This window comes from Notamacropus eugenii, chromosome 1 (assembly GCF_028372415.1).
Source record: "Notamacropus eugenii isolate mMacEug1 chromosome 1, mMacEug1.pri_v2, whole genome shotgun sequence".
NCBI lineage: Eukaryota > Metazoa > Chordata > Mammalia > Diprotodontia > Macropodidae > Notamacropus > Notamacropus eugenii.
Window position 1 is genome coordinate 707,316,122 of NC_092872.1, and position 67,544 is coordinate 707,383,665.

At 39.6% G+C, this 67,544-nt stretch overlaps 1 protein-coding gene across 3 annotated transcripts; it reads right to left on the minus strand.

Moving 5' to 3' along the window:
• Nucleotides 1–10,789: 10,789 nt before the first annotated feature.
• LOC140521388 (sulfotransferase 1C4-like) lies at nt 10,790–59,386 on the minus strand. 3 transcript variants are annotated; one of them, XM_072636366.1, is made up of 7 exons: nt 59,200–59,374; nt 51,644–51,795; nt 37,956–38,170; nt 35,319–35,445; nt 33,333–33,427; nt 32,046–32,226; nt 10,790–11,355 (listed from the first exon to the last, which is right to left on the minus strand). In XM_072636366.1, exons 2-7 carry the CDS (start codon nt 51,780–51,782, stop codon nt 11,261–11,263), a joined length of 852 nt encoding a protein of 283 aa, XP_072492467.1. In that variant the 5' UTR covers nt 51,783–51,795; nt 59,200–59,374; the 3' UTR covers nt 10,790–11,260. The 3 variants fall into 3 exon arrangements, with proteins under 3 accessions (XP_072492467.1, XP_072492466.1, XP_072492468.1); XM_072636365.1 differs by lacking the exon at nt 10,790–11,355 and adding an exon at nt 31,236–31,907 and having other exon boundaries at nt 59,200–59,386; XM_072636367.1 differs by lacking the exons at nt 10,790–11,355; nt 51,644–51,795 and adding an exon at nt 31,236–31,907 and having other exon boundaries at nt 59,200–59,333.
• Between the last annotated feature and the right edge of the window lie 8,158 nt (nt 59,387–67,544).

The following is a 67,544-nucleotide window of genomic DNA, read 5'->3' on the forward strand; positions in this document are numbered from 1 at the left end:
GCCTGTAAAGCTAAGGGTCCCTAGAGCTCTGAGGGACTACATTTATCTGTACTTTGAGAACATTACTGATCATTCCCAGTCCCCTTATTTTATAGATGAATAAAATGATGTGCAGAGAAGTTATGAGATTTGCCTAAGGTCAAACAAGTGGTAAAGCTGAGATTCAAACCAGAATTCTGTCAGCTCAAATCCAACGCTCTTTATACTACACAATTATAATAAAATGGTCATGGAGGAGTCTGCAATAGATTAGCAATATTTGTTGAGTGCCATCATGAATCAGGCACTGTGCTAGCAACCCCGAAGGGTGTAACTGTTTCCTTATCAATTAATTTCCACCCCACCCCTAGCCCAGTGGATGAAATCACAGGAGCCTTGTTCAGCCTTGACTCTTGTAATTGTATTTGGGGGTTTCTTGGCAAAGACACTGGAGTGGTTTGTTATTTACTTCTCCAACTCATTTCCAGATGAGGTAACTGAGGCCAACAGGATTAAGTGACTTGTCCAGGGTCACACAGCTAGTAAGTGTGTCTGAGGTCACAGATGAACTCAGGTCTTCCTGACTCTGGCCTGCTGCCAGGCCACTATGTCACCTAGCTGCCCCCAAAGAGACACCTCCACTCTGGTACTCCTTTTTCAAGTGTGAAAATGCCTCCCTGATGGAATTACAAGGGCAGGCTATTACTGCCTATCAGAAAACTGACCATACTCCTAGGGGTCATTAGAAACTCAGCCTCTCAGCCTTCAGGATGGTCACTGCTGAAATTGGACTGTGGGATTGTGACTTCTGAACCTTTTCCAGAAGGCAGCAAAGTAAAGAGAGGATGTTTTTCTTCACCATGACTCATTTCTCCCATTCTTGATGGAGTGTTGCATTGAGACTACTTGCTAAGTAGGGGAAACAGAATCCAGTTCTGGACTCTTAGAGAGATAGACAGACAGAGACAAAGAAAGACAGAGAGACAGAGAGAGGAAGAGAGAGAGAGAAAAAGACAGAGAGAGAGAGAGAGAGAGAGAGAGAGAGAGAGAGAGAGAGAGAGAGAGAGAGATTCGGGGAAAGAAGCAACCCTGGAAGTAGAGGAGACCCATCTATGGATTAAAGAGAATTAGTCCTTGCCCTTGCCCTTGGGACCTGAGCTGCAGAGAGGAGCTTGCCTAGGGAGCAAATTGCCTAGCAAATACACCAAGGCCAGAGACAGAGGGGTGTGAGGGCACCATGAGATGAGAAAGGCCTTCAGGGCCCTATGGTGAATTCCATGAATTGCCTTGGACAGGTATGTTTCTTACATAGACATAAAGACCCATTTAAGGAGTTTAGGGTCTCTCAAGAGAGATAACATGTACATATATAAGTATAGTTCAGGTTCTGGGCTCCATATCCTAATATCCGTTCCTATTGGCCGGTTGGATCCCCAGAGAGCATTTCTACCATCAATGAGCTTTAGGTGTTGGGAGTAGTTTTCCAGTCCAGTCACTCAGAGGTCCCCACTAGTGCGATTCCCAGTGATTACCAGTTGATAGCAATTAGCTAGCCAGACCTAATAAACATTTTAAAATAAATAGTAAGAGAGAAGAGTAAAAAATAATCCCTCTCTACTGGGGGCACATTCTCCCACAAACTGCATGTGTGGAAAAGGGATGACTCACAACTCGTGGTTTCTGGCAGTCCTTTTCTCTCCTGCATGGGTTTCATGTGAATTTCCCCTTAGATATGCTATAGCTTTCTGCTGGGCTCCGTACAGAGTGCTGAAGCCACCTCTCCTCAGAAAGTCTAATTAGTCATTAAAGTATCTAGCAGCTACTAGACCACTTGGCCACTTTTTTCCTGGGGGTACTCAGTGGCAATATTATACATAAGAAGTTCCAAATCATCAAACCTTATAAAATTTTCAGTCTTCCTCTGCCTATTTGGGGAGGAGGAGTAGATAGAGGTTCTCTCTTCCCCACCAAATAATCCTTCTCCAGGGCTTAACTGGTACCAGCCAGCCCACAATTGGAATGTCCTATTCTGAACTAGTTTTCTGTTTTTTAGTCCAAGCCCCATGGGGGCTTGAGCAACTTTTGAAGTAATCAATGATATATTTCCTTTGTAATGTCACCTCATTTCATCTACTAGCTGGAAGCATTTTTCTGTTTCCAATTTGATATAACAGTGTGGAGTGTTTAAAAGGAATATTTGTATCAAAAGGTATAAGTGCAAATAACAAACATACTGTCTCCAACACATGGGAGGCATAATCCTCCTCTCCTATCAACACTATTTCTGTCTCTGCAGAAGGGGAAGAGGATTAACTTCATGACTTAGCTTGGAACCCATAGAGGACAATCCCAGTTCCCAGTCCAAAACTGCTCTCAGGCATCCTGGCTTCTCAGGGTTTCTATGCCAGCTTGGCTGGCTGTAATATCCCACCTGTAGTCATAACTCTGAGGTCTCTACAGCTCAGACTACCAGTCAGGGAGGATCACCTCTTCTGGCACCTGAAACTGAGGACAAAAAGCACTGAACAGGAATAAATACCCCTAGATCCATTCCTCAGAGCTAAGGTAAAAAGGAGGTAAGTGGGGGAAGGCAAGTTCCTATTAAGTGACCAGCTCAGGTCATGGGCAGGCTGGGCAGAGCAGGTAGGAGTCATAGAAAGTAGTCAAAAAAGATGATGGAAAAAGAGAGGGATCAGTTCTCTTCCTAATTTTAAAGACAAACTACCCACTTGGTAGGGGAGAAGCAGACTCATAGGAGGCAAACTGAGTATATTCAAAAGTCTGAGGTTACACTGATAAGGGACTTTTTGAATCCACTTTAATGGTTGATGGAGTCACTAGAGGGGTTCTCACCTGATGAAGGCAGCAGAAGAAATGAACGTCTTGTTAATTACTTTAAGAGGGGTGAGATCACTGGTTGGGTTAATTGACTTCACCCTCCTCTTACATAAATATATGCAGGATAAATATAAGGTAGTTGTGCTAGATGGCACAGCAGATGGAGAGCAGTCTAGAATCAGGAAGACCTGAGTTTAAATCTGGCCACAGACACTTGCTAGCAACATGATCCTGGGCAAGTCACTTGATTCTGTTTGCCTCCATCACCTCATCTGTAAAATGAGCTGGAGAAGCAAGTGGCAAACCACTCTAGAATCTTTGCCAAGAAAACCCTAAAGGGGTCACAAAGACAGCCATAGAACTTCAAAAGTTTCGGGAAGGAGGTTATGAGGAGCTGGAATAGGGATCAGGAAAGGTTTCATATCTTGAGGAAATAAGATTCTGAGTCAGAAAAGAGAAGGAAGCCCATTTTAGGCATTGAAAATAGACAAGACTAAGGCAAAGGATGAAAGAATTAATTAATTAATTTTAAAGCAATGATTAAACCCTTATTATGCACCAGGCACTATATTAATTGGGGATAAAAATCTGGAAAGCAAGACAGTCCTTGACCCCAGGAGCTTACATTTTTAAATATTATTTTATTTGTTTTCAGTGTTCTATAATCACTTCCATATATCTTAGATTTTTTCCCCTCCCTTTCTCCCTTCCCCCCTATTTCCCCACTTCCTCCCTGAGACGGCATACAGTTTTACATAAGTTCTACACATACATTCCTATTAAAAACATTTTCACCTTAGTCATGTTGCATAGAAGAGTTAAAATGAATGAGAGAAATCATAATACAAAAGAAAATGGTCTGCTTCATTCTGTGATCGACTTCCATAGTTCTTTCCCTGGATGTGGAAGGCATTTTGCCTTGAGACCATTGAGAATTCAGGAGCTTACATTTTAAAAGCAGACAACAGATATAAGGGAGTTGTGACCAGAGATGGGTATCATGGAGACAGGAGATGGAATATTTAGACTTGCAAGAAGGCTAATTTGTTTGGATCATAGAATACAAGATATACAGCCAAGATGAAAACGTAGGAAGGAGAAGCTTTTCAAACTCCAGTGACCTTATTAAGGTTGACCTTGCTTTACCTCTTGCATTTTCTGATTTGAAGATGACTGCCATGTTTGAAACCCAGTCCCTTGGGAAAGATCCAATCTACCTTCCTCCCCAGGACTGTTTTCTTGACTCTCTGGCAGGGCCAATCCCCATGCAGAGAAGAACTCCTTTTCCCAAGTCAGGAGTAGTCAGGGCTGGGCAATGAAAACTGCACTGGGTTTGGAATCCTATTGGCTACCACTTTGTGACCTTGGGCAATTCACTTAACTTCTCTGCCCTTGACTTAACCTCATCAATAAAACGAGAGGGTGGGCTACTGACATCTCTTCTGTCCCTTTAATATGTATTCTTAGCCCCAGTTTTTAATAGAAAAAGTACACATTAGCAATTTCCTCCAAAGAGAATGGAAGGTTGTCATCTCATGATTGAATAAGAGACATATAGGATACTTATCAAATATGATTGGGGACCTGGAGGACTTCCTAACACACTGTGTTTGAATCCAGCATTTAACACAGTGCCTGGCACATAGTAGGCACTTAATAAATTCTTATTGACTGACTAACTGACATAAAAATAGCTCTTTCATCTCATCCAGGGGCTCAACCTTTTTTGTGTCAGACCTCCTTTGGCAATGTGATGAAGCTCATAAATCTCTTCTCAGAATCTTGCTTCTACATGTAGGAAATATATTGGATTATAAGGGAAATATCATTCTATTGAAATATAATCATTAAAACATTTTTAAAAATAAATTCATGGATCCCAGATTAAGAAGCCCTGATCTAAATCACTGAAAACTGAAGGAGGTATCTTTGTGCCTTGAAATCTATGGCTCTGCTTGCTGGGTTATTAGTCACTCATGAGACTCAATTAATTAACTGTTGCTAAAACAGGTAAAAACTTCTTAGGCACTGTCATATCCATTTATATATGTCAGAGCAGTGGAATTGCTGAGCAGGTAGCTGGCACCATACATTGTCTCTTTGGGTTGGTTCTGCCTGACAAAGGTCAGAGGGAGAGGGGCATGAAAAGCAATGAATATTCTAGGCTGGTTGGTAGTAGGACTGAAAAGCAGCCTTTGGAAGGGAAAGAAAAAGGAGGAGTCAACTGATTGATCGAGGTACTGAAAAGCAAGTAAAACAGGGCTTGGGATGAAATTGGTTCAGATTTTTAAAAATAACAATGATTAATCTCCATGGTATTAAAAAGTAAAAAAAGGCAAAAATATAAGAGAGAGGTCTAATGTAGGGAGGATGGGGGGGAGCGGTTCTGTGCGTAAGCCTCGGGCAGCTAGATAAGAATGAAGTCAAAGAATCATTACTATAGAACTAGAAAGTATCTTAGAGATTAATTAGCCTGCCTCACTTCCTCCCTCCCTCACCCCCGCCTTTAACCATTTTATGTGTTATGGAGAAACTGGTCAACGAAAGCCCAGTCCTTAGAGAATGCTTAGATTTCCACCTTTCCTGGTGGCTTATACAACGCATGTACAGAGATTCCTTACCTAGCTTTACTCTAACAGGTAGAGTTTTTGGGAGTTGGTCTCTAGCCCTGTGACTGGGTGGGTGAGTGTTCTGCAATGTGATTAGCTGAGGAGCTAAAAGGACTGAAGGAACTAAATTTGAATACAAAAGGGATATTGCCGATTCCTTTCCTTTTTGCTTCTCTTTCTTCCTTGGTGGACGGTGTGGCAAAATTTCTGGGAGTAACCAGGTGATATGTTTAATCTGTATTTTCCCACTGGGTTGCCATGTGTCCATCAGCTCATATTGCCTCTTTATTTTCTTCTCTTATATTTTCTCTTTTCTGATCTTAGGTGAATGAATAGTCCAAAAGCAGAATGTTTGGGCAACTGGGAGATCCATCAAAGCCTTTAGAAATCCACCAAGAAGCAAAGCTGGGGGTGGAACCAAGGGAGCCAATGATGAAAGGAGGAGGTGGAAAGACAGTCACTTGAGGTCAGTGGTAGCTTTGGGCATCATGACCCCTTGTGATGGAAAAAAAGGACTATTAAGTAGAAAGGCACCAATCCTCATAGCCCAGCAGAGAACTACATCTAAGGAAAATCTCACAAGACCTTCCAAGGGGAGAAAATAACTCTGAGAAACAGGGACCTTGAGTTATCCCATGGTCCCACACATTCTCTACACAGGTGCCTTACAACACTGGTACTGAAAATTTGAGACCACTCTCCCAAGCAACCTTATTGTGAAAGCAGACAGTGCGCTCCCGGTTTGGAGTGGCATTATGTTTGCCCTTACTCTTCTTCCTATATTTTATTAGAAAACATCCTTTTCTAGATACTTAAAGAGTTCTTCTAGTTGATTGATATTGGGCAGCACACCAGACAGGGGCTTGTGAAGGACAGAATTGGAAGCTCAAATCTCTTAGGATTACCTCTAGAATCTGGAGGGGATATTATTAGTCAGCTGCCCTCAGAGGACCCAACTTGCTAATGTAAATAGGAGTTGGGAGAGTGAGCTCACAGGAGGTGGTACAAGTGGATACCATTCATTAGTCTTTTCCCCAAATACATTCGTACATTCGAAGGAATTGAGGGGATTAGCATGGCAAGTGGTTAATTATGGGATTTGATTGAATCACACTGACTCCATCATGTGACTCAGTTCTGGAGCTAGTAGCTCAGGTCCCTTTCTATTCAACTATGAGTCTGGTCTAAATTTTATCCTGTGAAAATCTTATTCAACTGTGGGAATTGAGAGAAAACCTTATTTCATCGTTCGAACCTAGCCCTGCGTGGCTGGGAAGCTGAACCACTTTGCTTTGCTGCTTAGAGACCCTTAAGTAATGACCTAGATTATGGTGACCAGAAAACCTGGTCAGATCTGAAGACTGATGTAAGGAGTTTTCTCACAATTGTACATCTCTAGCAATCCAACTGTCTTATCTAGAAACTGGCCTCATACTGATCAATTGTTTATTGTTTTCATGTTCCTTGGATTGTTTACCAACACTTGGGGGGAGTAGGACACCCCTTTTTTCTGATTTCAGGAGATTGTACCTATTCACACTTCTCCCAACTTGTAAAGTCCCTAATCTTTCCTCCAAATGAAAATCAGATTACCTAATATTGTATTATTTCCTTTTGATTAATTGGCCTTATTCGATTGTTTTAGTATATAAAAATCTCTCTCCCCCTACATTCAGGACCCGGGCCTAAGCCGAGGGGATTTGGTCCTAGTTTGTCAGTCAGTTGGCAACCATTACTTAATAAATAGATATGCTTGGAAGATCAAACTTTTGTTTCCTTAGTCATTTCATCTCTCACTTACTACGCTACTTCTTTCCAGACAGAGAATTAATACACTCAGAGTGCAGCATGTTTTCTTCTATTTCTTTCTTTCACCCTTTTGAAAAACATGGCTAATGCAGGGCATTTTGTTTTTGCATGACTATACATATTTGTAATTGGTTCTGTTTTCTTGCATTTTCAATGATGAGGGGGAGACAATTTGGAACTTTAAATTAAATTTAGAAAAAAAGAGAAAAGAATGGAAAGAGAGGGGAAGAGAAATACATGGGTAGAGGGAAGGGAAAGGAAAGTTAAGGGAAAAGTTAGTTGTCTCCTACAATCAGGATGTACAAATAGTTATCTATACAAACAAGGAGGGGGTGGAAAGGCTAACACTTGAACCTCATTCTCATCTGAACTGGTCCAAAGAAGGAAGAACACACACACACACACACACACACACACACACGCACACACACTCACTCACACATGCACACATATAGAATTGAGTGCAGAAATACTTTTCACTCAAATAAGAAGGTAATGGGAGAAGGGAGAATTAGAGGGAGGGTAGATTAAGGGAAGGATTAGTCCTAACTAAAATTCTAAGGATACACAAAAATAGTTATAGCTCTTTTTGAGGTGGGAAGGAACGGGAATATGAGGGGGCACCCACTGGGGAATGGATGTACAAGTTATGGTATGTGAATGTGATGGAATACTATTGTGCTGAATTCTTATCAGCATAATGAGTAACTAGGATTTCAGAGGATTAATGAGGAACCATGCTACCCAGTTCCTGACAGAGAGGTAGAGTAAGAGCACAGATTGAAATATGTATTTTTAGACGTGGCCAATGAGAAATTTTCTTCTGCTTGACTATACATGCTTATAACAGGAGTTTTGTTTTTCTTGCCTTCTAAGTGGTGGTGAGAGGAGAGAGAAGAGGGTGGGAAAGAAAAACTGATCTTTGTTTAAAAATAAGATAAAATTTAAAACATTTTAGATTCTGTAGTAAGGTAGCAATATCGTTCCTTCTGGAGCTATGGTTAATATCTACTACCTTACAAAATGTAGTCCGTGATAGCACTGTGTGGTCGTCATCGTAACAACTTACAAGTTAACATTAGGGACGCTTTGTCTCCTAGAATGCACACTTATCAAGCAGGTTCTCAAATAATACATTTGTGACAACTGAGACAACTGGGAAAGGAAGCAGCAGGCAAGGGAACATAACAGTACGTGTAGCTGGCTGTTTTAAAGTTTACATCTCACATACTTAACTAAGGCTTTGCTACTTCCAAAAAAAGCACTCAATAGAAATTCAGAGCTGTTCATTCTAAAATGAATGGCCTGCTACCACAAGGTAGTCTCTCTGCTTGGGAGTGGACAGTCTTCTTTTCTGGATAATGGAGAGGTTCACCTGTTCTTTTGCCTTAAGCTCCGTCAGAACCAAAATTCATCTGCAGTGGGATATACAGAACCTCATCATCGAAGAGACTGGCTTTTAAGCAGCACTTTTAGTGATTAACAGTGATTTGGTTACAAAAAGTTTTCCCCAGTTTCCTTTGTAACTACTTTGAAATCTGTTTTAACTGTTGGATAATTGCCAATTTAACATAAAAAGATATTCTTTTGTGATAAGAACATGGTCATCATGAGAGCATTTAGTCATCTGAGTAAAATTAACTTGTATAATAACAAAAGGAAAAGACCTATTGCGTAGGTGGCTTGGTTTGGTTTCCTACCATTGTGTATCTGGCAGACCAGACAGGGACAATAATATTGCTGAGCTATTAAAGAAAAAGTTTGAGCTTATCAACAATTTTTTTTTTTTGTTACCACCAATTCCCCTCTTTGATCACTTGTATTATATCAAACAGAGAAGCAAGGATTCATTTAGGCAACAACAAACCTTGTAGACGAGTAAGATCTTCTAGCCTGGCTGAACTGATGGGCAGCAGGTATAGAGGATAGAGTGCCTGGTCCTGAGTCAGGAGGACCTGAGTTCAAATCTGCCTCAGATACTTAATGGCCGTGTGACCCTGGGCAAGTCACTTCACTCTGTCTCAGCTTCCTCATGAGTAAAATGAACCAGGAGAAGGAAATGGCTAACCCACTCTAAGATCTCTGCCTAGAAAACTCCAAATGACGTCATGAAGAGTTGGACCTGACTGAACAGCAATAGAAACTGTGGTAGAAATAAGATAGAGAAATGAGTGATTAATTTTGTCTCATGGGGCAAAAAAAAAAGGGCCCTGCAGAGATGTTACTTCTGCTTCTAATTTGCCTGACTGAGAATGAATTTTGTTACCTTAATAAAATAATAGGAACGAGTTTGTTAACTTAGCATAACTAACTCTATTTTGTTTTGTGACTGAATTATTTTGAGGCAGTTGATGTGATAAGTTGTTTTTTCAATAACAGATATATGCTTGTGTGGTATCATGCGGTAAACACTTGTGTGTATTCTTAAACAACTGATGAACATAAATAGGCACTGTGATAAGACATGATAAGTAACTTGATCAGTAAATTGTATAGCAAATTACCGGTCAAATTACAGTTATCCTTTCCACATTGCAACTTTTAGATACATTGGGGGTTGACATAAGAAATTAAATTTGGGGGGAATTTTGTGGAAGCTGCAGACGATACGTGAAGGTAAAGGCCAGCAGATGATACAGAAAAAGTTTAGAAACTCAGAAATGCATAAAATATATGTACAGTATTGTATGATATCAATATATTTTATCTTTTAATACCATAATAATTCAGACTTTTTCTCTGGTACAAAGGGTGGGCCCAAAAATTTTGTGTGGATTTCCCAGATTGCGGGGGCGCTGTGCTCCTAACCCCCTCCATATGGAAAGGATAAACATATGTGAAATTTGGAACATTCCAAGCTAGAACACAAGCCCACTGAAAGCCCCAGCCATCAGTCTTTTCTTAGGGTGCAACAAAGACCCGCTCCTGCATTCCTCCCACTACAGACTCAACAGCCTATGTTGGCTCTAAAGCATCCCTTACTGCCATAGATCTGTCATGTTGTATGGCTATTTCAGATGGCCTCCAGCTCAGAGGTGAGTGCAGTGGATGGAACACTAGACCTGGAGTCAGAAAGACCTGAGTTCAAATTCAATCTCAGACACTAACTCTGTGACCTTGGGCAAATCACTTAACTTCTGTTTACTTCAGCTGTAAAATGAGAATAATAGCACCTACATCTTTGGACTATTATCAAATGAGATATAACTTGTGAAAAACACTTGGCACAGCACCTGTCACCTAGTAGGCACTATATAAGTACTCATTTTCTTCCCCTTGGACAGAAGGGAAACCTTGTCATGAGTAGTATATCAGAACTTCTAAGATTAAGGTTAATGGTTTGTTCTTAGAGGAGGGGGTTTGTTTTCAAATTTTGATCGATAAAATTTGATTGCGTGCATTGAGAAGTCTAAATCTAATTCATCTTTCCATGCGTTAGTTAGCCTAAGAAATGATACCTTGCCTAAGCACTTGCATCACAGATGAGAGATTACACTTTAGAAAAATCCTTTTACATAGCCTTCATGTAATCCGTAAAACAAAGGTGCCAAGGATTGTTCATGGTCTCAATTTCTGATTTAATACAGTATTCTCATGGGTAAATCTCTTCATTCAGGGAAATTGACTGGGGTTAGACCAGGCCTTATCACAAATATAAGCTGATTCCAGTGTAATAATCTTAATGATAAGATGGAAGTCTGTCCTTTGAGTGATTTTCCAAATCCACAAGTGAGTCAGTCAATAAGCACGTATTTCGGTGTGTGCCAGGCTATGCTAAGCACTAGAAATAAAAAGACAAGCCACATGAAAGAGTGCTTGCCCTTCCCCCTACAGGGGAAGAAAGCATATAAAATGAAAGAGAGGTAAGGGTGGAGGAGAAGAGGATACCCAGTGCTGGGGTATGATGGAAAAGTCCAGAGAAATACAGCCTGGTGGGAATGAAGGAAGAGAGGGCTGCTCTGGGCTTCTTCTTTACATGGAGGTTTTGAGAGGAACCTTTCACCCTCCAATCAGAGGGCAGGCCTTTAGGAGCAGAAGGTGCTTCTGAGGTGTGAGTTCGAGGACTGATGAGATCTTCCGGGATGAAAATCCTCTTCCAAATTCACAAAAATACTAACATCTGTGAAAATAAGTTGAGAAATCCATAGAAAAATAAAACAAGTGTTTCTAATTCTAATTCCCTAAGAGGGAAACAATCATTTCTCTCTGTCTCCTCCCCCACCCTCTGTCTCTCTTTCTCCTCATATCTAGGAGGTCTAAAAAAAGCTTAGGTTGATGCTTTATATAATCCTGGACTTTTCTTTCTGCCTTGAAATATAATAGCATTTGCGTACTGCTTTAAGATTTGCAAAGTACTTTGTATGCCCTAGCTCATTTGATGCTCACACAACTTTGGAAAGCAGGTGCTAGAAATTTCCCCATTTGACAGATCAGGAAACTGAGACAGAGAGAATTTAAAGGACTTGCCTGGGGTCACGCAGCTAGTAAGTATCTGAGGTAAGTACCAAGTCTTCCAGACTATTGAATCCTATTCTCTATGTATGGTGTCACCTAGCTGCCTCTAACCTATCTAATTCTATCTATCTACCTATCTGTCTGTCTGTCTATCTGTAATCATTTAATATCATCTGAACTTCAATAAGGGCCAGAGCCTGAACTAATCAACCAGAAGAAGAGCTAATTCCTGTGTTCTCTGAGAAAACTCAGAGAATACCTATGTCAACAAGGCCAGATGGGGCTGACTTGGGAGCATTCTTTCCTCTGTTTATGGTCTTTAAGGATAAGACCCTTAACTCGAGACACTATCTTGAATAATGAGAATTTTTCTTATCTCAATATTTTGTGGACATATACTGTGTTCTAGCATGTAAAGGTAAAGAAAACATGTATCCTGAGTTGTAATTTCAATTGACACTTTGTCAACTCTCTTATCTTATTGTATTTCAATTTCCTATTCAATTAAGAAAATTCCTTTCTCATAATATGGTTAAACACATATGGAAATCATAAATTTGAGTGGCACAGAGATCCTGAGCTGGGATTGTTCTAAAACATATTTAAGGCTGGGCATGCTTTAATGAGTCAGAATTCACATTCTGGCTCCTTGTACTTACATCTTTCTGGCTTTGGCTAGTTTTAAGGGAATAAGCATTATGAATTTATATACCACCTACCCTGTTTGCCTCCTTTAACCAAACTTTCAGGTCAACACTATCTATCTATCTATCTATCTATCTATCTATCTATCTATCTATCTATCTATCTATCTGTCTATCTATCTGCCTATCTATCATCTATCTATTTACCTGTTTATCCACCATTAGGGGTGCTGGGACCCTGAAATGCAGGTCCTGCCTTGAAGGAATTTGACCCAAGCCTTCTTTCAGTCAAAGACAAGGTTCATTAGAACACTAGTCAGGGTGGGAGTGATTCTAAAAATCTGCCATATTGGCCAGACTCTTAAGGAATGTGAGCATTTGTGATGCTTGTGTGGACAAGTGGCTCAGATTGAATCTGAACACTTTAATGGAGGCAAAATGGATCTTTTATACAAAAGGCTGGGAACAGATGGAATTAAGGGAGGTCCAGGGTGAGACCAGGTGCAGACAATGAAAGGGCAGCTAATTAACTAGGAATGGCCCCAGGGCAATTGTGCCAGGGACCTGGGTTATGTGGGAAAGAGCAGGGGCTTTTTCTTTTTGGGGTCCAGATCCCATCCCCATCATATCTATTTATCTATCTATCCACATATCCACATATATTATATATACTATATATAGATAGATATAATTTATATACATTTTAGTTGGTCCATTCTTGAAATTCTGATAGCTGACAAAAATGAGGACCTTCTATCTATCTCTATTTAAGCAAAAAAAAAACCAAAACCCCAAACCCAGTTAATTCAATTTTATCTGTTGTTAGAGAATCAGAAATCTAAATCATGGATCTGTGCTACAAGAATAAGAAAAATAACTAGCATCTAATGGATGTTTTAAGGTTTGCAAAATGCCTTACCATCATCGTCTCATTTGACCCTCACAACACCCCTGAGGGATAGGGGCTATTATTATTCCCATTATACAGATGGGAAAACTAAGATTGCATGACTTGCCCAGGGTCAGACAGTTAATCTGATTTTGGGTTTTTAATTCAGGCCTACCTGATTCCACTGTGGGCCTAGTATTACCTGCCTGCTGAGGTAATGCCTCTATATGCAGGGCTGCATTTTTAAAATTTACTTTTCAGGGCATTTTTTTTTTTTTACATTTCTTGTTATCTGTTTACTGAGTTTCAAGTCCATGTTGTGTCAGTGCAAATTGTCTTTAATTCTTTTTTTTAGCTGCAAAGTCTAATTACCTTAGAATGATTCTTTCAAAGTAGAGTTTTATTTCTTTTTATATTGATTCAACATTTCAATTTCCTCCTAATACTGTTAATTTCTTAATCTGTTTTCAAATCATGTTTCAAAGTGTGTTTTCAGATCCAGTTTCTTGGTTTCCATCAAATCTGTCTCTTTTGCAAATTAGCACCATTTTTTCCCCTGCATCTCCCATCTGTTGCCTAACTTTGCTACCAAGTGGTCAGAGGTGAAGTTTCTGGGTTTACCTGCCCTTTTCTTTTTGCTGCGTAAATCATTTCTTATTTGGTTTCTAATTTAAGAACTTGCAAACGTGGAATCTATTTCCATTTCTTTTTAGATGACTTTGTTTCTAATTCACTAGACAATTGAACTCTGCCAAATTATTCAGAGGCCCACAGTGGTCAGGTCAACTAAACTCTGCTTAAAAAATGAGATAGTTCCCTTTTTCTCAAAAATATTTTAGTGCTCTTTCTTTTCTCTCAGAAGTAACTTTTTCTTTAAATTAATCTATTAATTATATTAAATATACTTGTGCCAAATATATTTAATATTTATGTATTACATACAAATCTATAATATATAAATCTATTAAATGTTGAGCCAGGACTGGCTGTGATGCATAAGACATGAACTGGACAAATGGAAGTTTCTTTTTGCCCTGGCAGTGATGAAGCTTGTAACTGCTGTTAGCCTCCAGGTGGGAAGAGAGGTCGTCTCAGCTCCACCCAGGACCACATGTGACCATGAACACATAGAATTTTTTTCTTTTCCCTCTCTCTATCTGTTCTTTCCCACTCTCAAATGTAGGAGGATGGAGACAGAATGGACTAGTTTGTGCCCAGATGGCTCAGGAGAAGAAAGTGAGGTTGGTGACCTTGCACAACCCTCCCTCACTCAAATCAAAGTCAACTGCAAGTCATGTCATCATCTTGATGTCATGGTCCTCTTCAAGAATGAAGGACAAACACAACAAATTAGGGGCTTTTAATTCAGGGTTCATGATTTTTAAAATATATTCTAGTAACTCTTTTGATATAATTAGTTTCCTCTGTGGTCCTATGTATTTCATCATTTTATGCCTTTGAAAAGACTCTTCTGAGAATGGGTCCTTGACTCTAAAAAGGTTATGTATCCCTATTTTAAAGATTCCCTTTTCCAACTGATCAAGGGTTGTCCAGACCCTCCAAGATTAATATGTCAGTTTTCTATGAGTTACCTTACCAAAGTAAGGTACACAGAGTAAGTCTGTTTACCAAAAGCAATGTCAGGAACCTTCAGTGAGCTAAAGTCTTGCTCATTCCCAGACTCCTTTGCTGGTGTTCGCTGGTTGACCTTGCTGAGCTGTCCCCCACCCTGCCCCAAAACCAACCCAAACCAGCCTTGTGGTCAACTATTCTTGCAAAACATACTGCTTACGTGTCCCACCAGTTTCTGGAAAAGAATATCCTTTCTTTATAAATCTTCCCTGCCTCTCTTAAGCAGTGGGATCCTTTATACTTTGTGCCCATTGAGGGCAGGGGTGTGTGTGCCTCAGCACTAGTGTCTGATTTTCCTCCTAATAAAATATTTTTGCTTTCAACTCAGCTTGGACTCCTCTGCATTTTGAGGGGTGGGCTTCTTGGGGTTGGCGAGGTGAACTCAAGAAATGCTTCCATCTATTGAAGCAATCAGGAAATTTTTTTATTCTGTTATTCTATTTCATTTAGTGGTTCACAATCCCTTGAGGAATCGTGGTGATTGTCTAAGGTTTTTGTGCTAAAAAATTCCTTATTGGGACCTTAAGCAGTAAATAATTGCCCAATTATGTTACAAATATATTTATCCTCTGTGTTAACAAGCCTGTGCATGTTAGAAGCATTCAAAATTGCCTTGACGATGTGTACCGTTGATTTTGGTGTTTGTACAGAGATCACATCAAACTCTGACTGCTTCTAAGTGCAACATGTCCTTGCCATTCCCTAGCCTGTCATCGAATTGTTGCAAACAGCAAAAATCTGACATTCAAGTGCAAACCAGTTTCCAGCAGATGGTGGCACATCCCCTCATTTGTGTTCCACATACTGCACCAGACCAGCTCCAGGGTTTCTCCCCTCTTGCCCTGTAATCACATCTCATCAGTAATCACGTGACAAAAATGTTACAAAGTTAGCATCCTGGTAGCAAAAATGTCAGGCTATTTGAAAACCAAGATGGCAGTGCATGTGCATCAACGTCATCTTGGAAACGTTATGGACTATTGCAAATATTCTGCAGAAACAAATCTTATAATGCTTCTCTTTGTGACATGGTATTGAGGCTATTTTCCTATTTAGACAATCTCTACTTATGTTACTACTTTTCTAGCTGAAGGATTTTCAAATTAACTGGTTGGCAACCTTGGCCAGCCATTCAGAAGTTTCTATTTGGGTGTAGCTGGTGCTCCTTGTAGTAGAAGAGGAGAAAATTGTCTAAAGATACTATTTCCTACTCATGATGGAAAATGTTATCCACATCCAGAGAAAGAACTATGGAGTCTGAATGCAGACGGAAGCAGACTGTTTTCACCGTTTTTGCTTTTTCTTTCTTGTGGTTTTTCCCTTTTGTTCTGATTCTTCTTTCACAACATGACTAATGTAGAATTATGATTAATATGATTGTACATGTGTAGCCTATAGTAGATTGCTTGCTGTCTTGCGGAGGGGGAGAGAAGGGAAAGAAGAGGAGGGGAGGAAGAGAAGGGAGAGAAAAATTTGGAACTCAAAAATCCTATCAAAATGAATGTTGAAACTATGTTTACATGTAATTAAAAAAATACTATTAAGTGAAGGGGGGAATAAAACAATTAAAAAAAGAAATTCTTTTCATCCAAAAGTTGGCTTATAGATAAATATTATTTAAAATAAAGCAACATATGCAATCATACTTTAAGTGCATTTATCACTTAATTCAACAGTCATCATTTGCCAGTAGAAAAGTGAATATTTTATATTTTAATGAACAATTTATTTTCATCAATTGGTTAGGTAACCAAATTGAAGAAAAAATGTCCATCGCTCCCCAAAAGAGCTTATAGAATTCTCCTACCATATTTGACCACATATCTGTGAGAGCAAGCATTCTCACTTTATTTTTGTTTTAAGTCAAGATACAGACATAAAATTGATGAGGAATCAGATTTAAGACTGCCTGGTATTAAGAAAAATAGTATAATCCTTTGTTCAAATAAAAATATTCCAACTTTGAAATTAAGTTCATATATGATTGTGATATTATATGAAAGATGTTCCAAGTTGTAACTTATTTCACTAAAAATGTTATTTATAATTCAACAAAATTTGTAAAATAAGGAAATTTGATATGAAATCTTGCATATAAAATAGTAGGCATATGAAGTCAGTCAGTCAATAACCATTTATTAAGAGCTTACTATGTGTCAGGCTAAGTTCTGGGGACACAAAAAGTGGCAAAAAAGACAGTCTCTGGCCTCAAAGAGTTTAAAATCTAACGGGGAGACACCAAATATACAGAAAGCAAGCTAGATAGAAGACAAATAGGAAACAATAGACATAAAAGCCTAGAATTAAGAGGTGTGGGAAAAGTTTCCTGGAAAAGATGGCATTTTGTTGGGACTTACAGGGAGTATCTTGTTGGATTCCTTCTTTGAATTCTTAGAGATTGCCCAACATAAAATATTCATAATTATTTTATAATTAGAGCCTTATAATTCTATATGTGGGATTTTCACAATTATAAGTAGAATAAAGCTTTATATTTTATCATTACAATTATATAACAAAATTTAATTTGAAGGTTTTTTTGGGCAAGTTATCATGATAGTCACTGTAAGCCCTTAATATATAAATCTAAAAGATCATTATAATCAATATATTAAATTATTTGAGGAGGAGTACAACACATTTAAACAAATTATTAAAAGGGATTCACAGAACAGCAAACATGGGAAACCACTGGTATAATTATTACCCTAATCTGGTCCAGGTAAGTCAGTCAAAAGCCCCTTCTCCTTATCAAGTCATCACTCTAACTACTTCAGGGAGGCATCCTTTCCTGAATTGGGGGGAGGGAAGGCATCAGAACATTATTTTCATAACAGATAACTAAAGAAAGACTGAAGAGGTTCCCTTTTCAGATTAATTAAAAAACTTCAGATTAGGATACTTTCACTTTTATTTTTTCTACTGCACTTTTTTGTTTATTTTATTTTATTTATTGTGCTTTTAAGCAAAATGTAGTTTCCTTGTTTATTTCTTTTGATATTATGATATTATGACCAGTAACTCTGTTTTAATGGCTGTGATGTATGATTAATTCTGCTATAACCTTTCATTTTAACTATTTGATTTTTTTTTGTTTCAAGTGTGCTTTTTCGTAAATTGCATATTGTTGGATGCTGCTTTCTAATGTACCTTGCTAGTTTCTTCTGTTTTATGAGTTCATTCTGTTCACATTCAAAGCTATGATTTCTGTATATTTCCATCCACTATCTAGCTCATATCCCTCCATCTTTTCTATAAGGATAGCATGAGAGGCTTGATTAAATGCTCTGCTCAAGTCTAGATAAACCTAAATCCTATCTACAGTGCTCACTGGATCTTTTGGTCCAATAAGGATATCAGCAAAAAGGAAAGCAAATGAGCTTAGCTTGATATGATCCGTTCCTGATGAAACCATGCTAGGAATTCAATAAACAGTCTTTTAATAATCCATTCTGGAGTTTTTCCAAGAATCTGAAGTAAAGCCCTAAGTTAGGAAAAAAAGTCTATAGTTCGAAAATTTCATTTTTTTCTTCCTCTTTTAGAAAATCAGGACATTTGCCCCTTTCCAATCCTGTAAGACCTCCCTACTTCTTCAGTCTCCTTTACTCTGTCTCTGTGGAAGTGTCCATTCTCTTTGCCAAATCCAAGCCCTGTACCTGTACCCTTAATCCCATCCCATCCCATTTTCTCCAGCAGATTGTGCCCACAATCACTTCCCTATTTAGCGATCTTAGGTTTCTTCCTAACGGTTCTTTCCCTGCTGCTTACAAACATTCCCATGTTTTCCCCATCCTTAAGATTATTTTTATGTTAATTTGGGAAAAGATAGATGACCAGCAAAATAAATGAAGTTCTAATTTGTATTGAAGCATATGCCCCTGCTCTCTCCCTCTCCCCAACCCCCATTACTCTTTTACAAATATTAAAAAAGCATTTTAAAAGTATCTCAGTCACAATGCCCAAAGGGCTATACAACTGTGCCTACCCTTTGATCCGACAATGCCACTACTAGGTCTGTAACCCAAAGAGACAAAAAAAAAAAAAAACACGGGAAAAGGACCTATTTATATGAGGGTATTTATAGCAGCTCTTTTTTGGTGGCTAAAATTCTCACTTGCTCTGACCACCCCCCACTAATTACTGCCTAATTTTTCTGCCAAAAAAACTGGAGTGGTTTGCCATTTCCTTTTCCAGCTCATTTTACAGATGAAGAAACTGAGGCAAATAGGTTTAAGTGACTTGCCCAGGGTCACACAGCTAGTAAGTGTCTGAGGTCACACTTGAACTCAGGTCTTCCTGACTCAGCCCACCACAGCTAGCCCATGACTAGTGCTTAATAGGTACTTGTTGACTATTTGACTGACTGACAGTAACCTCTAGAATACTGCCCAATTCTTTGAACTGTTAGAGATAGGTCAGTGCTCTGTGACTACTTCACTCCTTATCTGGTTTTGCATTCTCTATTAGCCATTTGTGTTTGATCCCCTCTCAAGGTTGTTCTCCTTGGCAAAGAAACACAACAAAATTAGAGTTGAGAAAAATCCCACCTTTGTCCTGCTCTTTCTTTGACTCTCCTCTGTTCCCAGTACAGGAACAACACACACACACTCCTATATACACACACTCCCATATTTACATTCACAAACATACCTCTCCATTTCCACCCCTCAACTCTCTCCCAGTTCTGTTGTCCTTAACATTCTTTGCCGGCCTCAGATCATTCTGGTTGTTGTTAGTTTTTTTTTAAGTACTCCTGCCTGACAGTATTCTTACAGGACCAAGCCACACTTTTTTATTCATCTTCTCTTACCTGTCCTTGCTTCCATTTTCTGACAATGTTCTAAAAAATATAAGCAGGGTGGTGAGCTCCCTTTGCAAATATTATTCTCTTTGGAGATTCTCAAGACATATGAAATTGAGATATATCCCACCTTTCCTTGCTTCCTCCTCCCCTGCCTCTGACATAAAGGGTACACTTCAGAGAATTCTCAACACATTGGCTCATTGCCCTGTCTCTTTAGGGGAAACTTGGGAATATCACTATCTGGCACAGATTCAAAAGTAGACAACAATTCCTCTTAAAAGCTCTGAAGCTCACAAGGTTGCAATATACTCCCTTAACACCCTTTTTCTTGTAATCTTTGACTTCCTTTAATACTCAACACAAGTTACCTTTTGCAAGGCTCCTTTCCTTCTCTTTCTGCTAATGCCTTGTCCTCCAAGAGTACCTTGTGTTGAAAGGAAAATTCTTCATTTGGGCTTTCACCCTGCTTAATGAGGAAGAACTCAGGATGAAGAGAATTAAAAGAATTTTATTATACATACATTAAGGTAGCAACACATGGATGAGGATGGGTTGATCATCAAAGATCAGTAATAGCTATAGCTTTTATAGGTAACTTTAAGACAATTCAGATAGGTCCACTCAGCAAAAGAGGTTGAGCCCTTGAATCACGGTTTCTCCCCAGGGTAGCAAGAACTTGACAATTTGTATGTAGAGATATGTGACAAAGAACAGGCTATGCAAAAAAACTGAAGACTTGGTTTCTCCTTTCCCACCAGAGCCTCTCCCAATACTGGCTAATAAGTAGGGCTGGAAACAATGGGTAACTGTTCAACATAACTTTCAGCACTTGTATCCATTTTGAATGCATATTATATATGTACTTATGTAACAATGAAAGCCATTAAGAGCAGAGAGACTTAAAACACTTACCTTCTTTTAACCAAGGGGCCCCTTACCTCTGGACCCATACATGTTGACCTTGTGTTCAAACCTAAGGGGAACCTGACCTGCCCAAAGGACCTTTCCTCAGAGGAAATCATTCAAAACTTTGGTTTTGGCATATGTCTGGGATCTTCCTAAAAAAGATCAGAAAGGTACTCAGTTTACATTGTAGATCAGGTATAGGACAGCTATATATCTCCTTTAAAAAGTGTGCATTGACAATGACAAAATGTAATACAACAAGAATTATCAGTTACTGTATTACATGTAAGTCATTGTTTAAGTTATAAGAGTTTGCTGAATGGTCATTTCACCTTCCCTTCAGCCCTGTACTATCTGAACAACCTCATGTCTTCTAGCAATTTAGGGTAGGGTTTGGGTTTTTCTCTTCCTGTCATTGGTAACCTTCTCCAAGTAATTGCTTCAGGAGGCACCTTTTACAGTGTAGTCAGAATCAGCTGAGGGACCCAGAATCTCCTAACCATGGAACTCATGGGGATGCCTCCAAGTGTAGAAACATCTATCTCAAAATTGAAGCTTGGTTGCCTATGCCCAGAGAAAGAAAATGACGCAGAAGAGATAAGTGAGTCAGCTTGAGGTTCAGGCTCACTCTCTCTTAGGTAGTACATATTGTAGTTGCTATGTACCATTGTCATTGGGACTGGGATGGGGGAGGGGAAGAGGAAATCCTCTACCCTTCAAAACAGAAAGTTCCAGACAAAATATTCCTTGACAGGGGTTCGGAAGAAGTCAGACAGGGGGTATGTTGTTCCTCCCTTCAAAATCTGCTATGCTCTTACATGAGCCGATGCTGAGTGAAGTGAGCAGAACCAGGAGAACACTGTACACAGTACCAGCAACACTGCTGTGTATAGTATCAAGTATAATAGACTTTGCTCTTCTCGGCAATACAGTGATCCAAGACAACTCCAAAATACTTATCATGGAAAAAGCTAACCACATCTGAAGAAAGAACTATGGCATCTGAATGCAATGTGTATTATTTTTCACTTTTTAAGTGTTTTTTGCTTTTTCTTTTTTGTGGTTATCTCCTTTTATTCTGACTCTTCTTTCACAACATGACTAATAAGGAAATATGTTTAACATGATTGTTAAATTCTGTATTGGATTGCTTGCAATCTTAGAGAGGGGGGAGGGAAGGGAGGGAGGGAGGTGAATCCAGAACTCACTCTGCTGTGCCAGCAACCACAGAACAGATGTAAGCTGATTTGTATCAGCCCTAATGGACAGAACTAGCACAAACATCCTAATTCTGGGACCATGGCAACTTTTTCAGCCTGATCCTCTTCCTTGTTCCATGTAGGCATCTCATGTTCTCTGTAAAATTACCCCTCCCTGGGAAATAGAAACTGAACCCAAGGTGCTGTGGCTATACCCAGTTGGGCCACGACATGATCATTCCTCCCCAGCTTTGAAGCTTTTCTTTGTCTTTATAATCTGTGCAGCCTAACTCCATAGAGAGCTCAGTTCCAACTGTAGCTCCCAAAGCATGCATGCACGTCTGCTGACACTTTGAGAGAAAATAAACACACACACAACTTCGGTCTTTCTTAGACCTAACTCAGGAGGTTGACAACGCTAATGATAATAATGATACTATTATTATTTAATTATCCCCTCAGCTCTGTCATGAAATAGCTTTGGAAAGGAGAAAGACTGGGCAGAGTGGCTCACTCCCTGGTCTGAGGGAGATTTGTGTCCCATTTGTCCCGTGGTTCTGGGGGCTCTTCTGCTCTTTCCTTTTTCCTTGGCCTCTTTGATCAATTTCCACATCCCCACTTGAGACTTCGGTCTTTTTGTTTTTTTCAGAATTACCCCATCCTGAGAGTCCCTGCCCTCTAGGCTGGAGCAGAGTCTTTCTGACTAAAGACGTACAATCCCCAACCCTCATCTTCTCTTACAATTCACCTTGCCTACATCTGGCTTTTCTCAGTTTCTGTTTGCCTAGTGTTATCCTACTGGCAAGCTACGCGATTCAGTTACTCAGCCAATCAATCATCAAGCATTTTTAAGTGCTTACTACATACCAGACACTGCACTAAGCAGTGGAGATAGAAAGGCAAAAACTGTCCCTGCTATCATTATCAATTGGGAGAGACATCATATCTATAAATAGGCACACAGAAGAGAGATACACAAAAGATTAGATGGAAGGAAAACTTGGAGGAGAAGACTCTAACAATGGGGAGACTGGGAAGTGAGAAGTAAAGATCAGATTAGGAAACTGGTTAAAACTATTTCATGGCTACATCTCTCTTCCATATAGGCAATGACCAGACTGAAGAAGCATGGGGGTGGCAGTTAAAAACCTCACAGTATTTACTGCAAATGCTAATTCTGTTAGGGCCAGGGCTTCATCTTGCAGTGCCAGTGAATTCTGTCTTACCGACTTATTTCGGGAAATGAAGGCATTAAGAATTTTGGAACATTTCACTTCAGCTGATTTAACAAGTGAATATATCATCCTGGTATCCACACACTGAAATGACATACAAATGAACCACTGACCCAAGTTAGCAGGACTTGCAGAGGAGAGGGGCTAAAATCAGGCTTTGCCATCCCAGAGGTAAAGGGCCTTTCACTGCCCACTGATATCTGTGTAACTTCCATTGTTAGGGGAGTTCTTTTCATCTGCGTTTTCCTGTTGTCTCTAGATGCCAGAGATAGCAGGAATGGGTGGTGGTGGTGAATTTAATATAAAAGTAGTCACCAAATAAGAACATAGATGTAAAGGGCTTTGCAGACCATAGGGTGCTATGCCAATGCTAGCTATTTTTAAGGTTTGGAGGGGCATACCTACTCTGTCCCTATTTGCCCTTCCGTAGATGGTAAAGTGGATAGAATGCTGAACTTGGATCTGAGTTCAAATTCAGTCAAAGACACCAGTCTTTAGATCCCAGTGTAATGCCAGGTTAGAAGACTCATTGGAGGAAGTTGAAGTCTCAGTCCTTACCAGGAGGGGCAGGATGTTGCCACTTAGAAATTTTTAAAACTGATGATTTCTTCTTCATTGTAGTAAAGAGTAAAGGGGAGTTTCTTAACTTTCAGAACCTACTGGGAAGGGTCTCTGCTGCTCCTGAAATCTATCCCCAAATTTTGTTGATTTCAATTCCACTTTAATAAAAATTGTTAATGAGCGAATAGTCCCTTCATGTTCACCCAAAGTTGGAAGGAGATAAGAATCTCAATGGAATAGTGGTGAATGTGAGCCAACCAAATGTGGATTATGGTTGGGAATATTCATCCCCCTTAGACTAGACTAGATCAAACCTGGGCTGAAAGGAGAAAATGCAAGTCCTGTAAATGCACTTGCAGAGCTACTGAAGAGGATTCAGGGGAAGCCCAAATGTGTGAGGCCACATCACTCCCATGCAGAGGGAAAGAAATTGGAGTGATTTAGATGGGCCACTGTTGAGTGACTTAAGCTGAAATGACATCCTTGGTGGCTAGCCCAATCTCCACTCCTGTGGAGTGAGGCAATTCATCTTTTATACTGTGTAATTTAATAACTCATTCAATACTGCCCTCCCCTAGAAGTTGTTCAAATGGAGGGGAAAGGACGCACAATACCAAATGTTATTATAGTTGTTAGCCTCTCATTCTCAGAAGAGGACCATGACATCAGGAAGGTGATGCCATGACTTACAAGTGAATTAGATTTAATGAAGGGAGGGTTGTGTGAAGTCACCAGACATACTTTCTCCTCTGGAGCCATCTGGTTCCAATGGTAAGATAAAGATCACAGGGACCATTCTCCAATGATCTTTGCAAAATACACATGGCTGGCTGTCAATTAGGAATTATATTTCCCATGAGGCCCCAGGGCCCAAGAAGCAGGGACTGATGGACTTGAGATGTCAAATTCCTTCTGGAAGAGACATGCTCATAGGATAGAGACAGGTAGGAGGAGGAAGTAGAATTCTAGCCAGTTTATATAAAGGCCATGGCAAGAAGTCCTAAGTCGTAGAGTGGAGGAGAGAACAGAACAGGGGAAAGATTAAAACAGAGGTGTCAGACTCAAGGTGCATGGATTGGCAAAACTCCAAATGTAATTGGGAAAATGTTTAACAAAATAAATAAAAATACAATACAATATAGATAATGTTAATTTGTGGTTTTCTAAGTCAACATGTGGTTCAATTCTATTTGAACTTGGAAAATCAGGCTTTAAGGTGTTTTAAATCGAGCTACTTGACTACAGTTTTAAACCCAATCACTCCAGCTTTTACGCATGGCCAATAAGAGCCCCTGCCCAAACTTCTGTGACTCATTGTTTAGCTTTTGGTGGCTTAGAATGACTGTAAATAGATGCTGTTTTCTGTTCTGTCCAGAAACTCTGAGGGTCTTCCCCTCTTAAGATGAGATTTTTGTGATGGTAAATTAAATCATCTTTTGTTACAATTCTTACCTAGCCCTTAGTCATTAAATGGACCTTGACTCAGAGATAAATTAAACTTATGATTCCACAGAAAATATGCAATATCGGTAATACCAGTGATAATAATTTAATATCATTTTTGGACCTTAATAAGGGTCAGAGCCTGAACTAATCAATCAGAAGAAAAACTTGAACCTAACAACTTCTCTGTTCTCTGAGCAAACTCAGAGAATGCCTCTTTCTGTATCAACAAGGTCAGGTGAGGCTGACTTAAGAGCATTCTTTCTCTTTATGACCACTAAAAATGAGAACCTTACCCCAAGATATTATCTTGAATAAAGGGACTTTTTCCTAATATTTTATGAAAACATTCTATGTTATAGCATATTAATGGTAAAGAAAACACAGATATCCTGGGTTGTAATTTCAGTTGACACTTTGTCAACTCTCTTATCTTATTGTATTTACCACTTAGTCAATTAAGACATCACTTAGCCTGTTACCTCTTTAATCAAACTTTCAGGGCAACACCAGAAAGATTGTACATCAATTAAGGGAATTCCTTTAAAAGAATTTATATCATGTCATTCTGTAAAGAAAATGAGGAATGTGGCAGTAGTGTAGAGCCACGTGGGGTGGGGTTTAGTGACCCTGGAATTCTGGCCAATGGGAGGCGGGTGGGAAATTCGAATCGAAAGCAGGGCGTATAAACCTTGCCTTTGTCTGAGCAAGTGTAGCAGTTCTTTAGGAACTAACCATTCATTAAGGGGGGAATGAACGAGCTTTCTTTTGTTTACTGCTGTGTAAGATCCTCTTTTGAAATTTTCCAACAGCTCAGACAAGAAGAGATGAGGGAAAGACCTTAATTTAGAAGGCCAAGGTCTGGGCTCTCACTAGTCATCTGGACTTTTGTCTTGCCATTGGATTCCAAGAGAATGAGACTGATGACTTTGTATAGCACTGGCAATTCAAGACATCATCCTCGTGATGTCACCGGTCCTCTGAGAACAAAAGTTGAACAACAGCTGGGCTAAAATGTCAAGCTTCTGGTCAAGTTAGGAGGAGTTGGGCCAACAAAACCAAGAAGATTGCCAAGGTCTGCCCATGAGATATCCAGGAAGGTGTTGACGATGGGGAGGCAATTGTGAAATTTTCACTGTGAGCATTTATACTTCAGAAATGGCAAATGCTATAAATAGATTTATTGATTTCTATACTTAAGAAAGTGTGGAGAAAATGTCAAAAATATAGATTGAATTTAAAAGTATGTCCTGCATTTTTTTTCAGAGAGTTGATTGAATATTTACCAACACACTACTGCAGAGCTAACATCTGAAGATACTTAAGACTGTGGAAATTTTATCTGGTTTTCCTGCCTGCATGTAGAAGCCTAGAGGGAGGAAGCTTCCTCTTTGGACTTTTCTGGAGAAGAGATTAGGAATACATTAGCTGGGGGAATGATTGCTAAGAATGTTTTTCTCTCACTCTCCTTCCTTTCCCCACTCCCCACCCCCCACTTTCTTTTCTGATCCAATTAAATGTGTTCACTGATCCTATGCTGTGCTTTGCCTAGGTTTCTCTTAGCATGGTTTTAATAAAGTAGCTGCACCTAAATTAATTTAAACAGGGATTCTTAACCCGGGGTTCAGTAATGTTTAAAAGTTTATTTTGATAACTGCAATTCCTTTTGTAATCCTACTTATTTCTTTTATACATTTAAAAACAATATTTGGAGAAGGGATCCATAGGTTTTTTATGAGATTGCCAAAGGGTACTGGAACACACAAAAAAGTTAAAAATCTTCATTGTGGAGGACCCCAGTTTCACACTGAGGTGGGAGTTCAAGGTATATGGGGTACACTTACCATAAAAGACTCCCACAAATATGACTTTAAGTCTGTGGAGGGCTACTGCTGGCTGAACAAAAGGTAACTAGTTTTTCCTAGCTCTTAACTCAATAGCTAATCTATTTCTAATATTCAAAAAAGTTCATCTCCTTCTTTATGGTGGTTAACAACCAAGTTATAGAACAAGCCTTGCTTCTAATTGCTCTAAAATCCCACCTGCAAAGCTAAGGATTCCTTGAAAAGGCCACAGGACCTTGATTTAAGATCTCCTGAACTCTTCTAGTGAACAAAGGAGGGATGATAAGAAGCTGGTCTTTTTGAGATGGAGGGAGAGAGAAATGTGGGCACTACCCTGTTTTGAAAGTTGGGATCAATCTGGATTTCTCATAGCTACTTATTTCCTATGACCTTCAACCACTGGGCAAGGAGAACAATATGTACCTTGTATAGTAAATGCGAGTTATCTGTTTAAATTTGGGAGAGGCTTCATGACCTAGTACTAGAACACCGGTGTTGGAGTCTCTAACAGTAAACACCCTAATGTACACAGAGGGGCTGCTATCACAGGTTCTTTGATCTGCTTTTCTAAAAGGAAAGACAAATTCTGAAGGGTCAACAATCACTTTAATCAAGCACATGCATCATTCACTTAGTTCGGGGGGCAAAGTTCAGTACCTTGAACTTCAGAGAAAATATAGAGAAATCAAAGATCAACAGACAGTCTTTCAAACTGTCTGACATACATCACATATTGACGGATAACTGTCTGACCATACATACGTAGTTACCAGAGAGGGAAGCATCAACATTTGGGTTTTCAAAGCCGGGAGGCTCCTTACCTGCTGCCCAGTCTCGTCTGGCCAAACAAAACACTTCCAGTCAGTAAACCCCAAAGCAAAACCTCCCCTCAGAGTATACATATTCTTTTTAAAGCCAGAGAGCATCACAACCCTTGAGAACCAGTGCCTCATTAACAAAAGGTGTGGGCTTTCCTACAAATCTTCCCAGGCTCATTAATGGGTAGGGAAGATCTTCAATCACATTATTCAATCAGAGACACTTTATACTAAAACAAAAACAGCGAAAGATCCTACTTAGCTTTCTCTTACAGAGTCTGTAAGACCCAAGTTCAAATCCATCCTCAGATGCTTACATGTTATATGATCTTAGACAAGTCACTTAACCTCTGTTTTCCTCAATTTTCTCATAAAATGGAGATAACAGCACCTTCCTTCCAGGGTTGTTGTGAAGATCAAATGAGTTAAAATTCTTATGCTCTTAGCACATTGCCTGACACATAGTAGGCTCTATATAAAAGTTATTGTTATTGGTTTGGCTTAACCCCTCCCTCAGAGTCTCAGGGGGATCCCTAAGATTTATCTGGTAAGTTATAGATGGATTGTGATCTGTGCTAATGATAGGAGTTTCCATACCAGGAGTTCTCTAAAAATCATTTGTGCATGTTTAGCTTCTGACCCATTTTTCTGGATGCCCTTTCTATCATTCCTGACCTTGTACCTAAACTCCCCAAAGGCATGACCTAAAAAGTCTCTTGTCCTTTCCCAGATACTTACTAAATGTGCTCGAATTGACTGATATGACTATGAGATAAGATGACATGCTGCCCTCCTTTGTTCTTGAAGAGGATCATGACTTCAGGGAGGTGATGCCATGGCATGCAAATGCATTGGGTTTAAGTGAGGAAGGGCTGTGCAAGATCACCATCCTCACTTTGTCCTCCAGATCCATCTGGTCCGGTGACAAGTTAAAGATCAGGAAATGGCCCCCAAGAAAGGATGACAATGGAAATGTGGAACTGTCTCACCTAGGAATGAGTATAAGCCGGTTCTGAGTCGCGGCTATTGTTCTATTTTGGTAGAAAGCTGATACTGTAGAAATAACAAAGGTGAGAGACCTGCTTGAGTTTCCATATGCAAATCTCCAGTCAGCTGAGACTACCTTCTCAGCTTCAGGCTCCCACCCAGGAGCTCCATTAGCGTCACTAGCATAAAGCAGTAACGGAATTCGGCTTCTTGATTCCCTCCCTCCCTCACACCAGCTCTCCTTCTCCATGGCGGCTCATGCTGTTAAGCTTTCTCAACCATCCTGCCCCCAAAATGGGCCAGTGGCAAATGAAACTCATCAGAGCTGAACCACTGTGCCGTCACCAGCCTCTCCCACTGTTCTGTTCCCACTGAACTCTAAGTACAATTCAGAGAACATGGATAATGAATAGGGTTCTCATGCCAACCTAACCGTCCACTTACAGCATCGATATAGCAGTGGGATAAGGGAGTTTCCTTTTTTCTCACCCATACTAAATGCATTTTAGTTTTTAACAGATGGGCATTTAATGGGCCTGGGTACAACATTTGATCATTAAAAGAAGAGGAGAGAAGGGATTCTCAGCCAAGCAGAAGGGCTTGGGGGTGGGGGTGGGGAATGCATGTAGAAACAGAGTTCTTAACACATACTTATTTTTTGCTCACCCTGACTTCTACAAATCCACATGTGGGATGACTCCAGGTACACATTTCTTTATTGTGCTCAACATTTCGTGCTTACATGACATTCCCTATTAACCTAGCACATGGGTTAGATGTTCCTCATTGCAGCATTCAGGTATAGGTGTTATTGGGAGGGGTTGATACAGGAAAGAGGGTATCATAGGGACAGAGAATTTACCCAGGGTTAATGAGGATTAGTGGGGATTTCAGCCCAGATAAGAGATAAGCCCTCCTCTCATCTGCAATGTGCCTGCCAGTCAATATCTTTCTGGAAAGGGGAGGGAGGTCAGTGGTGGCCTCAGCTATGCTCATCTCTGAGATTCCCAGAGATATCATGTGGCCTACCCTGAGACCCAGAAAGCTAGGCCTGGATAATTCAGCCCACTATTAAATTCCAAGCCAGGAGCCTGAGTCATGAGTATATGCTTGGCTTGTTCAATTTAATTTAACAAGCACTTCATGAGCATCTGTTATGTGAGGTGCTGTGATAAGAACTAGATTCAGAGATGAAGAGGTATATAAGGGATCATTATTGAGGAGTTCAATTTGATGAATATGGACATGGCCGCTGCCAATTCCTTAAGGGGACCAAAAAATCCTCACTTGATCTTTCCATCCTGCTCTGTCCTATTTTTCTTCTGCCCTTTATAGCTGAAGTCCTCTAATAGGTCATCTATAACAGGTGCCTCCACTTTGTCTCCTCTCACTTTCCTCTGAACACTTCACAATCTGGCTCCTGATCTTGTCATGGCACTGAAACTGCCCTCTTCAAATTTACCAGTGTGTTAGTTGTCACATCCAATGGCCTTTTCTCAATCCTCATTCTTCTTGGTCTCTTTTCAGTCTTTGACATTCTTGGTACTCTTTTCTTTGGGTTTTCTGGACACCACTCTCTCCTGGTTCTCCTCCTACTTCTCTGATTGTTCCTTCTCTGTCTCCTGATCTAGAGCATTTCCTCTAACCACAGGGGTCCCACACAGTTCTGACCTGGGTTCCCTTCTCTTCTCCCTCTACAGCATTTCATTTGGGGTTCTTATCAGCGCTCATGGATTTAATTATCACCTCTATGCTGAGGATTCTCAAGTCTATCTATCTTGCTCCAACCTCACTGCTGGCCTTTAATCTACATAGGTTCCCAAAGTGGGGTGATGCCACCCCTTCGGGGGCACTGGAATGATCCAGGGGGGCAGTAGTAGCCTCAAGGGCAATTGAGAGGTGTTGAATAAAAAGAAGGGGGTGGCAGGAGCATAAGGAAAGAAGAAAAGAAAATTTTGAAAAACTGTTTATACATGTTTGTTCTATTACATTAGTTACAGTCATATTGATTATACTATTTTCCAAATAAACATACAAAATGCAAGTTACGACCAAATAGTGGTTAAGTAGTTGACAGGAGAGCATTATCTGAAGTCCACTACGCACTGGCAGGAATACGTGAATGTAATGACTTGTTTACAGTATGATACTATATGACTATGTGACACAACATTTGTGTCATCAAAATTTCAGCGTAGAAAAAAATCGCAGAAATTTACGATAAATTCGTAAATTTAAGATGCATCATTTCAAAAATGTTACATTTTTTGAAATGATACAAATTTCAAAAAATAAAACATTGAAGGGCTAACGAAAGCAGGTTTCCAGGGGGATGCTGAACAATTTTTATTTTTGAAAAGGGGGTGGTAGGCCAAATAAGTGTGGGAAACTCTCATCTAGAATCTTAAATTGGATGTCCAGGAGACATCTTAAACTCAGTATGTCCAAAACAGAACTAAGTTATCTTTTCCCTAAACCTTCCTGCAACCTCAGGTTAGAAACCTAAGTGTCCTCCTCACTAAGGAAAGTGAGTGTAAAGTCATGGAGTGATGTGTGTGAGGAAAGCAAACAGGCTAGTATAGCTGGAAGAAAATATGCATTTATTAAGTATCTAATATGTACCAAACTCTTTACAAATATCTCATTTGATCCTCATAAGAACCCTAGGAGGTGCTATTATTATCCCCATTTTATAACTGAGGACACTGAGGCAAAGGTTAAGTGACTTGTCCAAGATCACACAGCTAGGTGATGTTGGAGGTTGGATTTGAACTCAGGTCTTCCTGACTCAGGTCTGTCCAGCACTCTATGCAGAAGTAAACCTACTCTTCCTGAAAGGAAGTGAATTGCCTTCTACCGCTAAGTAATCTTCCTTTAGTTAACTACTGAATTAACCTAAGAGTATCTCATTTTGTTCCAAAATGAGCCCTGAACTACCCAGAGGGCTAACCTCAGTCAGGTTTGCCCACTACGCAAGAACCTGAGAGTGCTTACAGTTCTGTCTGTCCCCTTCTGCACACTATAGGTGGGGTGTGGGGGGTATGTATGCATGTGAGTGGGGGTGGGGTGGGGAGTAGAGGTGAAGCATCCCTGTCATAATCAGCCCGTCGAGGAGAGAGTTTGGCTTTTATTTTCCTGGTCAGTCCAGAGACCAGGGGAATTGAAGGGCGAGATCGCCCATCTCTGCCTGGTACACATTATTGAACCTGGCATTCTGTTCAGGTGAAAAGTATTCCTTCCAGTTTCCTGCTACACCTAAAGGGAGAAAAGGACACTGAGTGAAATGCTGGGATGGGTAAAGTCCTCACTTCTCCCTGGGGAAGCCCTGCAGAAGTCCCCAAGGTGTGGAAAGGATGGGGTGAGGTGCACCTCCCTGGGCGCAGCCTGCCTTACCTTTCCTCAAAAACTTTCCCACGCTGTGGTCAAATATCACGGGAGGGATAAGGGAATAGTTAAGCAGATCATTTTGACTCATGAAGGAAAAACTGCAGTAATGTAGAATGTTCTCAAGTTCTTTGGGTTCCAGCTGCTGGCCCAGGAAGGTGGACAGGTTCTGGATAGCCTGGCGAGGGTCCTTGGAAACAGGGCACAGAGATGAAGTTGAGGTGTCCTTCCACCCTCCCCTCCCCTCCCCTCCTCCCCCAGAGACACAGCTCTGGAATCTCTGCTGCTCCTGGGGGTGCGGGTGGGGGAAACCAGGCTGGGAAACCTGGGGGCAGACTTGGCGAACAGGGACCAGGGCTGGAAACAGTGGAGCAGGCATGATCTACCTAGTCCAACTGGTATGCATGTGTGCGTGCACCTTTAGGAGTACATGTATGTATGTGTATGATGCATGTGTATGTGAGTGTGTGCATGAGAGCATGTGCAATTATATGTGTTTGTAAAATATGTGTGTATATATGTCTCTGTGACGATGTGTGTGCTTTTGTGATTGTGTGAAATTGTACGTTTGTAAATGTGTGTATGTGTTTATGTGTATATGGTATGTGTATATAATGCCTGCGTATGTGTGATTATATGTGTTTGTGAAGAATGTATATGTCTTTGTGACAATGTGTGTGCTTTTGTGATTATATGAGTACCTTGTGTATGTGTGTTTATGAAGTGTGTATATATCTGTCTATAACAATGCGTGTGCTTTTGTGATTATGTGGGTATATGTGTGAGTATCTGTGTGTATATGTTTGTGAGAATGTGTGTAGAGAGGTATCTGTGTTTGTGTATGTGCTTATGAGTATATGACATGTATATAATGCATATTCATGTGAGAATATGTGTGTTTGAGAGTTGTGTGATTATGTGTAACTTATATGTATAATATGTCTGTGTTTGTGACAATGTGTGTATGTGATTACATGTGTGTCAATATGTGGGTGTGTGTTTGTAGGTGCAAGATCCTATAAACTTTACTTTCCAGCATCCCAGCACCACTTGCTTGTTTCTCTGTGAGTTTGGAGTATCTGAGAAGATCCCAGGGGAACTAGGGAGCCAGTATTACGGAAGGCTCCTGCTTGGGGAAAAGCTGAAGGCCAAAGTTAGGGACCCTGTGCTCATCTCCTCTCCAACTAGGCATCACCAAAGCCAGGATTAGCCTCTGCTGGGAGGAGGAGACCCCTGAGAAGGCTGTGGCACTGAGGACTGAACATGGGGAAATGCGGTGGAGAAATGTTAGTCTACCTGGGACAGGTCTTCGTAAGTGATCAGAAAGAAATTCAGTTCTTGCTGGACTCCTAGCCAGTCCTTTATGTGGTTAAACCAGGAACCAAAATTCACTGGGGGAGAGAAGGCAGAGAGAGGGTCAAGAGCATGCTCCCAAGTCAAGGCCAGCAACCTCTCAGCTCTGACCAGAGGAGCTACCCAACCACCCATAGTCAGGGAAAGGCTCTCCCAGAAAGCAGTGGGGCATCTGTCTTGGGTCCAGAAGAAGAACACATATTATTTGTTCTTTCTGAAATCAGCAGAAGAGGCCTCAGGCCTTAGAAAACTTCCCAGGATTTGCCTGAATTGCTGATAATGAGATGGAGGGGGTTAGGTGGAAAAATAGCCCTGACTAATATCAGGAGGACCTGGGGCAGAATCTGCAGTCTGCCAGTTACCACCAGTATGACCTGGGGAAAGTCACTTAACCTATGGACCTCATTTTCCTCATCTGCAAATGAACAAGAGAGAAGGGAAGAAGCATTTATATGGAGCCTACTGTGTGCCAAGAACTATGCCAACTGTTTTACCAACAACCCTGCAAGGGAAGTGCTGTTATTATCCGCAGTTTACAGATGAGGAAACTGTGGCAAACAGGGCAAGTGACTTGCCTAGGGTCACACAGCCACCAAGCTTCTCTGAAATGTACCATTTAGAGTGCCACACTTTTTAAACTGAATTAAGGTCATGAAAAATTTGGTAATAGTGAAAGATTTCTGAATGTGCAACAACCAAAAATTAATTTAAAAATCAAAAGCATAATGGATCTAAAAGATGTTTCTGGCTGTGCTTGCCCATGTTACACCCACTGCAGCCTTGGTTCTGAACACAAAGCATGCACTCTTTGTACTGTGCATACCCTCAGGCCATGGAAGGCCAACCCATGCTGCTGAAACTAGAAAGGGGGTCTTGGGTGGAAAAAGTTTAAGAAACCCTGATTTCGAGAACTTCTGGGGTCCCTTCCTATGGTGTCCAGAAGGGACAGTGGAGAAGGCCAGTTTCTGCATCCCCTTTGGCAGTTATCTGTGGCTCACATTCCATGACAATCTTATCTCATTTGGCTGCCCCACTAATGCTATCTTAAAGCCAGAAGTCTACCACATAGTATGCAACACTCCCAGGCACAGCCTGATCTAGATTAAAATGTACTGGAAAATTTTTTGCAAAATAAATAAAAATATAACAGAACATAGATAATACGACATTTTAAAACTACATCAACATGCAGCCTGGAGGGATCCTTATGCGTGACTTCAGTGACACTCGTCCCCCTTTTCTATTTGGACACAGTCATCTTAGACTTATGTCTGCCATCTTCCCCTACTTCAAACAGTGCAGACAGCGAAGGGTAGAGTTGGAAGAAGCTTGTGGGCCCTTCTGCACTGCTCCCTCCCCCCAGCCATTTTATTGCTCTTGTACCATCAATGTCATTGGTGCCCAGGGAAGGAGCAGGAATCCCTTGACCACAGGCTATACCCCAAAACAACTCTGTCCCCCTACCCAGGGTCTTGAATACCCCTCCCAACCAGAAGGTTGACCTTGCCACTGATGAAATCAGAGAAATTCAGAGTAAGAACAGAATAGAATAGGATGAGGAATCCCTTCTCAGTCCAGATTCTGCTTGACATTTTCCTGTGATGGAGGATTTGCTTCCACTGGGAGTGTGAAGTCTTCAACACCAGAACGAACCCTTTCTATTTTTGGACAGCTCTGATTAGTGAGATTAGACATTAGACCAGACATTAGAAATATTTTTGCATGATATGAAATGGATGTCATATTTCTTGTCTTCTCAATGGGTGAGGAGGGGATAGAAGGAGGGAGAAAATTTGGACCTGGAAATTAAAATTAAAGAGATTAACCAGACATAAGAAATGGGACCGTCCTCAGAAGGGAGCTCACATCTAGCCAGGTTTTCCTCGCTATCCATTCTATTTGCACCACCCTGAGTTCCCATATAATAACCTTTGCCCTCCAGGAACTGGTCAAAGAAGTCTTCGAATGAACTGAAATCTGGTAGAAACTTTGCCAACTTGTGGAAATGATAGTAGGAGACCAAGACATCCTTTGGGTTCCGTGCCAGATACACCACCTAAGGAGAAATCAAATGAAGAAAGGGTAGGAACAGCCCTGAGCTTCTGGGACAAGTTCTAGGGATTGTTGCCTAGCCAAGTTCCTTAGGGAGTCCCTTCTAGCCTTATTTACTTTTCTTTCATCTCTATGCCACTTCCTATGCTCGTACAGAATCATGGAATTCTAGATGATTTAAGGTGAGTGAACCTTAGAGATCATCTATTCATAGGATCAAAGGATAAGGAAAGGTTAGAAGATACCTCAGGAATCATGTAGTCCAACTTCCTTATTATAGAAATGGAATCCTAGAGAAGAAATTGATAGAACTGTAACTAAGGTGGGTCAGCCAAGGCTTTGTTTCAGGGTACTGAACTATAAAGGGTGCTGACACCACCAGTACTACTTTTTCAGAAACAATTGAGTCTAGCACTTAGCAAGAGTAATTCTTTATAAAGTGGAAAACTCCTGGGTGCTCTCTGTGCTCAGGAGTACAACAGTACTCTTTCCAACAGTAGAGGTACCAAGATGAGCTCCCCTTTGGCCTGGCCCATTCTGTTCCCTCATGCATCAGCAACCTCCTCAGCAGCACCCTGAGGGAGTCCTGGGTTCTCTGTCTGTGGGCACTGTGTCCTGGGTTTCTATCTCCTCATGGAAATTTATGTTTGTGTTCTGAAGTCTGAGGTCTTTCCACACCTCTGTCTCACCACTGAATTTGACTCCCTTTCTGTAATTTGCCTGGGTACACCTTTTGACTGGTGCCACAGGTGACAGTCTTGGAAAGTGACTTATCCAAGACCATGTCAGTAATAAGCAACAGAGCTTATACTCGAACTCAGGTCTTCTGACATCAAACTCAGAGCTCTTTTCTCAAACTCTTCATTTTGAAGTAAGAGAAATTAGGGCCTGGAGAGGCTAAATTACTTTCCCAGGATCACATGGCTAGTACCCAATAAGAATCAGAGTTAGTATTAATAACATTAATGCCCATTAATTAAAAATGGCATTCTTTTTCTTGTCATTGCTACTGAGGACTTGTTTCTTGTTCATTCACTTTTCAGTTGTGTCTGACTTGTTGTGACCCCATTTGGGGTTTTCATGGCAAAGATCTTGTAGTGATCTGTCATTCCTTTCTCCAGATCATATGACAGAAAAGCAAACTGAGGTAAGCAGAGAGAAGTAACTTCCCCAGGTCATACAGCTAGTAAGTATCTGAGGCCTGACTCCAGGCCTGGCACTCTTCAAGATTGAAGGACAAACAGTATCTGAACCAAGAACTCATACCTTGACTACCTGGTCGAGACAGTGTGGGCTTAATGAGTGGTTAGGATCTTAAGCCTAGATGTGGTGTTCCTCTGTTTTGAAAGTGTCTTGCTACTGTTGACTCCTAAATGCAGGAGAGATGATTCACACCAAGGACCAGAACACCAAACAGGAGTCTGGGTACTAATGGTTCTTTTTGGCACGGGGAATGTTGTATTTCTGGAAGGTATACCACGAAATCATTCACTTCCTTCTGCTGGCCGCTGGCTTTGGTCCTGAAAAATCACTTCATGTCTCTCTTTAGGCTACAAAAGAATCAGTTTCAGAGCTAGAAGGGGATTGATCATAGGGGTCAGTAGGTACCAACCTCTTATTTTTACAGGTGGGGAAATAGAGGGTCAGAGAAGTTAAGTGATTTGTCCAAGGTCACACAATAAGTGTCAAAGATGCCATTTGTATTTTAGACCTTCCTTATTCCAAGTCTACTGCTCCATCCATCACACCATACTGCTGCCTGTCAACCAGCTTGTCATATTCCATTTACATGTTTGGTTTCCTCCATTCTGACTGAAAGCTCCCATTCTTTACATACATATAGCAAGACCCAAGGATTTGGCTCCTGAATCAAATTTGGACCCTTGGCATCCTGGACCTGAGGATGCTGTGTTGACCTCCTGCCTGTTCTAGGACTAATCACTTAAAAATTATATATGTATATCTCACACACATACATATATACATATTTTATATATACACAAATTATATTAACATATTATATGCATGTATATGTTAAATTCACATACGTATTTATATATCAATTATATACATATATTTCTCACATATATGCATGTATATATTTTGTGTACATGCATATATGCATTTATTTGTATATTTTCTACATATATATAAGTATTATGTGTACATTTTATTCTGAACTTAAACAATACTAAATAAATGGGTATTTATTGTACATGAAGCTGCAGGTCTCTATTGCCTAGGACGTATTTCTTTCTAAGAGTATGATAAACTCAACAAGTAGTTTTCAGAGCTGTCCAGCCTCTCTCTGCTTCCTTTTGACTTTCTTTCTATTCTCTGCATTTTTTAAAAAAAAGATGTTTCAATGGGTCTTTTTTCTTTCTTTCATTTTTATTTTTCTTGCTTTATCTCTATATCCTCTCACCCTCCTACTCACCGGCTTTGCTGTGTGTTTTTTTTTTCTTAGAAAAATAAAAAAAGACAAAGAAATTTTCTGGGACCAGTCTTACTTACTCTAGCCTTGGTGTTCTTCAGGTTATGGATCAGTAATCTGGCAGGGAAGTGAGTGGTGAGGAGGCGTGGTTTGGACGCTTCCATCTGGGGCAAATAATCCGAAAAGGATATATGTTCAACCCAGGGGACCCGAGTCCAGGTAGGTGTGTTCTGGATGCTCTGCAAGTCCTCTTTGTTGAAGATGAGGCTCAGAATTTGCTGCATCCAGGTTGTACCTGGAAGAGAAAGGAAAGGGGAGTGGTTTTGAAGGCCAAGGGTGTGGGGGGCAATGAGGGTAGGGATCACAGCTCCCCCCATTTTTCATTCCCCAAGAGTTAGAAACCAACGAGGAAAAGTTGGCTGTCAACACATCCCTATTTCTTCTCTCTTCAAGGCCTTCTCCCCAAGATGTCTGCTGTCCCCTGGCTGTCCAGGGTCCTGACCCCAACATCTCATTCAGAGTTGTGCTCTCCAAATAGCACTCGTGCTTCAGGTCAAGACAAAAGAAAATGGACTTTTTTTAAGGGGAAGACCAGAAATTTAACAAATAGTACTTTTGGTGTAGAGCAGCTGAGTGGAGTCATAGTGGACAGAGAACCTGGCCTGGAGTTAGAAAGAATCATGTTCATGAGTTCAAATCTGGCCTCAGACACTTACTAGCTGTGTGACCCTGGGCGAGTCACTTAACCCTCTTTGCCTCAGTTTTCTCATCTGTTAAATGATCTGGCCAAGTCGCCTCGGTATCTTTGCCAAAAAAACCCCAAAACAGAACAAATAGGGTCATGGAGAGTTGACAAGACTGAAAAATAACTGAATGTAACACCTTTGGTGTAAATAAAGCATTTAGTAATTCTCTACCTCCACTTGATAGGACAGGACCCATCAAGGAGCAAATTCTTCCCTGGAAGGATTAAATTAGGGTCCTTTACATTTAAAGTATCCCTTTCCATGCAACAAGTCACTCAAACAGAATTCTCTATGATATGTCTGTGGGAAGAACCACATTGATTCCTGGAGATGAGTGGTCTAGGAGGAAAGAGAGAGAGATATGGTTGATCACCTATTAGAAATGATAATCCAAAAGTGGATAGTTAAATGTCTTAATTTCTTTCTTGGACTCCTATAAATGTTACCTAAAATCTTCTTGGAGCAGAGACAATTGGAAGGCATGAGGTTGCCATTTGAACATTTCCTTTTCTCAATCAGAAATGACTTGGAATTACATTAATCTTAAATAATATAATAAGATTAATCTTAATTTAAAATTGTTTCTGGCAGACTGGTACCTAAACATAGAGTACTATATTAGTTTTTTTCTCTAATAGTATGAGAAAAGGATGATGGATGATTATAAGCAGTGTTATCTCATAAAACAGAGAGGAGCACTGAATAAAACCACCTGAAAGAAAAGTTTGGCAAGATAGGCAACAAGTGGTCCCACAGGCATTCAAGGATGAGAATGGATGGAGAACTACAGACAGAAGAAAAATGGAGGTTTGCAAAAATTCACTATTTTGTTGTTGTTTTCAGTCATGTCTGACTATAACCCCATTTGGGATCTTCTTGGCAAAGATAAGGAGGGGTTTGCCATTTCCTTCTCCAGCACATTTTACAGATAAGGAAACTGAGGCAAACAGGATTAAGTGACTTGCCCAGGGTCATACATCTAGTAAATGTCTGAGGCCAGATTTGAACTCAAGAAGATGAGTCTTCTTGACTTCAGGTATGATAGTCTATCCAGTGCTCTACCTAACAAACTCTATCCTCTATCAAGGATAGTGGAACCACCACACATGAATCTTAACATCAGAGTTCCAGATGTACCCTATAATGAGAGGTAGAAACGGCATTAAGAAGAAAAAATATGAGCAAAACAGTTGGATGGGACCAAGTGAATATAGAGATCTATGCTAGAGGGGCCACAACTGTGAGGGCACTGAGAGATTGATATACAAGGTGTCTCAAGGAAGGGAGGATGTCAAACACATGGGAAAAAAACTCAGGTCTTATTAGTGAAGGGGAAGGAAATAAACATTTATATAACACCTACCACGTGCCAGACACTGGACTACGTGCTTTGCAAATATTATCTCATTTGATCCTCACAACAACCCTGTGAGTTCGGTGCTGTTATTGTTCCTGTTTTACAGTTGAGTAAACTGAGGCAAAAAGAGGTTAAGCGACTTGCCCAGAATCACATAACTAATAAGTGTCTGAGGCTAGATTTGAACTGAGATCCTCCTGATTCCAGGTCTAGCACTCTATCCACCTGATACCTTAAAAAAGGTGATAAAAAAAATCATTAATTACCAACCTATGTCCCTACTCTTCCATCTGTATAAAATTTTTATGAGAATCATCCATATGTGAGTCTAGGCTCTCCTTGATAAAAGTATTAGCAAGGAGCAAGCAGGCTTTTCCAATTCATATTCAACAATGGATCACATCTTCAGCATCTCACAATTAACTGAACGAAGGAGAGAATGTGACATCCCATTGTGTTTCTTATTTTATTTTTTTTTATTTTTTTTTATTTAGCTTTTAACATTTATTTTCACAAAATTTTGGGTTACAAATTTTCTCCCCTTTTATCCCCTCCCCCCCCAAACCCAAGCATTCTAATTGCCCCTGTGACCAATCTACTCTCTCTTCTATCCTCCCTCTCTGCCCTTGTCTCCGTCTTCTCTTTTGTCCTGTAGGGCCAGATAGCTTTCTTGACCCCTTAACCTGTATTTCTTATTTGCCAGTGGTAAGAACATTACATTTGATCCTAACACTTTGAGTTCCAACTTCTTTAGCTCCCTCCCTCCCCACCCCTTCCCCTTGGAAGACAAGCAATTCAATATAGGCCAAATCTGTGTAGTTTTGCCAATGATTTCCATACTAGTTATGTTGTATAGGACTAAGTATATTTCCCTCCATCCTATCCCCCATTACTTCTATTCTCTTATGATCCTTTCCCTCCCCATGAGTGTCAACCTCGGATTGCATTCTCCTCCCCATGCCCTCCCCTCCATCCTCCCCCCCACCCTGCTTGTGCCCCTGTCCCCCACTCTCCTGTATTATGAGATAGGTTTTCCTATCAAAATGAGTGTGCATTTTATTCTTTCCTTTAGTGGAATGTGATGAGATAGACCTCATGTTTTTCTCTTGCCTCCCCTCTTTATCCCTCCACTAATAAGTCTTTTGCTTGCCTCTTTTATGAGAGATAATTTGCCCCATTCAACTTCTCCCTTTCTCCTCCCAATATTTCTCTCTCACTGCTTGATTTCATTTTTTTTTTTAAGATATGATCCCATCCTCTTCAATTCACTCTGTGCACTCTGTCTTTATGTATGTGTGCGTGTGTGCATGTGTGTGTGTGTGTGTACTCCCACCCAGTACCCAGATACTGAAATGTTTCAAGAGTTCCAAATATTGTCTTTCCATGTAGGAATGTAAACAGTTCAACTTTAGTAAGTCCCTTATGACTTCTCTTTGCTGTTCACCTTTTCATGGTTCTCTTCATTCTTGTGTTAGAAAGTCAAATTTTCTTTCCAGCTCTGGTCTTTTCATCAAGAAAATTTGAAAATCCTCTATTTCATTGAAAGACCATTTTTTCTCCTGAAGTATTATACTCAGTTTTGCTGGGTAGGTGATTCTTGGTTTTAGTCCTAGTTCCTTTGACTTCTGGAATATCCTATTCCATTCCCTTCGATCCCTTAATGTAGAGGGTGCTAGATCTTGTGTTATCCTGATTGTATTTCCACAATACTTGAATTGTTTCATTCTAGCTGCTTGCAATATTTTCTCTTTCACCTGGGAATTCTGGAATTTGGCCACAATGTTCCTAGGAGTTTCTCTTTTTGGATCTCTTTCATGCGGTGTTCTGCGGATTCCTTGAATATTTATTTTGCCCTCTGGTTCTAGAATCTCAGGGCAGTTTTCCTTGATAATTTCATGGAAGATGATGTGTAGGCTCTTCTTTTGATCATGGTTTTCAGGTAGTCCCAGAATTTTTACATTGTCTCTCCTGATTCTATTTTCCAGGTCAGTTGTTTTTCCAATAAGATATTTCACATTATCTTCCATTTTTCGAATCTTCACGCTATGTTCTGTGATATCTGTCTTTCTCATAAAGTCCTTAGTATCCATCTGTACCATTCCAGTTTTGAAAGATCTATTTTCTTCAGTGAGCTTTTGAATCTCCTTTTCCATTTGGCTAATTATGTTTTTGAAAGCATTCTTCTCCTCATTGGCCTTTTGAACCTCTTTTGCCAATTGAGTTAGGCTAGTTTTCAAGGTGTTAATTTCTTCAACATTTTTTTGGTTCTCATTTAGCAGGGAGCTGATTTGCTTTTCATGCTTCTCTTTCATCCCTCTCATTTCTCTTCCCAGTTTTTCCTCCACCTCTCTAACTTGATTTTCAAAATTCTTTTTGAGCTCTTCCATGGCCTGAGCCCATTGGGTGGGCTGGGACACAGAATCCTTGATTTCTGTGTCTTTGCCTGATGGTAAGCATTGTTCTTTCTCGTCGGAAAGGAAGGGAGGAAGTGTCTTTTCTCCGAGAAAGTACCCTTCAATAGTTTTATTTCTTTTCCCTTTTCTTGGCATTCTCCCCAGCCAGTGGCTTGACCTCTGAATATTCTCCTCACACCCACCTCGCCTCCTGGTCCTCACAGCCAGCGTTTGGGGACTGAGATTCAAATGCTGCTTCCCGCCTTAGGGCTTTTGGCGGGGGCAGGGCTGCTATTCAGTGTGAGAATTAAGTTCAGGTGGTCAGGTTAGGGCAGGGCTGCCTCTCAGGCCCAGTTCCCTCAGGGGGTTTATGCACAGACCTTCCACAATGGATCCAGGCTCCCGCCCCCCCGCTTGGGGAGCCCCTGTCTGCAGCCGCCTCTCAGCTTCTATCTCCCGGGGGGGGGCCCGAGCCATGGGGGCACCCCACTCCCCTCTTGACCCGCCAAAGAGACTCTCTCACCGACCGTCCTCACCTGTGGGTGGAGGGGCTTGTGCCGCCACTGGAGATCCTGTCTCTGAAGCCTGCTTGGATCTGTACCTCTCGGAGCCGAGGCCACCGCAGGTCTGGGCTGGGTTCCGCGTCTGCAGCGTGACGGACCTTTTGCGAGAGGTTTGCAGTTCCCTCTGTGGGTGGAGGGACCCGCGTGGCCGTCCCCGTAGCCTGCTCGGATCTTTTCCTCATGGTGTCGCGGCCACTGCAGGGCTGCACTCAGCTCCCAGTCCCGGCGCCCAGTCCACAGCGCGAAGAACCCCCCGCGAGAGGTTTGCAGGTCTCTCCGGAACAGAAATCTCCCTCGCTCCAATATTCCGTGGCCTCTGGGTGCAGAATTCGCCGTAAGTTACTCCCCTCTAGCTGTTCTGTGGGTTGTGGGTTCGGAGCTATGTGTATGTGCGTCTTTCTACTCTGCCATCTTGGCTCCGCCTTCTTATTTGATTTTGAAAAAGCGTTTGGTTCAATAGAACATTACCCTGACCCCAAGGCCCTTTTACAATAAAATGATCTGCATCCACATATCAAATTCACTCAAGATTCCTAGGAACAAACAGCAACAGAAACAACCCTACTCAATGATGCTCTGTTCATAAACATTGGCTTCTTTACTGTCTTTGTTTTTCTTGTGGCTTTTTTTTGTTTTGCCTTGCATTTTCTTTCACAACATGACTAATATCGAAATATGTATTGCATTTCTGCACATTAAACTAGGGTATATCAAATTGCTTCCCTTCTCAATGAGGGAGGAGAAGAAGGAGGGGAAGAATTTGGAACTCAAACATTTTTTAAAATGAATGTCAATTTTTAGATGTAATTAGAAAAAATTAAAATATTTTAAAAAATATAAAACTCATTTTAAGAGCAAGCAAGCAAACAAACACTGGCTAAGGCATGAAAGAGGGAGATGTAAGCTTGCCAGAGCTTTTTGCTACTGTGATGGAAGAGATCAGAGCAGAGTTCAGATTAAGGAGTAATTCTGTGTGTGTGTGGAGGTTCTCCAGATGCCTGTTTGCAGATAACATTCTACTAATTTTGTTGAGTCTTAGAAGATTGCAGAGATCAAGGGAATTTGGCTTGTCCATCCACACAGAAAAGTCCAAGAAGGTCTTTTGCCCAGATTTCGACATATATTTAAATGTGACACTCTAAAGATCTTGGCCTTAATTATATATATCTGGGACAAATGGGACAGATGGACAATGCACTGGGGGTCCATTGATAAGGAAGAAAGAAAGCTAGATTGCTTGTAGCTCTGTTATTGATCCCAATCTTTCCGTGAAGATGAAGGTATATCATTTTTAATACTGGCATTCTACTGGTGTTGCTATAAAAGGTATAGAATACAACTGCCTAAGAAGAATTAAAAATGAGTGCCCAACAGAGGAAAATAGAGAGGGGCATGATGGGTAATGACAGGCTGCCACACATAACTGATGAAGAATCCCTGAAGGAGTCACCAGGAGTTTAAGATGACATCAATGATTGTATAATAGGAAGAGATGATGAACTCGATGACAGGTGGACAGTCGAAGTGCTCTCCAATGTCAGGAGAAATTGAGGAAGCCCATTGGGAAGACCCCCTGTGGCAAATTTAAGAGAGGGAATGGACGAGAATTGCATGGGATCAGCAAGTATGGATGGGTTGAAGTCTGCAACATTGGAAGAGATACCTGGATAGATGAGACTGTAGATTCATTTGAGTGTTATAGAGTATTTCAGTAGGTGGCACACCCGGTGCTAGGTACTGGAAATACAAAGGTGGGGAGAAGGAAGGCAACGGAATATGCATTTATGCTATACCTCCTATAAGCCAGGCTAAGCGCTTTACAGATATTATCTCACTTCATTATCAAAACAAACCTGGGCGGTAGGTGCTGTAATTATTTCCACTATATAGTTGTGGAAACAGATTGAGTGACTTGCCAAGGTCACACACCTTAGAAGTGTCTGAGGTTGAATTTGAACTCAGGTCTTCCTATAGGTACATAGCTCTATCCTCTGAACCACCAAACCCTAAAGGAGTCCTGGATTGGAGATTTTGAACTGGAAGAAACTTTATGGCAGAAGGAGATGAGGTGGATCAGGTACTTCCCTGACCCACACTCCATTTACCCTTACAAGATCTCTCAGTCTATTAAGAAGAACAGAGGGTTGGGGTCAAATCTTTCCCTTTGATACTTCTCACCTCTATGAACTTAGCTCCTCTCCATTTACTCATCTTTGAAATGAGGAGTCTAAGGCTTCTGAAATTCCTTCCAGATCTATATCTATGAAACAAACCTGGTCTTCTGATTCCAGGGCAAACACTTGTTCCACAGCAGTGTCTGAGTTTTAAAAGAAGGTTGCTTTGGTGAGTCCCGTTGCCTTGGCTTTCTTGTAGTCAATAGACTACAGGGTTGTCAAGAATTAGGGACCTATTTATTAAAGGGGCAGGTACCTTGTATGCTGGGGAGCTGGAAATCAGAGGGAGAGAAGACAAGTGGAGTGATCTGATACTGGACATGGCTGGACTGGGCCAGCCCATCAAGTCTGCTTCTTTGAAGTCATCTCTGAAATACAGTCATTCTAAACTCTTCCCTTTCCCTCACCTTGACAAGAAATGTCTGAATATTTGCCAGATCTTGTCACTTTTATTTCTCCAAGATGTCTCATATAGATAAAAATGTTTTTAATTTATTTGTGTCCATAGGGTCTGGCACATAGTAGATATTTAACAAGTGTTTATTTCTTCACATAATAGGTGCCTAATAGATGCCTATTGATTGATTAATTTAAAGGGGATTTTTAAACCTCTTCATCTTCATGGACTAGTAGAACAAGCTCCTGACTTTGTTTGCATAATAGGAAGAGATGATGAGCTTGTCAAGTGGTAAGAATGAGAGATAACAGGTGGACAGTTGAAGTGCCCTCCTGGTACCTAGTTTCTATTTCTAATTCTTCAATTAACTGAGCTAATCTTCTTGGTCCTCTCCATTTCCTCTCAAGCTGACCAATGGTGATTATAAATCCTACTGGGTCTATCTGGTAGAATGCTTCTGAAGCTCCCACAGTGGATTGAGTGTTGGACTTGGAGTCAGGAAGACCTGAGTTCAAACCCTGCCTCAGACATTTGCTAGCTGTGTGGCCCTGGGTAAGTCATTTAATCATTTTCAGTCTCAGTTTTCTTATCTATAAAGTGGGGCTAATAATACCTCAAAGTATTATCTTGAGGATCAAGTGAGATAACATTAAGTGAGATCCAAATGTAAAACATTTCAAAAATCTTCAGAGAACTATACAAATGTTATTAATCAACAGCAACAATAGTAACAAATGTGAAAGTGTTTTGAGAATTTAAAGATTAGGGTAACTAGGTGGCACAGTGGATAGAGTACCATCTCTGGAGTCAGGAGGAACTGAATTCAAATTCAACCTTAGACACTTACTAGCTCTGTGACTCTGGGCAAGTCACTTAACCCCAGTTGTCTCAAAAAAAAGGTAAAGGTGTTACACAAACTTATGATGTTATTAATTTCAACAATTACTAATTAATTTATTATATTATTATTAGCATGGAAAATGTGAACTCAACTCAAAGGAAGCTAAGAGGCTTTGTGGATAGAATGCTTAGCTTGGAGTTAGTAAAACTTGAGTTCAAAGCCAACCTCAGGCACTTACTTTTTGTGGGAGTATGGTCAAGTCACTTCATTTCAAATGAGAGGACTGGATTTGATGATCTCTAAGGTCCCTTCTAGTTTTAAATCTATGAATCTGTATTAGCCTTTGGGCATAAATGCCCTCTAGATCTCTTTTTACCACTGTCTTCTCTGGCTTTTCCAGGGTTCTGCTGCCATTGGTCTTCTAGAATTTAGTAATGGCCCCTCTGAAAAACTAGAGGTCCATGTCCTTTTCTCCATCAAATCAGAATTACATCTGAATGATTGAGAGCAGTTTGGGCTGGGTGATGGGAGCTGCTTGTCACCCAGAACACAACCATACAGAAATCATGTAGGATCATATTGTGTAGGAGACATGGAGTCTGACTTGCCTCTGGCACCAACATCCATCCCAGTCTTCTAAGGTAGCCCAATACTATAGGATGTGTATAAAAGGAAGCCTGTTCAAGGTCTTCTCATCTGATTCACCCGTTCAATCTTCTCATCCTATGTTGTCTCTTCAGATGTATTCTTCCTTACTAATTAATCTGTTGACTTTTGAAATAGGGCTTTTATTCCATTGTGCTAATAAGAAATGACGAAGGAGATAGTTCCAGAGAAATCTGGGAAGACTTATATGAACTGATGCAGACTGAAATAAGCAGAATCTAGAAAACTATTTATACAATAACAATATTATAGAAATTAACTATTTTGTAAGATTTAAGAATTCTTATCAACTCAATGATCAGTTGTGATTCCAGAGGACCAACGATGAGAAATGTATCCTATCTAATGAAGAGGTCATGGACTAAATATGCAGAATGAGACCTACCTTTTTGGATATCGCCAATACGAGAATGTGTCTTGCTTGACTATGTATATTTATTATGTGGGTAACAAATGGGTTTTACTTCTTTTTCTGGTGGAGGGGGAAATGGAAGGAGAAAAATAAATGCCTAATAACCGAAAAAAAATGTGTTTTAAAAAAAGAAATAGGGCCTACAGATCTGAGGTTTCATGACTATGGAAGTAGACAAGGAAGACAAAAGAGTTGGGGCACCTTTCATTCTGACCTCCAATTTATTACACGCTATGTTAATCCAAAAAACCTTTGTGGAGAGGTGATGGAGAGGAGAGGGAACATCTCTGAGATGCAGAGGGAATCAAGGCAGATTGCTTCTGCTCTGGATTTACCCTCCCTTTCAATCAGTCAATATGCATTTAATAAGCATTCACTGTGTCCCAGGCACTGTTCTAAGCACTAGGGATACAAAAATAGCAGAGAAAACACTCCCTGACTTCAAGGAGTTTACATTCTAATTAATGTGACCAATATGTACATATATAGGTGTATACAAGACACATATAAGGCAGAAACAAGGTATGTTGTCAATTCAATTCCATGAACTTTGATTAAGCACTTATTAGGTGCCACAGACATTGGACTAAGTACTGGCAACACAAATAAGGAAAAAGAAAGACAGTTTTTGATCTCAAGGAGCTTACAATCTAATGGGAGAAGACAACATATAAAAGAAAACTGGAAAGTGGTGGTGGGTGGTAAATTGGCTGATTCTAGAAAAACATGGAAAGACTTGCATAGAATAATAAAGTGAAGTGAACAGAAGCAAGAGAACATTGTATACAGTTATAGAAGTATTGTTCAAAGAATAACTTTGAACAACTAAGTCATTTTGAATACTAAAAAGGCAAATCAACTACAAAGGACCTATGAAAGAAGATGATATCCATCTCCAGAGAAAGAAGTGATAAATAGAAGTATGCATAGTATGGTTTACATATTTCCCCCCACTTAATAGTTTTTTATTTTTTACAATTACATGTTAAAGATTCACTTTTATAAAATTTTAAGTTCCAATTTTTTTCTCCCTCCCTACCTCTTCCCTCCCCAAGATGGCATGCAATATGATATAGGCTATACATATACAGTCCTATTAGACATATTTCCCCATTAGTCATGTTGTGAAGGAAGAATCAGAACAAAAGGGAAAACCACGAGAAAGGAAAAAAGAGAATATTGTATGCTTTAATCTACACTCAGACTCCACAGTTATTTTTCTGGATGTGGATCGTATTTTCCATCATGAGTCTTTTGGAACTAACTTAGATCATTGTACTGCTGAGAAGAGGTAGGTCTATCAAAGTTGGTCATCACACATTGTCATTACTGTGTACAATGTTCTTCTGGTTCTGCTCACTTCACTCAGCATCAGTTCAAGTAAGTCTTTCCAGGTTTTTCTGAAATCCACCTGCTCATCATTTCTTATAGCACAACAGTATTCCATTACATTCACATACTACAACTTGTTCAGTCATTCACCAGTGGATGGGCATCCCCTCAATTTCCCATTCTTTGCCACCACAAAAGGAGCTGCTATAAATTTTTTTTGTACATGTGGATTCTTTTCCATTTTTTATGACCTCTTTGGGATACAGACCTAGTAATGGTAATACTGGATCAAAGATTATGCACAGTTTTATAGCCCTTTGGACATAGTTCCAAGTAGCTCTCTAGAATAGTTGGTTCAGCTTACAACTGCACTAGTGTTCCAATTTTCCCACGTCTTCACCAACATATGTCATTTTTCCTTTTTGTCATATTAGCCAATCTGATGGGTGTGAGGTGGTACCTCAGAGTTGTTTTATTTTGTATTTCTCTGATCTGTAGTGATTTAGAGCATTTTACATGACTATAGATAACTCTAATTTCTTCATCTGAAAATTACCTGTTCATATCCTTTGACCATTGGGGTACATATGTTTATAAATCATCATCAAATGGTGGTCTTCTCTCATCAGATGGGGAAGGAAGGAGAGAGAGAGTTTGGAACTTAAAATCTAACAAAAATAAATAAATAAAATGAAATTATTGGGGGGAGGCATGGTGATACTAAGGGGAGTTCAAACCCTTAGATGGAAAGTAGAATTTGATTGGAAAAGCCCAAATCCTGCCCTCTATCATCATGGTAACCAGAGATTCCATGATGTGGAAGTGAAGGGAGCATTCTCAGAATTCAGGAGAATAAATGCAAAGGCACAGAAATCAGAGACAGCGCACTGTGTGCGAGGAACAGCCAGTAGATCAATTTGTCTGGATGGTAGAGTTTATGGGGAGAAGAAATGGGTAAGAAGATTGGAGGAAGAGGGCTTTAAATACCCAATAGAATTAGGTATTTTCAATCCTGCAGTTAATAGGTAACCACTCCTGAGTTTATTGAGTGGGGGATTTGGGTGACATGATTAGACCTGTACTTTAGGAAAATAAATTTGACAGCCAAATAGAGAAAAGATTAGTGTGGGGAAAGACCTGGATAAAGGAAACCATTTAGAAGGCTATTGTAATAGTCTAGCAATGACACGAAGCTAAGCTCATATCATATCATTAGATTAAAAAACTTTTTTTTTTATAAAGAAAAACCAACTTGGTCCTCCCTAAGACAGATCCAGGGGCTGTAAAACAATTAGGGTATTTTTAATCCTTATCAAGTGCTAAAGGAGAGGTAACAAAGACATCACAGTTTGGCTTTGAAAGCTTCTTGTAACCTATTTTCCTTCTCCCCCTACCTTTTCAATCTTCTTGTCACCCACATCCCCCATTCAGTAAACTCACTAGTGGCTCCCTATTAACTATAGGATTGAAGACACCTGTACTCTCCTTTCCCCCACTACTCTGCAATCCAGTGGCACTGGCCTCATTCCTCATACAAGACATTCCATCTCTTGACTCCAGGCATTGTTTTCCCTGACTGTCCCCAGTGTCTAAAATGCTCTCACTCTTCGTCTCTACTTGGTAGCTTCCCTGAATTCCATTGGGTCCCAGTAAAATTTCACTTTCTGCAAGAAGCCTTCTCCATTATATGACTATATATGTATGTATATGTGTATGTATATATCTATAGAGAAATAGATACACATTTAATTATAGCCTTGGGTGTGTGTGAGAAGAACAAAGTAAAAAAGTAGATAGCTTAGAACAAAAAGAAACTTACAAGAAAGCAAAGATGGACAGCTCTCAACATAGTGGGTAGTATTTATCATGCAGGCTCTCTTGAAATGAAAATTTATTGATACATATTTTGAATCCTCTCTTGTATTCTGCTATGCACATGACATATTTACCCCCCGCTTTCTTACTTTGTGCTTAAGTTCCAATATTTAAGTTAATGATATGTTTTTGTTTCTTTTCTCTATTCCGTATTTGTGATCTGGTGTTTGAGTTTAAAATAAACTAAAAATAATAATTTGAAAAGAAAAAAAAGAAGCTTTTCCCAATTGCTCTTCATAATAAAGCTTCCGTCTGGCACTGTCTCCAATTTCTCCTATCTATATTTTGTTTGCATGACATCTTCTGAAAAACCCAGAACGCTGGGACTCTTTACATCTCTCCCAATAAATATCTACTCCACATGCATGCAGAAGATTCTTCTTTTTCCTTTCCCACCACCTTGCACACCTACTCTTCATCGTCAAACTCTGGCACAGTAGAGAGGTCACTCTTGGCAGTATTTCCATGCTAAGCCCCAAAAGGAGGCATTAAAACAAGTGAATCTCAAATGAAAGGAGAGGATGAGGTTGAAAGACCAAAAGGCACCACATTCAGAGCAGAGTCACAGATTTCTGGGAATGGGTAATAACTAAGAGTCTTGGCGTCTGATTAACTCCTCCCAAAAGCTCACAGTTTGGCAGATGGAGGGGACTAATCTGGAGGAAACCCAACTCAACTCTGACTCACCCAAACAGAAAAATCAAAGCTAACTGATCTACTTTTTTTGCTTGCTTTGGAGAGCCATCATGGAATGACTCTTAGGGTCATCACATATGAATTTAGACCCAGTAGACCTCGTAAGGACAATTTCCCACCAAACACGAGATAGAAATTTCAGAGGGCTAGAAAACAAGAAATGGGCATTGATCAGGTATATGATGGAGATATTTGGGATGGGAAGGGCAACAAGAAAGAGGAACAGGATCATTGAAAGGGAGATGGGAAGGTTGGACAAAGCCAAGAACTGTTTCACAGTTTACAGGGATTCAGTTCTGCAAACTGCCTCTGTTACCTGACTTTGGGAAGGTGACCAAGAGGACATCTGTGTCTTGGAACTGGAAGTTGGTGGCAGCGTTCAGGCTCTCTTGGGTGTGCAAGTGTCCTGGCATAGATATGCCCTCAAAGACTTCTGTCACTTTAATCCTGTCCATGACAGGAGCTCCTCTGCAGGGAAAAGAGAGCCCAATATAAATGTTAGAGAAATTGTCTGAGAGGATTAACCGCCTGGGGAAGGTCTCTAAGACAGGAAATTCTGGTTCTCTAAGTTCCTAGGAAGAAGATAAGAGTCCAAAGGAGCCAGTTTTCAACAGTTTCCAGCTCTGTGTGAGGGGGGTTGTTCTATGCAGCCAAATGTATTCCCAGCTAACACAGTTTTATTATCTATTTGTTCCTATAACTCCTTTAACCTTTTTTTTCAAGAACTTGACAATAAAACTTTGCATACCTTTGGACCCAGCAATACTGCTACCAGGTCTGTACCCCAAAGACATCAAAGGAAAAGGACTCATGTGTAGAAAAATATTTATAGCAGCTTTTTGTAGTGGTAAAGAATTAGAAACCAAGGAGATGCTTATCAAATGGGGAAATGGATGAATAAATTGTGGTATTATGATGAAATAACATTGTGTTGTGAGAAATGATGAGGAGGATAGTTTCAGAAAATTCTGGGCATACTTATATAAGCTGATGCAAAGTGAAGTGAGCAAAAGTGGGAGATCATAGTACACAGTAACAGCAATGTTTTGATAATAATTGTGAAAGACTTGGCTATTTCTGATCAATACAATGATCCATTACAATATATCATAAAGTCCATACACTATACCAAGGCTGGATTTATACCAAGAATGCAGGGCTGAATATCAGGAAAACTATAAGCACTGACCATCTCAATATGAAAAATAACAAAAATCTTATTATGATCTGCAAAGATGCTGAAAAAGCTTTTGACAAAATGTAATACCTATTCCTATTGGAAACCACAATATTAGAGAGCTTAGGAGTAAATGAAGCTTTTCCTAAAATGATAAGTAATATATGTCTAAAATCAATTGCACGTAATATGATTATATGTAAGAAGGATAAACTAGAAGGTTTTCCATTAAGCTTAAGGTTGAAGCTAGGATGTCCAGTATCAGCATTAGTATTCAATATTGTACTAGAAATGCTAGCTAGAGCAATAAAGCAAGAAACTGAAAGAATTCGTATAGGCAACAAGGGAACAAAATCATCACTTTTTGCTGATATATGAGGGTTTAGTTGGAGAATCTTAGTTTGAAAAACTAGTTGAACAATTAACAACTTAATACAGTTCCTGGAAAAAAAAATAAAACCACACAAATCATCAGCATTCCTATATATATATCTATAGATGATATACATAATGACATATGTTTGTCTATCTCTCTATCTGTTTTTGTCAACAAAACCCAGTAAGAAATGATAGCAAGAGAAATTTCATTTAACATAACTGAAGACAGTATAAAACACTTGGCAGTCTACCTACCAACACACAGGAACTACACGAACACAATTAGAAGACAGTCTTCATACAAAAGAAAGACATCTAAATAACTGGAGAAATTTTAATCGCTCATATATAGGCTGATCCAATATTTTAAAAATGACAGTACCACCTAAATTAATTTACTTATTCAGTGTCATACCAAATTACCAAAGAATTACTTTGTAGAGCTAGAAAAAAATAACAAAATTCATCTGGAGGAACAAAAGGTCATACATATGAAGGAAACTAATGGAGGAAAAAGTGATGGACAGAATTCTAGCAATACTAGATCTCAAACTATAATCAACAAAACAATTTGGTACTGGATAAGAGGCTGATCAACGTAATAGATTAGATGCGCTATGTGCAGAAACAAATGCACACAGTTACCGAGTGTTTAATATACCCCAAACTGGAGAGAAATCAGGAGGAAATTAGGCATAGATCAACATTCTGCTCTCTAGAAAATCATTCTGAAGAACAGTTTGGAACTATGTCCATTGGGCTACAAAATTGTGCATATATTTTGACCCAACAATACTGCTACTATGTCTATTTCCCCAAGGAAATCAAGAAAAATGAAAAAGATCCACATATGAAAAATATTTATATCAATTCTTTTTCTGATGGCAAATAACTGAAAATTGAGGGGATGCCTATCAATTGGGGAATGGCTAGAAAAGTAATGGTAATAATAATATAGCACTTACCATGTACATGCCAGGCACTGTGCTAAGTGCTTTATAGTCATTTCATTTAGGTATATGAATATAATGTAATAAGATATGTTATAATAAATGATGAAGGGGATGGTTTCAGAAAATCCTTGGAAGACTTATATGAACTGATGTGAAGTGAGAAGAATCAGAACAATGTACATAATAACAGCAATATTGTAAAAATAATCAATCATGAAACACTTATTAATTCAGATCAATAAAATGATCTACTATGAATCCAAAGGATTCATGATGAATAATGCTATCCACCTGTAGAGAGAAACTGATGGACTCAGTGCAAATTGAAGCATTTATTTTGTCCTTTATTTTTCTTTCTTTTTACATGTCAGATGTGTAACTATATTTCTCATGACTCCATATGTATAATGAATATAGTATTCCTTGCTTTTGCAATAGATTGAGGAGGGAGAGAATTTGGAACTGAAAATCAAAATTTAAAATAAAAAAAAATCTGAATTCAAATCCTTAAACACTTTCTAGCTGTGTGACCTTATATATGTCACTTCAATCAACCAGACTTGGCCTCAGTTTTCTCATTTATATAATAGAGATAATAAAAATTCCTACCCCACAGGGTAATTGTGAGGTTCACATTATATGTGAGGTTCATTCATTACATGTGAATATAATGTGCTTTGCAAATAAACTACAAAGCTTTATATAAATGAGTTATTAAATATTTATTAATTATTATGATTATTAGAAGAGTAGGGTATTCTTATTTCCAAACAAATAACGGCACACGTGGCAGATTTCTTTTCTAACTGGTAGATGGTTACTATTAGACACAAATAGATATATATGTAAAATTATCATATACATACTTCTATTTATCAGTTTTTTCTCTGTATGCAGATAGCATCTTTCTTCATATGTCCTTAACCTGCATGCTTATTTTTAAAGTTAATTTAATTATTTTTAGTTTTCAACATTTATTTCCATAAGTTTTAAATTTTTTCCCCCTCCCTCCCCAAGACAGCCTGCAATCTGAAATAGGCTTTACATATATATTCCTATTAAACATATTTTCATATTAGTTATGTTGTATAGAAGAATTATAATGAATGGGAGAAACCATAAGAAAGAAAAGACAAAACAAAACAAAAGAGCAAAAAAAGAAAGAAAAGTCTGCTTCACTTTGCATTCAGACTCCATAGTTCTTTCTCTGGAAGTGGATGGCACTTTGCATCATGAGTCCTTTGGAATTGTTTTAGGTCCTTGCATTGCTGAGAAGGGCTAAGTCTATCAAAATCAATCATTGCAGACTGTGGCTGTTACTGTATACGGTGTTTCCCTGGTTCTGCTCACTTCACTCAGCATCAGTTTATATAAATCTTTCCTGGTTTTTCTGAAGTTCACTTCTTCATCATTTCTTATAGCACAATAGTATTCCATTACATTCATATACCACAACTCGTTCAGAACTTGTATATTTATATTAGTCAAAATGACTTAGTCACTGAAAGTCATTCTTAAAACTATATTGTTGTTACTGCATATAATGTTCTCTTGGTTTTGCTCACTTTACTCTTCATCATTTCATGCAACTCTTTCCATGTCTTTATAAGATCAATGAGTTCATCATTTCTTATAGCTCAGTAGTATTCCATCACAACCATCCACCATAACTTGTTTAGCCATTTTCCAGTTGATGGGTATCCCTGCAATATCCAGTTCTTTGCCATCACAAAAAAGAGCTGCTATAAGCATCCCATTCACATTCAAAGTTATAATTACTATTTGTGAATTTCCCTCCATTGTATTTTTACTCACTATTTTCTTTTTCAGTTTTTCTTTTTACCCTATCCATGTTACCTTATCTTTTCCCCCCACCTTCCCACCCCCACTTCACCTACCCTTCTAAGAGTCCTCCATCCCCTTTCCCACTCCAAACTCAATCTACACACCCCTCCAAAAGTTACTCCTATTCTCTCCCTCCACCTTCCAAAACCCCAATCCACATGCCCCTCAAAAAGTCCTTCCCCTACTGTGTTCCCCAGTTTTCTCACCTCTCTACACATTCAGAAGACTTCTACACAATTACAGATGTATGTGTTATTTCCTTTTCAACTCAGATGAGAGTAAGATTCCAACATTACCAGCCCTTCTTCCCCACCTGCTTTCTTTGTATAAGTTCTTTTCTTTTTTTTTGAAAATTAATGTATTTTAAACTTAAGTACTAAAACTTAAATACCCAATGAGACAGGAAAAAGAAACATAGTATAAACCTAAGTATTAAAACTTAAATACAAAATAAGAAAAGGAAAAAAGCATTGCCATATGCGCAGCAGAACGTAAGAGAAGATTCAAAACATGCCGCAATGAAGTTCCATTTCAAAAAGGCCTATAAAATACTTTTGGGTATATTTTAAAATTTTAAACCAAAATAAGAAAAGAAAAAAAGCACTTCTATATGTACAGCAGATCATAAGAGAAGATTAAAAATCTAACAAAATGAATTTCCTTTTTAAGAAAGCCTACATAATAAATACATATAATAAATGCTACACATGGTATTCAGGGCTATCCATATTTTCTTTACTTCCTTGTAGGTTTTATTTTGTTCTCTGCTGTGCACTTCTTACTTTGTTGTTTTCTCCCCCTTCTTCCCTCCATTCTCTAAGAAGTCTCCAATTAAGTACAGATATATGTATGCATGCATGTATGCACACACATACAAACATATACATAGATATCTATAATCATATACACTTATACATTCATATGCATTGATTTAAGACTGTACTATACTTGTTTGTGCTCTGTTTCTCTGAAGGTGGATAACATCTTCCTTCTTAAGTCCATGTCTTTCCATATTTTTCTAAATTCACCAACTCATTATTTCCTACACCACAGAAACATTCCAGCCTTATACTGTCTACATATTTTAAATAGTCTAAAACAATATTGATTAATATGGCTGACATATAGTGTAGCTTTCCTATTTTTTTCTTTAGATTAAATCTATTTTAGCTTTAACTTTGTCTGACATTAATGATTACTACCCCTGCTTTTCTTTTTTTTCTTAGTAAATTCTACTCTTGGTCTCATTTTATGTGTCTCTTATTTTCTATCACTCCTGACTTCATTTCTACCCACTACCTTGCCCTTCTATTATTTAATAGACCCTAGATTTCTATTATTTAACACCTTCCCAGGATCCCTCCCTTATTCTCTTTTCCCCCTACCCTTTCTCCTTGCCCCCTTGTTTCTATCTAAATTTAGAAGACTTCTCTCTCTCTCTCTCTCTCTCTCTCTCTCTCTCTCTCTCTCTCTCTCTCTCTCAGACACAAACACACATGTTGTTGTCTCTTTATCCCATTCCCATTAATCTAGACATCCTTCTATGATTCCCCTTTATCCTATTCCCTCACCCTCTTTAGAAGACTTTTATTCCCTTAGAAATATATGTATATATATACATATATATAATATTGTTTTCTCTTTAGCCTAGATCTAGTTTCCTATAAAAATTCCTCCTCCCTCCCTATCCCATTAGCCTTTTATTTCTTTCTGAATTTAGAAGACTTTTACACCCATATATATAGTCCCTTCTTTAACCTATTCCCAATGAGAATAGGGTTCCAGAACTACCAGCCCTCTCTTATCTAATTCCTCTGTTTCAGTTCTTCCTCTTGCACCTCACGTATAAGATAATTACTCTTTTTACCTTTTTCTAGATGGTATTACTTTTTAGAACCACATCATACTCATCTCTACCTCCACCTTTCTTTTGAACTACTCAATTACTAATTACAATGTTAGACATATAATTCACATTTTCTTGTATAAAAAGTAAACAGTTTATCCTTATTGAATCCCTTGTAATTAGTCTTTGATGTTTACCTTCTATTTCTCTTGGATCTTGTATGTATATTAAGTTCAGGGTTGGTTTTCTTTGCCTTTTTTTCTCAATAAAACCCTAATAGTCTGGCAATTCATCGAATATCCAGTTTTTTCATTCAGGATTCTGCTTAACTTTGCTGCATATGATATTTTCAGTCACAACTCCAGTTCTTTTGTTCTTCAATAAAAAGTATTCCAAGACCTTCAGTCTTTTAGTGTTTCCACCACTAGGTCTTGCATGATTCTAATTGTGGATATGATATTCCTGAAAGTCTTCCTCACAGGATCTCTTTCAGGTGGTGATCAGTGTTATTTTTTCTATTTCTACTTTCTCCTCTTGTTCTAACATTTAAGGACAATTTTCTTTAATTATTTCTTGTATTATTGTATCAAGATTCTTCTTTAGACCATGGCTGGACTACCTTCCGACTCAGCTCACCCCAGAACTTTTTATTTGCTGTTTCAGCAGAACTGTCCTAGAGGTGTTTACACTTCACAGGGACCAGATCTCAGTGCTGGGATTTTTCTTCTCTTTTCTTCTGGTTGTTCCGGGAGGACCATTGGTTTGCTCCAACTCTTGTTTACTTCTACCACCTTAAGTTTGCTGTTTTGTCTTGTTTTTGAGGGAAATCTGGAGAGCTTGGAATTTTCTGACCTACTCTGCCATCTTTCCAGAACCCTCTCCCTAGTTCTCCCTTTCAGGCTTCATTTTTCTAATTGCTTCCTTTTACCTTTTCCTACTCAATTTTGTTTTTTAGAATCACCCCATCACATGCAACTCAGCCCCAACCTCTCTTTCAAACTACCTTAGTGAGGATGACAGTTTTATGAACACTGATGACATTTTCATATATATATATATATATATATATATATAATAAGTAAACAGTTTGACCTTAATGAGTGACTTATAATTAATATTTAATGCTTGCCTTATATTTCTTCTGGATCTTTTATTTTGAATTTGTCATTGAGTTCTGGTCTTTTTGTTACAGATATCTGAAAGTATTTCAGTGTGTCAAACGTCCATTGTTTTTCATTCAGGATTCTACTCCACTTTGCTAGGTAAGTGATTCTTGGACAAATCCCCAACTCTTGTTCTTGAATCTTTTCCTTTCCTGTTAAAACTTCAGCTCTCCTCAGTCTTGTCATCTCTGACTCCCTTCCTCAGCTAACAGATTACCTGAACTTAGCCCCAAAGCTGCTTTCCTTCCCTCTCCTCCTGACTCACCCTCTCCTTCTCCTGGAATCTCCATGCAGGATGCGATCAAGGCTTCACCTCGTTTCTCTCCGCCCGCCCCCCCCCCCACTCCCGCCCTTGCCTTTTCTTCCTTCCCTGTTGGATGGAAAAGGAAGCTGGAGTCCTGTTTGAGGACTGGGGATGAGCCATCCAGGACTCAATCTTTCCCTCCTCGGCATCAGAGACAAGAGACCGAGGCAGGGAGGGGGCCAAGGAATAGAATGTCTTGAACTCACTTGGTCAGGTAGACAGGAAGGGCTTTCCTCCCAGGAGCTCCTACTCGAATTCAGTATATTAAGTCAAGGAACCCAAAGTTGCTTCTTAGAGAAGATAGCAGGCTCCAGCTGGCCTTGGGTAGATCTGCAGAAAAAGTAACGTTTCAGTGGATAAGGGACAAAGTTGCTGGAGGAATTCCCCGCCTCCTTCAGTTTTCACCAGGCAGAGCAATTGGCCGAGGAGGAGGGGAGGGTAAGGGAGGGGGAGTGGGGCAGGGGCGGTCTGAAACCCTACACTCCCTTTTTGGTCATACTCTTCTGAAAGACCGAAAAATACCAAAATTTAAAGGATCTTTCTCCCACATCAAGATCTACACTATGGCCAGGAACTCATTCCTACAAAACTACCATTACAGCTGCCCCAAATCGTGCCACAATGCATCACGTTCTGTAACTGGAAGACGTGTCCTGGCAGGCCACCCAGGAAAGAAAACATGAACTGTGGAATGAATCTGGGAGGGAAAAAGGGATGACTACAAGACGTAGAACTAAAAAAGGTGGAACTACAAAACTTAATGCCAACTGGTCAACAACAGAATTCTGAGCAAATCAGCCAAATCTCTGTGCCTCAGTTTCCTCAGGTGGGAGTGGAATCTGAGTTGTCCTCACTTGCACTCTGTTTATTTCTATTTTTAACTTAAACACAAAAAAAGAATATTTCAACACATACGGCAGAAGAGAAAAAGAGATTCTACACAAAACCATGAATCTCTATTTATGCCAACTATTTTTTTTTAAAAGAAAAGCACCTAGTAAATTCTATACAATGCTTTTAAAATGGTCTCATCGCATTTGTTGGTTTCTGAACTTCTGTTCTCTTCTGCGAATTTAAAAGAATGTTACAATGGCCTGTTTTGGGCATCACTATTGCTACCTTTTCTCTCCCTATTTCAAGCCTCATTTAAAAAAAAAACCCTAGAAAGAGACAGAGAGATAGAGACAGACACAGAGAGGGACACACAGAGACAGAAAGACACAGACAGAAACAGAGAGAAGCAGAAGGAGGAACGGAAGGAGGGAGGAAAAGGGAGGGAAAGATAGAAAAACAAGAGAGACTGAGAGAAAGACACAGGGAGACTGAGGGAGGGAGGGAGAGAGGGAGAGGTGCACAGAGACAGAGAAACAGAGAGAGAGAAAAAAGAGTAATCCCTGTAACAAATAAATATAGTCAAGCAAAATCAATTTACACAGTCGACGTATCCAAGAATGTCTGTTTTTTTCTCCATCTTGTGTCACTTTTCTCTCAGGAAGAATGTAACATGTTCATTACTGGTCCTTTGGAGACATGGTTGGTCATTGTTCTGATCAGATTTCTTAAGTCTTTCAAAGTTGATTTTCCTTTAATGTTGCTATTCTTGTAAAAATTGTTCTCTTGGTCCTGCTCTGGACCACTCTGCGTCAGTTCATACTTTCCATATTTCTCCAAAATTGTCTCTGCTGTCAATTCTTGTGCACCCTGAGAGGCCATTATGTTCACAGTTTGTTCAATTGTTGCCTAATTGTCTAAGAGGTGAACTAAGGCAGGGAAATAATTTCCTTTTTAAAAAAATAGTATTTTATTTTTTTCCCATTTACATACGAAGACAATTTTTTAACATTCATTTAAAGAAATTTTGAGCTTCGAATTTTCTCTCTCTCTCCCATCCCTCTCCCTTCTTGGTACAATAAGTAAACTCATATAGGTTATATATGTGCAATCATGCAAAACATATTTGTCTTTGAAGAAGACACAGACTGAAAGGAAAAAAAAACCATGAAAAAAAGTAAAAAATATGCTTTGATCTGCATTCAGATTCCATAAGTTCTTTTTTTATTTTGAACTTAAAAAATAAAACAAGCAATAGAAGGATTTATAGAATGGTTTTATGTGTGTGTGTGTGTGTGTGTGTGTGTGTGTGTGTGTGTGTTTCTATCTAACGGTTGCTATCTCTAGGGTGGGGGAAGGGAGAAAAGTTACGTGATAACTTTATTATATATTTAAAAGGAATAGCAATTTGTACACAATAGATTTGTAGTTTCATGTGTGGTCATTTTTTTTCTATTCTACTATGTTATGGAAATACTTGTTTTATTTCTTAATATTTCTTTCTTGGGATGCAGATAGCATCTTCCTTCATAAGTCCTTTGTCGTTAATTTGGATATTCATGATAGTCAACGTGACCTAGTCACTCAAAGTTGTTGTTAAAACAATATTGCTGTTACTGTATATAATGTTCTCTTGGTTCTGCTAATTTCATTTTTCATTTTGGTGCAGTGGATAGAGCACCAGTGCAGGAGTCAGGAGGGCCTGAGTTCAAATCTCATTTCAGACACTTGACACTCACTAGCTGTGTGACCTTGGGCAAGTCACTTAACCCCAGTTGCTTCATCTTGGGTCATCTCCAGTCATCCTGATGAATATCTGGTCACTGGATTCAGATGGCTCTGGAGGAGAAGTGAGGCTGGTGACCTGCACAGATCTCCCTCACTCAAAACAAAGTCAAGTGCAAGTCATGTCACCATTTCTCTGATGGCATGGTCTTCAGCAACAAAGGACGAACACACATTTCATGTAAGTCTATTTTTCTAAGATCATGGAACTCATCATTTCTTATACCTTGAGATATTATTTTGCACCTATCAGATTCAAGGAAATAATTTACTGTGAAATAATGTAGAAAATTGCATGTGTTATAATGAACATGCTGCAGTCAGTTATGTTTGGTGACTGAAATGAATAGGATAGTAGTTTTTTAAATTAGTTTCATCTTGTGAATACACAGGGTATTTTTCACAAGGAAATTTTATATATAACCCTGAACAATACCTCCACCTAAATACCCAGACTTGATTTTAGAGAGTGCCTCACTGACCCAGCCTTTAGTAGACAGCTGCTTTTTCTCCATGTACATCTTCACACATACGAAGAATAACATGTGTGACTTTTTGTCTTTAGTTACTCTTCCCTAAGAGCCAAAAAAGGGGGTGCACTAAAAGGTTAGGGGCAATTGACTAACTCTTTAATCTAGGATGTTTTATGGCCATTTGTAAAGGAATTTGGGTTTGTTTAGAATGTAAATCCACATGTCTTGCCATCCTTGAACATATCACCATAATGAAAATATTGTCCACATCACCATCAAATCCAGTAGATCTACATGACAAACAGCTCTTGTTGAAAGAAAACTCAGCAAGTATTGCCTCCAAATAACAGCCCTGAGTGAAGCAAGGCTGGCAAATGAAAGTTAACTTACCAAAATCGGAAATATACATTTTTCTGGAGTGTCTGCAGTGATGGCTGGTGTAGGTTTTGCAATCAAATATAGTCCATCTGTATGCCTCCCAAGAGGAGTGAATGACAGGCTTATGGCAATGCCCTTACCACTTGCATGAAAACATCATACCACCATCATTATGCATATGCCCCTACCATGATGAATCCTGATAAGGTCAAAGAAAAATTTTATGAAGACACAAACTCAGAAGAGGACAACAGTGTCAAAACACCTATGAGCAAAACTTCTCCCCCTCCAAAAAAATGGTAGTGGTCTCAGGCTCAGAAAGAACTCTTGGAAGAGCTCAGAAAGGAGATTTAAAATAATATAAGAAAGACAGAAGAAAAATTGGGAAAAGAAATGAGAGAGATGCAAGAGAATTATGAAAAAAAAGTCAGCAGCTTAGGCAAAGAAAACAACTGCTGAAAAAGTAGAATTGGAGATACAAAAATCCACTGGAAAAACAACTCCTTCAAAAGGAAACTTGGCTAAATGGAAAAGGAAGTACAAGAGCTAACTGAGGAAAACAACTCCTTAACAGTTAGAATTGGTCAAATGGAAGCTAATGACTATGAGACTTCAAGAGTCAATTAAATGAATTCAAAAGAATGAAAAAATAGAAAAAACTGTAAAATACCACACTGGAAAACAACTGACCTGGAAAATAGATCTAGGAGAGACAATGTCAGAATCATGAGACTACCCGAAAGCCATAATCAAAAGGAGTGCCTGGACAGCATCTTTCAAGAAATTATCAAGGAAAACTGTTCTGATATCCTGGAACCAAAGGGCAAAATAGGATTTGAAAGAACCCACCGATCACCTCAGGAAAGAGATCCCAAAATAAAAGCTCCAAGAAACATTATAGCCAAATTTCAGAACTATCAGGTCAAGGAAAAAATATTGTAAATGACCAGAAAGAAACAATTCAAATATTAGGGAGTCACTATCAGGATTACATAGAACTTAGCAGCTATAACATTAAACTGGAAAATTTCAGTTACCTTTTGTATGAGCAATGAGGCCCCACTTTGTAAATCTCAATTGGAATATAATCAGCACCAAGTGCTTTGCCACACAAAAGGAGCCTACTGGCATTCAAAACCTCTTCTTCAGTTGGAAGTTCATTTAGATAAGGATTGACTTCAACTTGAGGTAAATGGTTAGTGGCTTCAGCATTGATTGATGATAGTCTGTGGAGAACATTAGGAGAGTGTTCAATCCATCTCTCTAGAATCATGCCCTTATCACTAAACAATATAGCTCCATTAGCACTGACTAGCTGAGATGCAGCATAGGTCTTTGGTCCATGTTAGCATTCAAGGTATCATAAAAGTGCTTTGGATTGTTACTATTATGTGGGGGGAAAGCACGAACTCCCTTACTCAAAATGACTGCTCAGAGGCATCTCAAGGTAAAAACAGAAAATCTCCTTTATTCGGTTCTCGCAAGAAACCTGGCAGTCCCTTCACCAGTAAAGCTGGAGTAGGGAGGCGCCTTACAGAAGCAGAATGGTAATTTATATAGACCCTGATGTGAAAATCCCCCTCCCACCACTGACCATTATTCTCATTGGCTGAGAAGCAAGGTCTTACATTCTAGGCGCGAAGTCTAACCAATCCCTTTTGAAACCTAGTTCAAATTTCCCACTCCTGGACTTTCAAAGCTCGCGAAAATACATGTCATTATGTGCAAATTACATGTCATTATATGCAAATTAGGAATTGAAAACACATGCAACTGAAGCATTGACAGACTCATGCAAATTGGGCATTGAGAACTTATGCAAATCAGGTGGACCTGTGGGAGGACTGCAGACTGCGTGCGCATATGCAGATGAGGTACTGAGGAGTTGGTGAGTCTTATCCAATCATTCATTCTAAAGCAATACATAGCCTTATATGGAAGTCACCCAACTCTGGAGGAATGGAAACCTGGGCCCAAGGTCTCTTCCACTCCAGAGAGAAGATTCCATATTCCTGAGAAGTCTTCACTAAATCTGTTCCCACTCACTATCAGTTTAAAACTGAATTTCATTTGCCTTCTTACTGAGCCAAGAATGCTGCATCTCTCTAAGTTTCACTTGTACTTTACTTTTAATGGAGTTAAATGCTGCCTTCCTAGAGATGTTTGAACTATCCTGCTCATAAACCCTGTGGAGTTGTCATTTTTCTTTTAGCAGCTTCTGAATTTCCTCATCATTTTTGTCAAAGTCTTGATGCTTGTGAGTGTTCTGACCCAGATGAGTCAGTGCTGTAAACCAAATCTCTAAAATCTGCCCATTCCCTTTCTGCTTCACTGTTGCTAACTGTGTGTTAGCTCAACTTTTCCTTCAAGTTCACAACTGTTTCTGCTCAGAGAAGTGATCTAATCTGTTGATATTAATTCTTCTGGTAGTCATTTTGCCTTGGCAGTGGCACTTTTGATGAATGTGAATATCTAGCTTGGAAAGGATAAGTCTATGATCAGTCCAGCACTCTGCACCACACATTGCCTTCATCACTCTCACATCTTATCTGTTTCTTCTCCTTACAATCACATAGTCTATTAGATGCCAATGTTTGCTGTGAGGGTGCATCTGTGAAGTCTTATTGCATTTAGGTAAATAGAAAGCAGTGTTGGTGATGAGAAGGTCATGTTTTGCCCAAGTCTTCAGCAATAAATGACCATTGCTATTGCTGTTTCCAACTCCATTCCTCCCTAGGACTCCCTGTCAAGTCTGGTAGTCTGAGCAACTCTAACATCAAAGTCACCCAGAATTGTGAGCTTCTCCTCTTTTGGCACATTGATGATGAGTCTCTAGGTCTTCATAAAATTTTTCTTTGACCTCATCAAGGTTCATCATGGTGGGAGCATAGTGTATCCCTGCAAGTGGCAATTGTATTGTCACGAGCCTATCATTCAGTCTTTTTGGCAGTCATACCAGCTTGCTGACTAAATTAGTTTTGATTGCAAAACCAACACCAGCTTCACAGCATTCCCCTTCACTGCTGCCACTCCAGAAAAACGTGTATCCAGCTCCAACTTCAGTAAGCTGGCTTTCATTTGCAAGCCTTGTTTCTCTCAGGGTTGCTGTTTGATTGTGATATCTACTGAGTTCTCTCCCAACAAGAGCTTTCAGGTCTACTAAATTTTGTGTTGTCTAAAAGTATGTGCACATTCCATGAGCTGATGGTGAGTGGAATCATCTTTGCAGAAGTTTTTCTACATTTTTTTGCGTTTTGACTGCAGGGTAGGATACCACTTGCCATGATAACCAGGTCAGGGTTAGGTAAGCAGACAATTTTTAGGGCACCTTTTGTAGGCCTTTACTCACACCAGGAGGTGAGTAGTGTTATCCTTAAAAGACTGCTCAAACACTCAGGGGGCTTTGAATCCCACTGCTACTTCCAGTGAGAAACAACCCTATGACCTGGGCCACCTGCGTGCAGAGTTGTGACTACAGCTCCCAGGGTATCTGCACCTGCTGTTTCGTCACTTGCCTGTCACCACAGGACTTTGAGATAGTTAAAAATAGTAAAATGGTAACAGTGAAGTTTTTTGATTCATGTGTAAATTGGATTTGAATGAGACAGAGTTGTACAAAGTTGTCGGCCTCACTCTCTCTTCCAGAATCATCACAGTCCAGTGGCAAGACAGAGTCAAGACGACTGGTAATGATTTGAGATGCAGCGGATGACTGTGGTGTCTTTGATGTTTAGTCAAGCTCTAAGTACTCTACAATGCCTGTTTCAGCTGTGTTCATGGCTGTTGGAACAAATTGTTCTCATGTACCCATATCACCAAGGGAAGTCTTCATAGGCTTGGGGTAGACATCTCCCTAACTCACCAATGGATTAGAGACCTGTGAGTTACCTTCAACCTGGTTTAGCCCGACTGCCGAAAAGGTTTAGTGGGGTGTGACCTCTGTGTATACCGCAACTTCTTGGAGTCACAGGTGAGAGTTATGTGGGTGAGATGGATGCCAAAGGTAGAAAGAAACCCAGAGAAGGCTTGGCAGCCATCACACCAGAGGTACTAGTTTTTCCTGAACACACTCTATACTGCAATCAATGAATGAAATATATGAATGTAATGGAATACTGTTGTGCAATAAGAAATGATGAACAGATAGATTTCAGACAAGCCTGGAGAGACCTACTGATGTAATGTGAAGTGAGCAAACCAAGAAAACATTGTACGCAGTATCAGCAACATTGTGTGAGGGACAACTATGAATGACTTAACTCTTCACAGCAGCACAATGATCCAAGACAAGTCCACAGGGACTCAGGAAGGAAAATGCTGTCCATATCCAAATAAGAAGTGATGGGCTCTGAATACAGACAGAAGTATACTTTTTTCACTTTATTCTTTTTTGTGTTTTTTTCTTTTGTTCTGTTTCTTCTTTCACAACTGTGACTAATATGCAAATATGCTTTTCATGATAGCACATGTATAACTTACATCAAATTGCCTATCTTTTTAGGAAGAGGGGAAGGGAGGGAAGAAAATTTGGAACTCAAAATCTTGTAAAAATGAATACTAAAACTATGAAGTTTGAATACAGATGGAAGCATACTATTTTCTTTTCTGTTTGTTCCTTCTTGTGGTTTTCCCCTTTTATTCTGGTTCTTCTTTCACAACATGTCTAATGTGGGAATATGTTTAATATGATTGTACATGTATAGCCTATATCAGATTGCATGCTGTCTTCAAGAGTAGGGAGGGCAGGGAGAAAAAAATTTGAAACTCAAAATCTTATAAAAAGTGAAAACTATCTTTATATGTAATTAGAAAAATAAAATGCTAATAAATGGGGAAAATGAATGCTAAAAATTGTCTTGATGTGTAATTGGGGAAAATGCTATTAAAAATAAATTAAACTGGAATTTTGGGGGAGTTTTGCAGAAGTCACAGATGACACTTGAAGGCCAGCAGATGATACAGTCCTTATGACCAAAAACTTAGCCCAAATTGCACAGTAAGGTACTGTAAACACTCCATAACAGAAAAAGAAAAAGTTCAGACTTCTTCTGTGGTACAAAGGGAGGGTCAAAAATTTTTATGTG

What these genes read in the sequence shown, in the direction of transcription:
- LOC140521388 (XM_072636365.1), bottom strand. Translation starts at nt 51,782, where the DNA reads ATGGACAGGATTAAAGTGACAGAAGTCTTTGAGGGCATATCTATGCCA. An exon ending in TGAAGAACACCAAGGCTAGA is followed by an intron (nt 35,446 to 37,955) that starts GTAAGTAAGACT and finishes ATTTCTCCTTAG; the next exon opens with GTGGTGTATCTGGCACGGAA. An exon ending in GGGAAAGTTTTTGAGGAAAG is followed by an intron (nt 31,908 to 32,045) that starts GTAAGGCAGGCT and finishes TTCTCCCTTTAG; the next exon opens with GTGTAGCAGGAAACTGGAAG.